The following is a 72,089-nucleotide window of genomic DNA, read 5'->3' on the forward strand; positions in this document are numbered from 1 at the left end:
GACGTACATTTCTATCAAATCTCCCCTCACTCTCCTTCACTCTGAGAACAACCCCCACTTGCTGCAACCTTGCTGCTGGTGTAGTGTTCCTGTTACTGCAGCAGAAATCCAGAGGCCCAGGTTAATGTACTAGGGCGCACGGGTTCAAATCTCACCATGCCAGCTGGTGGAATTTCAATTCTTTGAATGAATCTGGAATACTCCAGGCTGCAATTCACCCGAATCAGCTCTAAGTGCCCACACCAACAGGAAAATTGGGGTGTTTCCCACTGGTGTTTGCAATGGCCGAGGTGGGATTCTCCCACCTAATAAATACAAATCTATGCATCGTAGGAAGTCCTCCCACCAGCCCAGCTGTTCAGAGATCTGGTGTCCTTTTTAAAGGGCGTCCCAATCTCTGTGCTGACAGGCAGCCCCCCCACCCCCTCCACAACAGAAATGATGACTCCCCCTCTCCCCCCACCACTGATCAGGGGAGCATCACGGACCCTTCATCACAGAGGGGCATCTCTCCCTACCATGAAAGGAACGGGTCACTGCGCACCCCCGCCCCCCCCCCCCCCCCCCACCCCAACACACACATACACACATCATGCAGGCATGAGGGTGGCCCAACCACAACCTCCCTCCCAACCCCCACCCCCAGCCAGAGGTCTCAATGCACCCCCGCCCCCCCAACAAGAAACACAGTCCCAGATGAACCCCACTCTTGAACCTCAGTGCCAACCTTGCACTGGACCCTGACTGTGATGCCCTGATCTGGCACCTTGTACTCTGAGGAGGGGGGGGGGAATTAAAAAAGTAAGTGCAGTGCCCATGCGCTCTCTGCCACTGCCAGGCTGCAGAGGGAAGGTCCTCCAAGGATAATGGGGGTTGGGTGAGCTTGGGCCTGGGGCAAGAGATTGACCTCGGACTCTCCCCCGAGATGGTGGTCTTGTGGCTAGACTGCCCCTTCTTACCCTCGGAAACCTGAAGATCACTCCTGGCATGGCGATTTCAGACAGCTCTCTGATCAAAGCCCTCATTCTGGTTTGTGGACTGTGAAAACTTTGAAGTGGCCTAGTCACTTTAATCTCCATGCCCCCGGATGCCTTGCAGGCTTCCAAATCCCAGCAGCACTCAGCAGAAGGGATTCCTCTTTTTCACTCTCAGAAGCTGCAGGTGTGAGAAGTCCCTTTTCAAGTCTTCTGTCTGACAGAAGTAACTTTCACTGGGGGGTTCCCTTCTCCACAGCTGCTTACACAGCCCTATTTTTTAACATTGCATTTAATCTTTAGGTCGATTGGCCATGCTAAAATTGCCCCTGAGATGCGTAGGTTAGAGGGATTAGTGGGTAAAATATGTAGGGATATGGGGGTAGGGCCTAGGTGGGATTGTGGTCAGTGCAGACGCGATGGGCCGAATGACCTCTTTCTGTACTGTAGGGATTCTATCATTCTATCATCCTTGTCTCTGAGCCTTCCAAGAAAGCACAAATCCTTGGAAGTCCTTTTCCTTCCCTAGAAAACCGTTGCTTGCCTTTGAAAACCTTTGCTTTTATTCAATTTCATAGTGCAGTCTAACAAGCCTTTGATTGACAGCTGAATGGGTTTTGCACAGCATGCAATGTCTATCTTTACCTTCACAGTTGAATGCATCTAAATTATCCCCCATTGTTCCTAACCACAATGTTTACACAGATGAGGAACTGAGAGCACTTAGCTGCCTTGAAATTGCCTGCAGTTCTGCACTTCTGCCCATCTTCCTTTCAACTTCCTCTTCAACGCTTGCTCATTAAGACCAGCTTAGTTCCAGTACCAGTTCCTCATGGGTCATGGTATCCTCTGTGGCAGGAAGTCTGGTGAATTATCCCCGTCATGTCTGTTGTGTTTCATTCAGTCAGCTACACTATTCTCCTACTTCACTTGTCCAGCTTTGTGAAACCTGCACTCACACAGTTACCCGCCTGAGTGTTCAAAATGTCCTGCCAATCTTATATTGTAATGATCAGGTTTTATGGTTAGATTTGTGCTAACCAAGTAAGGGACACAATTAAACTGAGGCCCTCTCAGGACTCCCAGGTCAACACAGATGGTTCAATGGTCATGACCAAGGAAGAGCAGGGGGGTTCTCTCTGGTCTCCTGGTCAATATTTTATTCTTCAACCATCATCATTAAAAGAAGATCTGGTTATTTTCACATATCTATTGGAGGAGTAATTTCTTGAAACGTGGGAGGAAGTTGAGAAAGTGCTGACTAATGGTGAAGTGACACAGATTGTTCAGTGGAGTGATGATTCACAAAGGAAAGCTTCCTCTTGCTGAATGACTGACATTTTAGAAACAGCATCATTAAACTCGCTTTCATTTCAGAATCTGAGCAACTAAATCACTGGACAATTGGAAGCTGTGCAGGTCTTCACCTCTTGATTTTCCAATCCCAGCTCCCTATGAGCAGAGATCCGTCAGGGTCCAAGAGCTTTAGCATCACAGGGACCTCAGTCGCTGCCTCCTGGCTGTGTTGAAAATCACAATTCTTTCGTGTGATCAGCAGCAAGGGGAACTGAGAGCAATACGTAAATGTGACGCAACCTGACGAAGCTTGGGGAGTTTCTCCCATCTTAAGTAGCTTCATGTCAAAGGGCAAGCATCTTATATTCCAACTCAAGGGCTAAGTAAAGATTGTGGAATCATGGATATTGCACCATAGAAGAAAGTAATTCTTCCCATCAGTTTTCAGCTTGTGCAAGCTCTTGAATGGAACTCATTTACTTTAAACCCAGCTCCCTGAGTCCTGTGTATAAATTTTAGAATTCTTCCTTTGCACATTCTTATCCATTTCTCTTTTGAAGTGTTGTCTTAATTCCACAATGTTCCAATCCAGTGTGAAACCTGCTCCTGGGCCTGGTGAAACGCACCATTTACCGGTCCAGGCAGCGGGCGATCAAGGGGGCCGTCCATCCTGACTGTCTGCCCCTCTACCGCGGCTATGTTCGTGGCCAGGTGTCCCTGGAGAGGGAGCATGCGGTGTCCACGGGCACGGTTGACGCCTTCCGTGCCCGTTGGGCACCGCAGGGGTTGGGGTGTGTTATCGACCCTGATAATCACATTTTAATTTGATATTTTCAAGTTTCCTTTGTACTTTGATTTTTGTTCCGGCTGTTCCCCCTCCTTTTGGGGAGCTGCCCCTTTTACTTTGTCCTGACTTAATTTGAGTTTGTTTATTTGGTTTGACCTTAAAAGAGGCCAATCCAGTGTGAACAATACTTTCATTTCCTATTTGTTCCTCCAATGACGTTGTTAAGTTTATGCTCCCTTGTTATTTATTAACCATGGTAAGAAGTCTCACAACACCAGGTTAAAGTCCAACAGGTTTATTTGGTAGCAAATACCATAAGCTTTCGGAGCTCTGCTCCTTCGCCAGATGGAGTGGAAATGTGCTCTCAAACAGTGCAAACAGACAAAATCAAGTTGCAGAATACTGATTAGAATGCGAATCCAACAGCCAACCAGGTCTTAAAGGTACAGACAATGTGGGTGGAGGGAACATTAAACACAGGTTAAAGAAATGTGTATTGTCTCCAGACAGAACAGCTAGTGAGATTCTACAAGCCCAGGAGGCAAGCTGTGGGGGTTACTGATAATGTGACATAAATCCAACATCCCGGTTTAGGCTGTCCTCATGTGTGCGGAACTTGGCTATCAGTTTCTGCTCAGCGACTCTGCGCTGTCGTGTGTCGTGAAGGCCGCCTTGGAGAACGCTTACCTGAAGATCCAAGGCTGAATGCCCGTGACTGCTGAAGTGCTCCCCCACAGGAAGAGAACAGTCTTACCTGGTGATTGTCGAGCGGTGTTCATTCATCCGTTGTCGTAGCATCTGCATGGTTTCCCCAATGTACCATGCCTCGGGACATCCTTTCCTGCAGCGTATCAGGTAGACAATGTTGGCCGAGTTGCAAGAGTAGGTACCGTGTACCTGGTAGATGGTGTTCTCACGTGAGATGATGGCATCCATGTCGATGATCCGGCACGTCTTGCAGAGGTTGCTGTGGCAGGGTTGTGTGGTGTCGTGGTCACTGTTCTCCTGAAGGCTGGGTAGTTTGCTGCGGACAATGGTCTGTTTGAGGTTGCGTGGTTGTTTGAAGGCAAGAAGTGGGGGTGTGGGGATGGCCTTGGCGAGATGTTCGTCTTCATCAATGACATGTTGAAGGCTCCGGAGGAGATGCCGTAGCTTCTCCGTTCCGGGGAAGTACTGGACGACGAAGGGTACTCTGTCCACCGTGTCCCATGTTTGTCTTCTGAGGAGGTTCTTCTGAGGAGAACTGCACTGACCTCCTCAGAAGACAAACACAGGACACGGCGGACAGAGTACCCTTCGTCATCCAGTACTTCCCTGGAGCGGAGAAGCTACGGCATCTCCTCCGGAGCCTTCAACATGTCATTGATGAAGACGAACATCTCGCCAAGGCCATCCCCACACCCCCACTTCTTGCCTTCAAACAACCACGCAACCTCAAACAGACCATTGTCCGCAGCAAACTACCCAGCCTTCAGGAGAACAGTGACCACGACACCACACAACCCTGCCACAGCAACCTCTGCAAGACGTGCCGGATCATCGACATGGATGCCATCATCTCACGTGAGAACACCATCTACCAGGTACACGGTACCTACTCTTGCAACTCGGCCAACATTGTCTACCTGATACGCTGCAGGAAAGGATGTCCCGAGGCATGGTACATTGGGGAAACCATGCAGATGCTACAACAACAGATGAATGAACACCGCTCGACAATCACCAGGCAAGACTGTTCTCTTCCTGTGGGGGAGCACTTCAGCAGTCACGGGCATTCAGCCTTGGATCTTCAGGTAAGCGTTCTCCAAGGCGGCCTTCACGACACACGACAGCGCAGAGTCGCTGAGCAGAAACTGATAGCCAAGTTCCGCACACATGAGGACAGCCTAAACCGGGATGTTGGATTTATGTCACATTATCAGTAACCCCCACAGCTTGCCTCCTGGGCTTGTAGAATCTCACTAGCTGTTCTGTCTGGAGACAATACACATTTCTTTAACCTGTGTTTAATGTTCCCTCCACCCACATTGTCTGTACCTTTAAGACCTGGTTGGCTGTAGGATTCGCATTCTAATCAGTATTCTGCAACTTGATTTTGTCTGTTTGCACTGTTTGAGAGCACATTTCCACTCCATCTGGCGAAGGAGCAGAGCTCCGAAAGCTTATGGTATTTGCTACCAAATAAACCTGTTGGACTTTAACCTGGTGTTGTGAGACTTCTTACCGTGTTCACCCCAGTCCAACGCTGGCATCTCCACATCATTTATTAACCAACCAGAGGAAACAATTTCTTTTAGTATTTGCTCCTTGAAAGGACTCTCAATCTTGAGAATCAATTTAGATTTCTCCTTTACCGTTTCTGCTTCAGTAAAATGGTCATGATGTGGAGATGCCGGCGTTGGACTGGGGTAAACACAGTAAGGAGTCTCACAACACCAGGTTAAAGTCCAACAGGTTTATTTGGTAGCAAACGGCACTAGCTTTCGGAGCACTGCTCCTTCGTCAGGTGAGTGGGAGTTCTGTTTGTGAACAGAACTCCCACTCACCTGACGAAGGAGCAGCGCTCCGAACGCTAGTGTCGTTTGCTACCAAATAAACCTGTTGGACTTTAACCTGGTGTTGTTAGACTTCTTACTCAGTAAAAAGGTCCCAGCTTTTAAAAATTTCTTCATAATTAGAACCTCTCATTCCTGGCATTATCCTCCTGAACATTTATCATTGAATCAAACAGAAGGAGGCTATTCAGCCCATCATGCTTGTGCTGGTTCTTTGGTAAAGTTATCCAGTTAGTCATACTCTCCTGATCTTTCCTTACACCCCTGCAATTTTCCTGCCTTCAAGTATTTACCCAATTCTTCTTTGAAAGTTATTATTGTATCTGCTTCTGTCACTCTTTCAGGCAGGGCCTTCCAGATCACAACTACTCGCTGCATGAAGAAATCCTCCTTATTAACCTTCCCTCCAGGCTCTTTGCCAATTGCAGTAAATTTGTGTTGCCTCGTTATTCACCCTCCTGACACTGGGAAGTGTTTCTATTTATTTACTCGGTCAAAATCTTCTCATAATTTTGAACACCTTGATTAAATCTCGCCTGAATCTTCTCTGCTCTGAGGAGAACAATCCCAGCTTCTCCAATCTCTCCACATTATCTGGAGCCCCTCATCCCTGATTCCATTCTGGTAAACCTCCTTCGCACCCTCTCTTTAGATTTATTATAATTCTGACATGACTCCAATGTCCATCCTTTCACAGTCTACCCAGAAATATAAACAAGACCACATTATCTAACGAGACTGATTTTAGTGTCTGTGTCATCAGCTGTAAAAGGGTTGCAAACACCCTTTTGTGCAAAAAGGAGAAATACTCATATGTTCCCCAGTGCCCTGGCTGGTGAACTGAGTCTGACCTGCAGCATACTGTAAAATACAATACAGTTTCTATTTGTGCTTCCTCTTATTGAACTGTATCCTGAGATGTTTGATTTGATTTATTATTTATTAACATACAGTGAAAAGTATTGTTTCTTGCGCGCTATACAGACAAAGCATACCGTACATAGAGAAGGAAATGAGAGAGTGCAGAATGTAGTGTTACAGTCATAGCTAGGGTGTAGAGAAAGATCAACTTAATGCGAGGTAAGTCCATTCAAAAGTCTGACAGCAACAGGAAAGAATCTGTTCTTAAGTTGGTTGCTACGTGACCTCAGACTTTTGTATCTTTTTCTTGACAGAATAAGGTGGAAGAGAGAATGTCCGGGATGCCTGGGATCCTTAATTATGCTGCTGCTTTGCCGTGGCAGCGGGAAGTGTAGACAGAGTCAATGGATGGGAGGCTGGTTTGCATGATGGGTTGGGCTACATTCACGACCTCTTGTAGCTTCTTGCGGTCTTGGGCAGAGCAGGAGCCGTACCAAGCTGTGATACAACCAGAAAGAATGCTTTCTATGGTGCATCCATAAAAGTTAGTCCGAGTCATAGCTGACATGCCAAATTTCCTTAGTCTTCTGAGAAGTAGAGGCGTTGGTGGGCTTTCTTAACTACAGTGTTGTCATGGGAGGACCAGGACAGGTTGTTGGTGATCTGGACACCTAAAAACTTGAAGCTTTCGATCACTACTACTTCGCCCCTGTTGATGTGAGAGTTTGGTGAATCAATCATAGTGGTCTGTTCTTTATGAACAGAAAATTAGGAGCAGGAGTAGGCCACGTGGTCCCTCGAGCCTGCTCTGCTATCTAATTGTAAGTTCAACCCCACATTCTTGGTGACGCCCAATAACCTTTCACCCCTTTGTTAATCAAGAAGCTACCTGGCTCTGCCTTAAAAATATGAAAAGACTCTGTTTCCACCATCTTATGAGAAAGAGAGTTCCAATGATTCACAACCCTCTGAGAGAAAAAGATCTCCCAATCTTTGTCTTAAATGGGTTACCCCTTAATTCTCCCACAAGAGGAAACATCCTCTCCACATCCACCCTGTCAAGATGCCTCAGGATCTTATATGTTTCAATCAAGTCACCTCTTACTCTTCTAAACTCCAGTGGATACAAGCTTAACCTGTCCAACCTTTCTTTGTAAAACAACCCACCCATTCCAGGTATCAATCTGGTAAATCTTCTCTGAACTGCTTCCAATGCAATTACATCTTTCTTTCAATAATGTGACCAATACTATACAAAGTACTCCAGATGTGGCCACACATTTACAGCTCTGTACAACTGAAGCATAACCTTCCAACTTTTGTATTGAATTCTCCTCACAATAAATGCTAACATCAGAATCATAGAATAGAATCATAAAATCCCTATGGTGCAGAAGCAGGCTATTCGGCCCTTCGAGTTTACACCACCTCTCTGACAGAGCATTTTACCCACAGGCTATCCCCATAACCCCACATATGTAATCCCCCGAGCCTACACATCTTGGGACACTAAGGGGCAATTTAGCATGGCCAATCAACCTAACCTTGAAAGGGCTAATAATCACACAAGTTTAAAAATCACATAAGCTGTAAGCTGAGCCTCAGTCACACAGGGAAAGCTCTATGCAAATGACAGGTTTTGATTAAAGTCAGCCCAGATAAGGATCAAGGACTATCTAATTGAATGATGTACAGCTGCAGATCATGTCTGTCCATTAGAAAAAGGAACAATGGAAAGGAAGGTTGAGTTACCATTGGTCAAAGATATAGCTATCATTTCTTGATAATATAACATGCACAAGTTTTAATTGCACATTATACTCTTAGGTATGCATGATGTAACCATAACTATGATTGGATAGAAATAACTCCTATTCTTTTATTGGTATATGCTAATTACTTGTAATCGATGATGAGACTTTAATTACCTTTGCATTTCTGAATTTTTTAGCCTGAATACTTTGAATAGACATTCAGGGTCCTAAAGCTATAGTAAAGTTCATATTGGAACCACTCTGTTACTTTGTTTGGCTGCTTGAGGGGAACAATAGTTTTTAAATACAACAAGAAAACCATTCTAACAGCCCCTCACCAACTGCATATCTTTGGACTGTGGGGGGAAACTGGAGCACCTGGAGGAAATCCATGCAGACACGGGGAGAACATGCAGACTCCGCAGGGACAGTGACCCAAGCCAGGAATCAAACTTGGGTCCCTGGGCTGTGAGGCAGCAGTGATAACCACTTTACCACCTAATTACTTGTGTACGTGCATAACTAGTCTTTTCTGATTCATATATTTTTCCCTAAGACAGATCTTAAGCTAACTGGCCTGTAGTTCCCTACTTTCTGACTCCCTCCCTTTCTGGATAAAGGCATTGCAATCTAATGGAACCTCCCCCGAATCTGGGGAATTTTGGAAAATTGAAACCAATGCATCAACTATCTCACTGGCCTCTTCTTTAAAGACTCTAGGATGAAGTCCATCAGGACCCAGGTATTTGCTAGCTGCAGTTCCAACAATCTGCTCAGTACCACTTCTCTGGTGATTGTAATTTTCTTGAGTTTTTCCCTCCTTTTGTGATTTACAGCTATTTCTGGGGTGTTACTTGTATCCTCTACAGTGTAGACTGATGCAAAATATCTGTTCAATTTATCTGCCAACCCCTTATTTTCCACTATTAATTCCCCAGACTCACTTTCCAAAGGACCAATGCTCACTTTAACTCTACTTTATTATCGATAGGGATGTTTACTACCTATTTTTATCTCTATCCATCTTTCTCTCATACTCTAATAAAGGGGATTTTCACAGTAACTTCATTACAGTGTTAATGTAAGCTTACTTGTGTCTAATAAATAAACTTAAATTTTTCACTCCTTAATCTTTTAATCATTTTTTGCTGTTTTTTATCTTCTGTCCAATCTTCTGATCTGTCACCTATGCTTGCACAATTACATGTTTTTTCATAGAATCATAGAATCCCTGCAGTGCAGAAGGAGGCCATTCAGCCCATCAAGTCTGCACCGACCACAATCCCACCCAGGCCCTACCCCCGTAATCCCACATATTTACCCTGCCAATCCCCGGACACTAATGGTCAATTTACCATGGCCAATTAACCTAACCTGCACATCTTTGGACTGTGGGAGGAAACCAGAGCACCCGGAGAAAACCCACGCAGACACGGGGAGAATGTGCTGACCTGAGGCCGGAATTGAACCCAGGTCCCTGACTCTGTGAAGCAGCAGTGCTAACCACTGTGCCACCAGTCACCCCTTTCCTTTCAATTTGATGCTGTATTTAACTTTTTTACTTAACCATGGATGGTGGGTCCTCCCTTTGGAAATTTTGTTTCTCATTAGAACGTATCTATTCTGTGCATTCTGAAATCTCTCCTTAAATGTTTGTCACTGCGTCTCCATTGACCTATCTCTGAACCTCATTTGTCAGTTCACTTTTGCTAACTCCGCTTTCACACCCTCATAATTGACCTTATTTAAGTTTAAATTACTTGTTTTGGATCCACTCTCCTCTCCCTCAAACTGAATGTAGTAAGAAGTCTCACAACACCAGGTTAAAGTCCAACAGGTTTATTTGGTATCACGAGCTTTCGGAGCACTGCTCCTTCATCAGGTGCGTGTAACTGAATGTAAAATTCAATCGTGTTATGATCACTGCTACCTAGGGGTGTCTTCACTAAGAGGTTATCAACTAATCCTATCTTATTGCACAATACCAGATCTAGTATAGCCTCTCTCTGGTTGGTTCCAAAACGTGTCGTTCTAAGAAACTGTCCAAAAACATTCTATGAATTCCTCATCTATGCTACCTTTGCCCCATCTGATTTTTCCATCTATATGTAGATTAAAATCCCCCATGATTGTCACCGTATCTATATGACAAGCTCCCATTATCTCTTTTTCTATACCCTGTCCTACCATCTAGTTACAATTATAAAGCCTAACACCACTCCCACAAATGATTTTTTGCCTTTATAATTTTACACCTGCACCCAAACTGTTTCTATATCCTGGTTTCCTGAACTTAGGTCCTTCCTCTCTAATGTGCTAACACCATCATTAATTAGCAGAGCCACCCATTCACTTTTTCTTCACTTTTAGTCCTTCCTAAATATCCGTATCCTTCAGTATTCAGGTCCCAATCTTTATCACCCTGTAGCCATGTCTCTGGAATGGCTATCAGATTGTGCTTATTTATTTCTATTTGAGCTATCAGTTCATTTTATTTCTAATGCTGTGTGCATTCAGATACAGAGCATTTAGTTCTGTCTTTTTATTATTTTTGTAACCTCTGGCCTTATCTGCTGATTTGCTCTAAGATTTATACTCTCCGTCTCTTCCTGTCATGGTCTGTTTATCATTTTCCAAATTAATACCTTTCTCTCTTGCCTTATTTCTGCTTTTTGATTTGCCACATCTTCCCAAATTTGATCCCTTGCCCTCATAATTTAGTTCAAAATCCTCTCTACTTTCCTAGTAATGCCAGCTTAGATTTTGTGCTCAAATCCATAGAGTGAGACATGAACCTACAATCTTCTGACTCGGGTAAGTTTTACCAACTGATCCGCAGCTGAAACTATTGAAGGATAAGATTAAAAAGAGTCTGGGTGATCTGTTATATTGCTCAAAGCTGTGCATTGGACGGCAGTCTGCTACACAGGGGGTGGGATTTTCCAGCTGCGCTCGCCCCAAAACCAGAAAGAAATGGTCAATGGACCTTTGCATAGTCTGCCCTCCACCTGCTACAATTCCTATGGTGGGTGGGACAGGAATATGCTCCCCAAGATCTCTGATGTTGGAACAAAAGAGCATACAAAAATATGAGATAGGAGCAGAAAGAGGCCATTTGGCCCCTTGAGCGTGTTCCGCCATTCTGGTTATGTTTCAAATTCCACATTCCCAGATACCCTTGATTCCTTTGCCAAGAAGAAGCTATCCACGCCTTTCCCCTTAAAAATACTCAATGACCCCCACCTCCACTACCTTCTGAGGTAGAGAGTTCCAAAGTTACGCAGCACTCAGAGAAAAAGATCCTCCTCATCTCTCTCCTAAAAGGGTGACCCCCTAATTTTTAAACAGTGACCTCTAGTTATGGACTCACTTACAAGAGGAAACAATTTTTCCACGTCCACCTTTTCAAGACCATTCAAGATCTTAGATATTTCAATCAAGTTACCCCTCACTTTTCTAAACTCCAGTGGAAACAAGACCAGTCTGTCCAACCATTCCTCATTAGACAATCTACTCTTTCCAGTTATTAGTCTAGTAAACCTTCTCTGAACCGCTTCCAACACTAAATAAGGAGACCAAATCTGCACACAGTATTTGAGATCTGCGCGAGAATTCTACCGCCCCACCTGCCACGGAATCGGAGCAGGTGAGGGGCGGACAATGAAAATGTCCGTTGACCTCGGTGGGATTTCTGGTTTTGTTCGAGTGAGGCTGTAAAATCCCTTCCGGGGTCTCACTTATACCCTGTATAACTGAAGCATAACATTTTTAGTTTTATATTCAGTTCCTCTCATTGTAAAGGTTAGCATTCCATTAGCCTTCTTGATTACTTGCTCTACCCATATACTAACTTTTTGTGAGTCATGAACTAGACACCCAGATCCCTCTGCACCTCGGAATTCTGCAGTTCTTCTCTGAGTAACTGCTCATGAAAGATGTTCTTACACCTTAACTTCAATTCCTTCAGGAATCTGTTTACCTTCTGAGTTATGTTGGTAATGATGTGCCTCAGAAAACATTGTTCACTAACACAATGAGGGCAATGGGCGGCATGAGCTGGTAAGATTGCGAGAGAGCCTGGAAATCAGGTTTGTGCCTGATTTCTAGCCTCTTGTGATCTAACCGGCATCAGATATCCGCTGAGATCAGCCTTACACCCGAAAAGGGTGCGAGGCTGATTTTAATATTTGGATATACTTAAAAACTCATTTTAATGGAATTAGTGAGTCTGGGACAGAATTGTCCGGATTCACTTGCCCCTGTGGCCTCACCAAGGAAGGTTTCTTCTGGCAAGGATCACTTGGGGACCAGACATGATGGCCTCGCCGGTAGAACTGGAGGCCATTGAGGCCCCCCGGAAGATCGTGGGCAAAGGGGAGTGCCCCTTGGGCAGTGCCAACCTGGGAACCCTGGCACTGCCCACCAGGCACTCTACAGCAGTGATTGGTGTGGGGGAGGGGGGACCGCTGCCATTCTGCAACAGCAATTGGGGGGATGGGTAGGAGCTCGGTCTGGGCGAAGGGGGGGGCAATCGTCCATGGAGCCCCGCAGTAGCGGGCATAGGGGGGTTCCAGCCATGAAGGCCTGCTATAACTAGCAGAGGCAGTGACAGATTTCTGTGCTCTGAGACCTTCTGATGCTATCAGTTGGCTTTCTGGTGATTTAGGTCCCACCCACTCTCCCTGCTGGCAAAAAACAAGTTTGTCAAGTTTTTTTTGCCTAAATCAGGTAATATTCGATTTTTAAGTAGCCCAAAAAAAGGCACAAAGTTCTCCCATCTTCACACTTGTTCGGGACTTAGAATATTTTGGTAAGATCGCTCCCAATAGCAACAATGAGATGATACTGAGAGACAGGCTCTGAATGCTGGAGTCCCTTCAGAGGAATGTAGTGTATCATTAGCCATCACTTGTGTATGGTATTAACCCTGTACTGTCCTTATTGATGTAGCAAAGTACTTACATCTTACCGTGTAATGTTCATGTCACTGTTAACTATTTAAAATGAAAAGCTCTTTGGTCATGCATTCCTCACGCTTCATTGCAGTTGGGTCTCAGTAGAGAGGTTGTTGCCTGTGAATCTTTGTGTAAACGTTCTGACTGGCAGATGATGGACATTGAAAAGTGCAAGAAAACAATGGGAGAGAAAGATCCAGTGAGTAGCTTGAAACAGAGAGCATCGGCACATCACCTGATGTGAGGGTACCCAGAGGCTGCAGTCTTTATTAATACTTCAGGAGGATGATACTCAGTAAATCAGAAGCATTGCACAAGCTGAATTGTGTTTGAAGGCTCTATCAAAAGTGTTGGTGGTTTAAAAAAGTGTCAAGAAAGCCTCTTAATCAGAAATTTACAGCTGATTTGTACAAGCCATGTAGAGGAATGATCAGCTGACACATCTTCTTAGCTTTTGTAGAGTGCAAAACATATGAAGAAATCAATATTGCACAGGAAGGAAATGTAATGGAGATGATCTGACATGCCGAACAGGACTTCACTTTGTTCTCCAAGTGCAGATCCATATTCGGCCACCAAACATACCATCTGGCTGAACTTTTCATTCAGGAAACACCTGGATGAGCCTCATGAATTTCATCCATGACTTGCAAACCACCAGGGGGCGGAATTCCCACTCTTTACCCCGACAATATAAGACCATAAGACCATAAGACATAGGAGCGGAAGTAAGGCCATTCGGCCCATCGAGTCCACTCCACCATTCAATCATGGTTGATTTCAACTCCATTTACCCGCTCTCTCCCCATAGCCCTTAATTCCTCGAGAAATCAAGAATTTATCAATTTCTGTCTTGATGACGCTCAACGTCTCGGCCTCCACAGCCCTCTGTGGCAATGAATTCCACAGACCTACCACTCTCTGGCTGAAGAAATTTCTCCTCATCTCTGTTCTAAAGTGACTCCCTTTTATTCTCAGGCTGTGCCCCTGCGTCCTAGTCTCCCCTGCTAATGGAAACAACTTCCCTACGTCCATCCTATCTAAGCCGTTCATTATCTTGTAAGTCTCTATCAGATCTCCCCTCAACCTCCTAAACTCCAATGAATATAATCCCACGATCCTCAGACGTTCATCGTATGTCAGGCCTACCATTCCTGGGATCATCTGTGTGAATCTCCGCTGGACCCGCTCCAGTGCCAGTATGTCCTTCCTGAGGTGTGGGTAGATATGCATCTATCCTGCTTACCCCTTTACTTCACGTAAGGTTTCAACTGATCACCTTCTGTGATAGTTGGCTAGCCTTGCATCAGAAATCTTTTAACTTGCTACAGAATGAGATCTTTGTCCATTGCTTAATCTGCTTCACACTAACTGGAGGATGTGCAAGTTTCTCAAGTAGGGAAATTGTCTCGGGAGGACACAATACCTTGGACGGCTAATCTAGTAAAGGGAGATGACTCCACATTTGCTATCCCCTGCTTGGTACACAATATTGTACTGATAAGCTGACAATGTAAGCACCCAGCGCTGTATTCTAGCTGAGGCCATGGGAGGAATACATTCCGACTCACTGTAAAGACTCAGCAATGGTTTATGATGAGTATATATGGTGAACCAATGACTGATGGAATCGTTCACTGAAAAACAATAGCTAGGAGTAGCTTCTTCATCTAACCGTGAATATCCCTTTTCAGCCTTTGTCAGTATCCTAGGTGCAAAACCAATGTTTTTTTGGATCCATCCTCCAGTAAATGAGGAAGTACCGCCCCCACATGTAGAGCGAGGCATCGCACGACAGGATAGACTCTGGGCCTGATTTTACCATTTTGAGTCTAAGTGCCGAATCCGGGCGTCAAATAGATCCGAGCCCGGAATCCTCTTTCCAGCGCGCACATACGCGTTTTGCCGGCTCCAGTCCGATCCGCGCTGTGGGCGGGGCTTAGTGCTGGCGGACTGATCGGAGCTCTGAACTGCACATGCGCAGTTCGAAAAAAATCTGACAGAGCACGACATCTCTCCCGCTCTCTTGCCCCTGCAGGGAAGAGTAATCTGTGGCTGGTAGTGTACCAGTGATGGTGAATCCCTTTACAGGCCTAGCTTGGTCCTTCTCCAGAGTCTCCTCTTGGACTTGTACTGATCTTGTAGCTGGTTTTCATGCGGATCCACTTTGGAATCTGCTTCATCTTCTTAGCGAGGAATCGCTTCATCATGAAGGTTTTGTGGGATGGCATGGCCGCACGTCCACTCCGGCAGGAGGGATTCGTTCCTCCGGTGGGGAGGAGGGATCGCCCGCAGAGTGGCGGCGGACCCCCCTACCCACTCCCTCCCCACTGATCGGCCGCAGACTGGCAGCGGACCCCCCTGACCAGAGGATGATCTGGGTCCCACCCCCCTCCTCCCCCCCCCCCCACCCCCCCCACCCCCGACCAGAAGATGATCTGGGTCCCGCCCCCCCTCCTCCTCCCAACCTTCCCACCGCCCCGAGGATGACCTGGGTCAGGGAGCCGTTGCAGACTCTGACCCCGCTCTTCGGAAGCTGCAGCGACGACTTCAGACTTTTATTTTGCAGGTCGCTAAAAGTGTGGATGCGGAACGGGCCAGGAGACGGTAAAGTGGGATTTGGCGGTAGAGTTGGGCGTGTGGTTCATTGAGTCGATTTTAATGCATGCTAATGGAATCGGGTGCAGATCGCGGTATAGGCCCGACGCCCAACTTTACCGCGATTTCGCGCCCTAAAACGGGTGAGAAGTTTTGGTAAAATCGGGCCCTCTGTGTCTGGATCAAAATGGACCAGCAGATTAACCAATTGCAGCAGTGCTTTCACATCCTTGAAACAGTAAGAAGTCTCACAACACCAGGTTAAAGTCCAACAGGTTTATTTGGTATCATGAGCTTTCGGAGCGCTGCTCCTTCATCAGGTGAGTGAGCAGTGCTCCAACAGCTTGTGATACAAAATAAACCTGTTGGATTTTAACCTGGTGTTGTGAGACTTCTTACTGTGCCTACCCCAGTCCTACACCGGCATCTCCATATCACATCTTTGAGAGACTTCTTCTATGCAGACTCCCACTTCCATTTGGATTTGCTTTCCATCGATCACTACTGTGGTATAAATAGGCTTCACTCGCACCTCACCCACATTAAACGTGCTGTAAGCTTGCTCCTCTGCCTGCTTTGAGCTGTCTAGGTGATGTGTTGCTGATTGAGGCTTCTTCGAATTTCAATTATTTTGCTCAGCCTTCGCCTTGCGTTTCACACCCCTGCATTTCTTCACTAAATGAGCATTCTTGTTGCATTGGTGACACTCAGCATCCATAAATGTGCAATGATTCACATGGTGTCCCTCTGCGTCTAAAACACTCCACTGCTTTCACCTTTTTGCTTCCAGCTTATCTCTGTACTTGGTGCAGCGCCCCTGCATGGGCACCAACATTAGCCTGCTGAATATCTCTGGTACAACTAGCAGCCATTCCCACATCCTGAGAAATTTCCGGAACCTTCTTAAAGGTAAGTATGGCTTCACTCAACAACCAACGCTAAAATACTGTCCTTGTTAATGCCGTAGACCAGGCTATCTCTGAGATTATCTTCTAAAACTGCTCCGGAATCAGTGTTCCAAAAGCTGGTGTAATTCTGCCACAAAGTTAGCTCCCACTTCCTGCTTTTCGAAAATGGCTATGAAATTTGAATCTTTGAACAATCACCAAGAGCTCAGGTGATGGTGATTCTGGATGAGAGTAACTAAATCTGCAAATGAAATCTCCCCTAGTTTCTATGGCCTGGCCAGATTCCTCATCAACTTATAAAGCTTCACCCCACACACACTCAGGAGAATCGAGTGCTCCTTCGCTGCATCCTCTATTCCATTTGTTAAAACAAAATACTGCAACCTCTCCACATATTCAGCCCAGTCCTCGCTTCATTCATTAAACTCTCCCGAACATAACCATAGTGCTGCTAACTTGAAATTCCATCAAGTAAATCCACAACGTAAACTAGCTGTTCACTGTATGAAACCTCGTGTGGTCACACTGAACATTGAAAAACACATTTTCTCTTCACTTGCTGTTTTCTCCTCATTGCCACAAAGATGTGGTGACTTGAGTCCACAATAAAGGTAGTCAAATTCATTATTTAAAGAATGATCTTCTTCATATAAACAAATAACAAAGTTTAATAATAAAGGTAACTCAACAGAACAGTATTAACAATGAAACAGGAGCACTAGTAAAACGGGTCTTGCTTGCAGAGCACTTGTCGACTGAAAAGCCCATCAAAGTCCACACATGCTCAGAATCCTCAAAGGACACCAGAAAAACCATAACAATGGAGAAAGAGTCATAGAGGTTTACAGCATGGAAACAGGCCCTTCGGCCCAACTTGTCCATGCCGCCCCTTTTTTTAACCCCAAAGCTAGTCCCTATTGCCCGCGTTTGGCCCATATCCCTCTATACCCATCTTACCCATGTAACTGTCTAAAGGCTTTTTAAAAGACAAAATTGTACCCGCCTCTACTACTCCCTCTGGCAGCTTGTTCCAGACACTCACCGCCCCTCTGTGTGAAAAAATTGCCCCTCTGGTCCCTTTTGTATCTCTCCCCTCTCACCTTAAACCCTCTAGTTTTAGATTCCCCTAAATTTAGGAAAAGATATTGACTAGCTGGCCCATGCCCCTCATTATTTTATAGACCTCTATAAGATCACCCCTAAGCCTCCTACTTTCTCCTCCACCCCACTCTCCTACGCTCCAGAGAAAAAAGTCCCAGTCTATACTGCCTCTCCTTATAACTCAAACCATCAAGTCCCGGTAGCATCCTAGTAACTCTTTTCTGCACTCCTTCTAGTTTAATAATATCCTTTCTATAATAGGGTGACTAGAATTGCACACAGTATTCCAAGTGTGGCCTTGTCAATGTCTTGTACAACTTCAGCAAGACATCCCAACTCCTGTATTCAATGTTCTGACCAATGAAACCAAGCATGCCGAATGCCTTCTTCATCAGGCTGTCCACCTGTGACTCCACTTTCACTCTCAAGGAGCTATGAACCTGTACCCGTAGATCTCTTTGTTCTGTAACTCTCCCCAACGCCCTGCCATTAACTGAGTAAGTCTTGCCCTGGTTCGATCTACCAAAATGCATCACCTTGCATTTATCTAAATTAAACTCCATCTGCCATTCGTCAGCCCACTGGCCCAATTGATCAAGATCCCGTTGCAATCTTAAATTACCTTCTTCACTGTCCACTATGCCACCAATTTTGGTGTCATCTGCAATCTTGCTAACTGTGCCTCCTAAATTCTCATTCAAATCATTAATATAAATGACAAATAACAGCGGACACAGCACTGATCCCTGAGGCACACCGCTGGTCACAGGCCTCCAGTTTGAAAAACAACCCTCTACAACCACCCTCTGGCTTCTGTCATCAAACCAATTTTGTATCCGTTTGGCTACCTCACCCTGGATCCCGTGAGATTTAACCTTATCAACAACCTACCATGTGGTTGGTACCTTGTCAAAGGCCTTGCTAAAGTCCATGTAGACAACATCAACTGCACTGCCCTCATCTATCTTTCTGGTTACCTCTTCAAAAAACTCAGTCAAATTTGTGAGACATGATTTTTCACTCTCAAAACCATGCTGACTGTCCTTAATCAGACCTTGCCTGTCTAAATGCCTGTAGATCCTGTCTCTCAAAATACCTTCCAACAACTTACCCACTACAGATGTGAGGCTCACCGGCCTGTAGTTCCCAGGCTTTTCCCTGTAGACCTTCTTAAACAAAGGGATAGCATTTGCCACCCTCCAATCTTCAGGCACCTCACCTGTGACAATTTCCTCCCTAGCCTCCCACAATGTCCTGGGATACACTTCATCAGGTCCCGGGAATTTATCTACCTTGATGCACTTTAAGACTTCCGGCATCTCCTTCTCTTTACATGTACACTCCTCAAGACATCAATATTTATTTCCCCAAGTTCCCTAACATCCATGCTTTTCTCAACAGTGAATACTAATGAGAAATATTCATTTGGGATCTCACCCATCTCTTGTGGATTCACACATAGATGACCTTGTTGATCCTTAAGAGGTCCTGCTCTCTCCCTAGTTACTCTTTTGCCCTTTATGTATTTGTAGAAGCTTTTTGGATTCTCCTTTGCCTTATCTGCCAAAACAATCTTGTGTCCCCTTTATGCCCTCCTGATTTCTCTCTTAACTCTACTCCTACATCCTTTATACTCTTCAAGGGATCCACTTGATCCCAGCTGTCTGTGCATGTCATATTCCTCCTTCTTCATCTTGACCAGGGCCTCAATATCCTAAGTCATTCAGGCTTCCCAACTTATATCAGCTGTGCTCTTCACTCTTAAAGGAATGTGCTTACCCTGAATTCTGGTTAACACACTTTTGAAAGCCTCCCACTTACCAGATGTTCCTTTGCCTTCCCACAGACTCCCCCAATTAACTGTTGAAAGTTCCTGCCTGATACCGTCAAAATTGGCCTTGCCCCAGTTTAGAATTTTAACTTTTGGGCCAGACCTATCATTCTCCGTAGCGACCTTAAAACAAATGGAATTATGATCACTGGTCCCAAAGTGATCCCTCACTAACACTTCTGTCACCTGCCCTTCCTTATTTCCCAAGAGGAGGTCAAGTTTTGCCCCCTCTCTAGTCGGGCCATCTACATACTGAATGAGAAATTCCTCCTGAATACACTCAACAAATTTCTCTCCATCCAAGCCTCTAATACTATGGCTGTCCCAGTCAATGTTGGAAAAGTTAAAATTCCCTACTATTACCATCCTATTTTTCTTGGAGCTATCCGTAATCTCCTTATATAATTGCTCCTCAATTTCCCGCTGACTATTTGGGGGCCTATAGTACAACCCTACCAAAATGATTTCCCCCTTCTTATTTCTCAGTTCTACCCATATAGAACCATAGAACCATAGAGAATTACAGCTCAGAAACAGGCCTTTTGGCTCTTCTTGTTTGTGCCGAACCATTTTTTGCCTAGTCCCACTGACCTGCACTTGGACCATATCCCTCCACACCCCTCTCATCCATGAACCTGTCCAAGTTTTTCTTAAATGTCAAAAATGACCCCACATTTACCACTTTATCCGGCAGCTCATTCCACACTCCCACCACTCTCTGCGTGAAGAAGCCCCTCCTAATATTCCCTTTAAACTTTTTTCCTTTCACCCTTAACCCATACCCTCTGGTTTTTTTCTCCCCTAGCCTCAGTGGAAAAAGCCTGCTTGCATTCACTCTATCGATACCCATCAAAATCTTATACACCTCTATCAAATCTCCTCTCATTCTTCTATGCTCCAGGGAATAAAGTCCCAACCTATTCAATCTCTCTCTGTAGCTCAGCTTCTCAAGTCCCGGCAACATCCTTGTGAACCTTCTCTGCACTCTTTCAACCTTACTTACATCCCTCCTGTAACTAGGTGACCAAAACTGGACACAATACTCCAAATTCGGCCTCACCAATGCCTTATATAACTTTACCATAACACTCCAACTTTTATACTCGATACTCCAATTTATAAAGGCCAATGTACCAAAGGCACTCTTTACGACCCTATCCACTGGTGACGTCACTTTTAGGGAATTCTGTACCTGTATTCCCAGATCCTCTGTTCAACTGCACTCTTCAGAGTCCTACCATTTACTCTGTACGTTCTACTTTGGTTTGTCCTTCCAAAGTGCAATATCTCACACTTGTCTGCGTTGAATTTCATTTGCCATTTTTCAGCCCATTTTTCTAGTTGGTCCAAATCCCTCTGCAAGCTTTGTAAACATTCCTCACTGTCCACTACACCTTCAATCTTTGTATCATCAGCAAATTTGCTGATCCAATTTACCACATTATCATCCAGATCATTGATATAGATGACAAACAACAATGGACCCAACACCGATCCTTGCGGCACACCACTAGTCACAAGCCTCCACTCAGAGAAGCAATCCTCCACAACCACTCTCTGGCTTCTTCCATTGATGTGGAGATGCCGGCGTTGGACTGGGGTAAACACAGTAAGAGTTTTAACAACACCAGGTTAAAGTCCAACAGGTTTATGTGGTAGCAAATACCATATAGGGAAGCTAGTGTTGAACTTGCAGGGGCCCTGGCAGACATGTTTAAAATGTCAATATTCATGGGGGAGGTGCCGGATGATTGGAGGGTGGCTCATGTTGTTCCGTTGTTTAAAAAACGTTCCAAAAGAAATCCTCCATATTCTTCCATATTTGGTATTTGCTACCAAATAAACCTGTTGGACTTTAACCTGGTGTTGTTAAAACTCTTACTGTGTTCTTCCATTGAGCCAGTGTCTAATCCAATTTACTACCTCCCCATGTATACCCAGCGACTGAACCTTCCTAACTAACCTCCCATGAGGGACCTTGTCAAAGGCCTTGCTGAAATCCAGGTAGACAACATCCACCGCCTTCCCTTCATCCACTTTCCTGGTAACCTCCTCGAAAAACTAATAGATTGGTAAAACATGACCTACCATGCACAAAGCCATGTTGACTCTCCCTAATAAGTCCCTGTTTATCCAAATATTTGTCGATCCTATCCCTTATCACACCTTCCAATAACTTGCCCACCACCGACGTCAAACTTACTGGCCTATAATTTCCCGGATTTCTTTTAGAACCTTTTTTAAACAACGGAACAACATGAGCCACCCTCCAATCATCCGGCACCTCCCCCGTGAATACTGACATTTTAAACATGTCTGCCAGGGCCCCTGCAAGTTCAACACTAGTTTCCCTCAAGGTCCGTGGGAATACCCTGTCCGGTCCTGGGGATTTATCCACTCTGATTTGCCTCAAGACAGCAAGCACCTCCTCCCCTTTAATCTGTAAAGGTTCCATGACCTCCCTACCTGTTTGCCCTATTTCCGTAGACTCCATGCCCATTTCCTCAGTAAATACGGATGCAAAAAAACCATTTAGTATCTCCCTCATCTCTTTTGGTTCCATACACAGTCTACCACTCTGGTCTTCAAGAGGACCAATTTTATCCCTTCTATCCTTTTGCTCCTAACATACCTATAGAAGCTCTTTTTTTTTCACTCTGTCTGCCAAAGCAACCTCATGTCTTCTTTTAGCCCTCCTGATTTCCCTCTTAAGTAGCTTCTTGCACTTTTTATACTCAAGCATCCGATCTGTTCCTTGCTGCCTGTACATTTCATACAACTCTCTCTTCCTCTTAATCAGTGTTACAATCTCCCTCGAGAACCAAGGTTCCTTATTCCTATTTACTTTGACTTTAATCCTGACAGGAACATACAAACTCTGCACTCTCAAAATTTCTCCTTTGAAGGCCTCCCACTTTCCATTTACTTTGTCGCTTCTTTGGACACAGGTGAGGTCCCTGAGGATTGGAGGATAGCGAATGTGGTCCTGTTGTTTAAGAAGGGTAGCAGGGATAACCCAGGAAATTATAGGCCGGTGAGCTTGACGTCCGTGGTAGGGAAGTTGTTGGAGAGGATTCTTAGAGACAGGATGTATGTGCATTTAGAACGGAACAATCTCATTAGTGACAGACAGCATGGTTTTGTAAGAGGGAGGTCGTGCCTTACAAATTTGGTGGAGTTTTTTGAGGAAGTGACAAAAACGGTTGACGAAGGAAGGGCCGTGGATGTCGCCTATATGGATTTCAGTATGGCATTTGACAAAGTCCCACATGGCAGGTTGGTTAAAAAGGTTAAGGCTCATGGGATACAAGGAGAAGTGGCTAGATGGGTGGAGAACTGGCTTGGCCATAGGAATCATGATGTGGAGATGTGTTTAATGTTCCCTCCAACCACATTATCTGTACCTTTTAAGACCTGGCTGGCTGTAGAGATTTGCATTCTAATTAGTATTCTGTAACTTGATTTCTGTGTCTGTGGACTGTTGGAGAACAGAGACCACTCCATCTGACGAAGGAGCAGCAAGCTCCGAAAGCTTATGATATTTGCTACCAAATAAACCTGTTGGACTTTAACCTGGTGTTGTGAGACTTCTTACTTGGCCATAGGACACAGAGGGTAGCGGTCGAAGGGTCTTTTTCTGGCTGGAGGTCTGTGACCAGTGGTGTTCTGCAGGGCTCTGCACTGGGACCTCTGCTATTTGTGATATATATAAATGATTTGGAAGAAGGTGTAACTGGTGTTATCAGCAAGTTTGCGGATGACACGAAGACGGCTGGACTTGCGGATAGCGAAGAGCATTGTCGGGCAATACAGCAGGATATAGATAGGCTGGAAAATTGGGTGGAGAGGTGGCAGATGGAATTTAATCCAGATAAATGTGAAGTGATGCATTTTGGAAGAAATAATGTAGGGGGGAGTTATACAATAAATGGCAGAGCCATCAAGAGTATAGAAACACAGAGGGACCTAGGTGTGCAAGTCCACAAATCCTTGAAGGTGGTAACACAGGTGGAGAAGGTGGTGAAGAAGGCATATGGTATGCTTGCCTTTATAGGATGGGGTATAGAGTATAAAAGCTGGAGTCTGATGATGCAGCTGTATAGAACACTGGTTAGGCCACATTTGGTGTACTGCGTCCAGTTCTGGTCGCCGCATTACCAGAAGGACGTGGAGGCGTTAGAGAGAGTGCAGAGAAGGTTTACCAGGATGTTGCCTGGTATGGAGGGTCTTAGCTATGAGGAGAGATTGGGTAAACTGGGGTTGTTCTCCCTGGAAAGACGGAGAATGAGGGGAGATCTAATAGAGGTGTACAAAATTATGAAGGGGATAGGGTGAACGGTGGGAAGATCAGAAGTGACGATCACGAGGGGGTTACGGGCTCAAGGTGAGAGGGGCGAAGTATAACTCAGATATTAGAGGGATGTTTTTTACACAGAGGGTGGTGGGGGCCTGGAATGCGCTGCCAAGTAGGGTGGTGGAGGCAGACACGCTGACATCATTTAAGCCTTAGTCACATGAGCAGCCTGGGAATGGAGGGATACAAACGATTGGTCTAGTTGGACCAAGGAGCGGCACAGGCTTGGAGGGCCGAAAGGCCTGTTTCCTGTGCTGTACTGTTCTTTGTTCTTTGTTCTTTTACATCCTTACCAGAGAACAGCCTGTGCCAATCCACACTGTGCCAACACAGATCCCTTCTCATTTAATCAAATTTGGCCTTTTTCCAGTTCAGAACTTCAACCCGAGGACCAGATCTATCCTTATCCATGATCAGGTTGAAACTAATGGCATTATGATCACTGGATCCAAAGTGTTCCCTCACACTCACATCCATCGCCTGCCCTAACTCATTTCCCATTAGGAGATCCAATATAAACTCAGTGGGTGAACCCTCGGATATATCCCCTCTCAGTACTGCCGTGATGTTTTCCCTAATCAAATGTGCAACTCCCCCTCTTCTCTTACCTCCTGTTCTATCTTTCCTATAGCATCTGTACCCTGGAACATTGAGCTGCCAGTCCTGTCCCTCCCTTAGCCATTTTTCAGTCATTGCTATAATATCCCAGTCCCACATATCCATCCATGTCCTGAGTTCATTTGCCTTGCCTGTCAGGCCTCTTGCATTGAAATAAATTCAGTTTGATCTGGACTTCCCTTGCTCTATCTTGCTTTTGCCTGATCTGTCTAGTACTAGAATAACTGACACTACCTTTACTATTTAACGTGCTCTCTTTAACTTCTGTGCTGTCCTCAACCTTCTCTTCTGTCTCCCTACTGCTTTGGGTCCTACCCCCCTGCCAAACTAGGGTTAGGAGAACAAAGGATTAGAAGAACACTCTGTAACAGTGACTATGATGGCTCTTAGATTCGCTGATTACAAATGTCTTTCAGGTTTGGAATTAAATCATAGTTCTTTTTCTCATTTTCTTTAAATACTTTTATTTATTGGCATCAGGAATATTAAAGATTGGAAAAGAGGCCATTTGACAACATCCAAGAATTGTCCAATTGAGTGATAAAGGTTAAGGTAGGAGGTTATGCGATGAAATCTCCAGGAAAATCAGAGGTGGAAACTCATTCAGGTTAAATGTTAAGCCGAGTATCTGTCCGCTCTCTTGGGAGCCTTGGAGGAGATCCCACTGTTGTGAGGGAGAGCAGAGAGTTCTCCCCAATATCCAGGGTCAATATTTTTCCCTCAATCATCCTCACTAGAAACAGATTATCTGATCATTGTTACGTTGCCATTTGTGGGATCTTGCAGTGTGCAAGCTGGTTGTCATTTTCCCACGTTACAACATGGAGTACACTCATTGGTTGTAAGATCTTTGGGATGTCCTGAGTTTGTGAAAGGTGCGATATGAGTTTAAATCTTCCTTTTTTAAACCTTGCAGCTCCAACTGTGTCTTCTCCAGTGTCCATTGAGTCAGAAGAACAATGAAAGTGGTGATGATTAAGAGCAGCAACACAGTCGGGGAAACTGAACCCGAGTTCTGAGAGACTGACCTGGGAAATCTGTGACAACTTCTGATCGGCTTTGAAAGGGATTGGGCTGTGGGATAGGCAGGATGGTTAGTATCTTCCAGTCCTGATCTTGAACAAACAATAAGCTTGGAGCAGCTACCTGTTAGCATTGCAGTGGAACGAAGGGCACTCAGTCTCTCTGAGTTATTGAGACAAATATCTCTCCTTCATTTAATTATATTATTATTTAATGATATTTCCTGTACATTGAGACAGGCGTGATTGATGATTGTCTTAAAGTCCAAACTTGGCTGCACAACAAGCTGTTGCCATTAAAGTTCAAGTTTATTTATTAGTGTCACAAGTAGGCTTAAATTAACACTGCAATGAAGTTACTGTGAAAATCCCCGAGTCGCCACTGTGGTGATATAAACAGGGCCTAGTTTTAAGGCTGATAAAATTGGATATCCTAAATTAAAGAATTGGGCATTTTGAAATCAAACACAGTCACACCTCAGGCAGGCCAATTGTACAATACACAAATGTGTCTGGGCCGGACCCATCAACCACCCATCAAAGGTCGTTACACTCGACTTGAGACTTAGCAGGAGATCATGGCACCTCATTGAAATGCATCGGTCTATTGTTAGAAGCCCAGATCGGGCCAGACTTTCTGTCACCAAGAGATCCTGTAGAAACCTTATCTGATAACAAGTTCAACAACATGGAGATGGACACCTGGGGGGCGGACCCTGGTGTCCTGTCAGGCAGACATCAAGAAACCCACTGGGTATTGGAATCCCCTCCTGGGACCTCATTGGCCGGAAGCCAGAGAAGTTTCTGGAAAGGCAAGCAGGCTGGGGATAAAGGGACACACTCAGAGGCACACGGCAGCGAAGACTCGACAGGGGAGACAGCCGTGACCATTCGGAAGACTGACCAGAGAAGGAAAGAAGGAAGAAGCGGCCATCGAGACTCACCTTCGTGACGACAGACCAGAGGGACTCAGAGAATCGGGCCTGCAGTTTAACCAAACCATCTTTACGGGTAGTATACTTGAATCTGGGGTATCCTCTTGTTTTATGTGGGTAATTTAAGGGTTAATAGTGTTATTTAATAAACTTGTTGAACCTTTACTTGTGTTTGTCCTTTGTCCACCTTGCAAATAAGGGCACCGGGGTAAAACCTTGGAGTAAGTAAACTGGTTGAAAGTATCTGAGAATTAACAGGTACAACACCACACTCTGGTGCCTGTTAAGATACACTGAGGGAGAATTTAGCGTGGCCAATGCACCTAACCAGCATGTCTTTCAGACTGTGGGAGGAAACCAGAGCCCCCGGAGGAAATCCGTGCAGACACGGGGAGAAGATCCAGGCTCCGCACAGATAGTGCAGAGACGCCTCATCAAGACTCCGCACAGACAGTGACCAAAGCCGAGAATTGAACCTGGGTCCGTGGCGCTGTGAGGGAGCAGTGCCACCAAATGCTGTTTGACCTGTTGAGATTTTCCAGCATTTTGTGTTTTTGTTTCAGGTTCCAGCATCCACAGTATTTTGCTTCAATGATGAAAGATGAAACTGGATAAGCTGGTTTCAGGAGCCTGTTATGTGATTAAGTTTGTGGTTGAAAGATTAAAAAAGGAAAAAGTTAAATTAAAAAGTCACAGATGATGAGGAACTGATGTAATTCTTCTGTTTAAATCTTGCCTTTGGGTTTTTATGCTTTGCACCGGTCACTCGGGGTCTCCCAATCCTCGTTCAGGGGGTTTGGATTGAAATTGAACATTTTTTCCCTTGTGTTACAACCAGGGATTTCAGAACCCAACTGTGTCATACTCCACTTTCCTTCCCTGTGAGACAAGGGTGAACATGATCTTATTTACACAGAGGAACCATTGTGAAATGTATTAGAGGAAGTGTCAATCTAATACTGGAGCGGTTAAAGTACTTACATTGTAGCAATGCTAATTCTCACAAAAATGACCCAGCGTTAGTGTCACCCAACAATAGAAATAAAATAAATAAAAAATTATTAACCAATTACATGCATTTATTTGCCCAGGTAATAAAGGCATTTCAATCTTGCTTTTGTAAAAGCTAAAATAAAGTAAAATTGAAACAGAAAGTGCTGGAAAAAACCGGCAGGTCTGGCAGAATCTGAGCAGGGAAAAGCACGGTTGACATTTCAAGTCCAACATGACTTATCTTCAGAACTTTTTGTGAAAATTGTTTAAACCAGTTCTCAGGAAGAAATGATGAAAGAAGCTGAAAATAGGACAGGTGCAAAATGCACGACCAACAGTATAGGTGTATTAGCATTTTCATTTGAAGTTAACAGGATTAACAGCACAAAAATAGGCCATTCGGCCCAACTGCTCAGTGCTGGTGTCAATGCTCCACGCAAGCCTATTCCCACCACCGTGTTTCATCTCACCCTATCAGCATATCTGGTTACTTCTATTTTCCTCTAGTGTTTATCCAGCTTCTCCTTTAAATGTACCACACAATTGACACTGACCACTCCCCGTGGGAGTGCATCCCACATTCTCCCCAATCCCCGTGGGAGCGAGTCCCACATTCTCCCCACTCCCTGTGGGAGCGAGTCCCACCTTCTCTACACTCCCTGTGGGAGCGAGCCCCACATTCTCCCCACTCCCTGTGGGAGCGAGTCCCACATTCTCCCAATCCCTGTGGGAATGAGTCCCACATTCTCTCCAATCCCTGTGGGAGCAAGTCCCACATTCTCCCCACTCCCCATGGGAGTGAGTCCCACATTCTCCCAATCCCTGTGGGAGCAAGTCCCACATTCTCCCCACTCCCTACGGGAGCGAGTCAGAAGCTACAAAAGGATATAGATAGGCTGGAAATTTGGGCAAAGAAATGGCAGATGGAGTTCAATCCTGATAAATGCGAAGTGATGCATTTTGGTAGAAATAATGTAGGGAGGAGCTATACGATAAATGGCAGAACCATAAAGGGTGTAGATACGCAGAGGGACCTGGGTGTGCAAGTCCACAGATCTTTGAAGGTGACGTCACAGGTGGAGAAGGTGGTGAAGAAGGCATATGGCATGCTTGCCTTTACAGGACAGGGCATAGAGTATAAAAGTTGGGGTCTGATGTTGCAGATGTATAGAACGTTGGTTCGGCCGCATTTGGAATACTGCGTCCAGTTCTGGTCACCACACTACCAGAAGGACGTGGAGGCTTTGGAGAGAGTACAGAGGAGGTTTACCAGGATGTTGCCTGGTATGGAGGAGCTTAGTTATGAGGAGAGATTGGGTAAACTGGGGTTGTTCTCCCTGGAAAGACGGAGGATGAGGGGAGACTTAATAGAGGTGTATAAAATTATGAAAGGCATAGATAGGGTGAACAGTGGGAAGCTTTTCCCCAGGTCGGTGATGACGTTCACGAGGGGTCATAGGTTCAAGGTGAAGGTGGGGGGAGGATTAACACAGATATCAGAAGGACATATTTTACACAGAGGGTAGTGGGGGCCTGGAATGCGCTGCCAGGCAAGGTGGTGGAGGCGGACACACTGGGAACGTTTAAGACTAAGCTAGACAGCCATATGAACAGAGTGAGAATGGAGGGATACAAAAGAATGGTCTAGTTTGGACCAGGGAGCGGCACGGGCTTGGAGGGCCGAAGGGCCTGTTCCTGTGCTGTATTGTTCTTTGTTCTTTGAGTCCCACATTCCCCCCACTCCCTGTGGGAGTGAGTCCCACAGTCTCCCCATTCCCCGTGGGTGCGAGTCCCACATTCTCCCCCACCCTCTGTGGGAGCATGTCCCACATTCTCCCCACTCCCTATGGGGGCGAGTCCCACATTCTCCCCACTCCCTGTGGGAGTGAGTCCCACATTCTCCCCATTCCCTGTGGGAGCGAGTCCCACATTCTCCCCCACTCTCTGTGGGAGCAAGCCCCACATTCTCCCCACTCCCTATGGGAGTGAGGTCCACATTATCCCCACTCCCTGTGGGAGTGAGTCCCACATTCTCCCCATTCCCTGTGGGAGTGAGTCCCACATTCTCCCCACTCCCTGTGGGAGCGAGTCCCACATTCTCGCCACTCCCTGTGGGAGCAAGTCCCACATTCTCCCCATTCCCTGTGGGAGCGAGTCCCACATTCTCCCCACTCCCCGTGGGAGTGAGTTCCACATTCTCGCCACTCCCTGTGGGAGCGAGTCCCACATTCTCCCTACTCCCTGTGGGAGTGAGTTCCACATTGTCCCCACTCTCTGGATAAAGGGGTTTCTCCTGAATTATCTGTTAAATTAAAAAATATATCAAGTATAAATAGTTTTGATATTTCTTGTTGCATCTTTGGAAGAGGGAAGCATTTGATTTTCAGAAGGCAGAGAGAGCTTTCATTTAATTTGACATCATATCAACAGGTCATCTAGAAGCTGTTTGCAAAGAATCAAAAACAGAAAATGTTCAGCAGCTGAGATTGTCGGTGGGGAGAGAAACAGTTCACATTTCAGGTTGGTGATCAGAACCCTGAGAATTTAGAAACGTGAGGGAGAGCAGGCGGGTGTGATGAGCACGAAAGGAATGTGGTGAGGTGGAAGAGGGGGGCCAATTAAATGACAAATGGGGAAATGGTGCATGATGATAAGTAGGTGCGGCAAATGGCGAAGTACAGAAACAAACAATGTGTCTTAAGGAGATGCAAGTGGCAATAGTGGAATAGCAGAGGGGGAGGGTGAACCAAGCAAGGAGCAGAAGGATCCTATGCCCCAGAAGTCAATCAGAGAAAGGGGGAGATCCCCAGAGATGTGCATCTACCCCACCAGCTCTGAACCTGACAGGGGGTCTGCATCTCCCACAGCAGCCCCTAAGGTCCTCCTCCCCCTCACCACAACCCCCCCCCCCCCCCCCGCCAACACCCTCCAGCTCCAGAATCAGTGATTGTTTATTATGAGTTTGTGCTGCTTGAGAGAGGAGCCGTGATTAAAAGCCACAACAATTAATCTGGGCGTTAAGGCTGGGAATCTGTAAAATGCCAGAGAGGAAGATGTGGCAAACCTAGTTTCAGATTAGAATTATATCATCTGCAAATCGCCTTGGCACAAACAGCAGAACCAGATTCAGGATTACTGCAACTCTCAGGCAGAAAATAGCGCACAGCAAGCTCCCAGAAAGAGCAGTGCAATAATGAGCAGGTAATCTGCGTCAATGTTGATGACTGAGGGATAAATATCGGCGAGGACACCAGGGAAAACTCAGCTCATCTTCTTCCAAATAGTGGCCCTGGGATTTATTACATTCAACTGACAGAGCCTGGGTTTAAAGCATCGCATTAAAGACAGGAGCACTGACAGTGCGGCACTCCCTCAGCACTGACCCTCTGACAGTGCGGCATTCCCTCACTAATACAGTGAGAGTGTCAGTGTGGAATTATTTCAGCTGGCAGCAGGAACAGGAAGCGATGAAACTGAAGAAACCCATGAACTGAGAGAATCTGAAGGCAGTTTTGACAGTGGTTGTGAGGACAGCAGTGTGGGGGAGCGTTGAGGGGTCACTCTGGAGATAGCCTCCAGTGTGAGTCCCAGAGAGGGTGACTCTCTGCGCTGGCCTGGAGTTTGCAGTTGCTGGGAGTTTGAGAGCAGAGTGCTGATGGTGCGGAGATGGAGAGGGTGAAGGTGCAGACTGGTCCCAGCCAGAGCGGAGAGTGCGGCAGCGGCTGGACCTGTGGAGCCAGCGACTGCAAGTCGCAGCAGGAGCCGGCATGGAGGCTGCAGCCCAGGGAGGAGAGAGGTGAGTGCACTGGGCAGGATGGAGCGCTATAGGCTGGGCTGAGACTGCGGAGCTGGGAGCTGGATCTCGGGAGCGGGTAGCAGGAAATCATAGAAAATCATAGAAACCCTACAGCACAGAAAGAGGCCATTCGGCCCATCGAGTCTGCACCGACCACAATCCCACCCAGGCCCTACCCCCATATCCCTACATATTTACCCACTAATCCCTCTAACCTACGCATCTCAGGACACTAAGGGGCAATTTTTTTTCTTAGCATGGGCAATCAACATAACCTGCACATCTTTGGACTGTGGGAGGAAACCGGAACACCCGGAGGAAACCCACGCAGACACGAGGAGAATGTGCAAACTCCACACAGACAGTGACCCATGCCGGGAATCGTACCCAGGTCCCTGGAGCTGTGAAGCAGCAGTGCTAACCACTGTGCTACCGTGCCACCCCTGGATCTGGAGATCCACCCCCCCCCCCTTCCCCCCCCCCCCCCGCAGCTGAGCCTCTCACGCTGCCACCGGCCTGGCTCTCTGCATTCCCCTGTGAAACCATCTCCCCAACAGTATCCAAAACAGAGAGGGAGATGGTTCCAAGGAACTCCACACTAACTGCTTCGTGCTTCTATTCTGAATGGCAACCACCTATTCCCTTTCTGCCTGTGCACTCTTTACCTGCGGTGTGACCACCTCACTGTGCACACTATCCAAAATGCGGATTTGGGTAGCTGCAGCTGGAGACATGTCCTGCACACCTGGCCACCCTGGGCACTGGGAGAATTCCCGACTCCCCACACTGCGTAGGAGGAGCACCCAACATGGCTGAGCTGCCCTGCCATGACTTACCCTTAAATTACTCCCATTATGTTTACTTGTGGTTGAGGATATTAAGGGCAGTAGAAATATTCAGCCACTCCTACTCACCAAGGCCACTGATCTTTTTTCTGAGGATAGATCGAAGAATGGAGCACCTCCTTCCCCTCTTCTCCAAACTCTGTCATTCACCTAACTCCAATTTAAGCACTCTAATGCAGCCCTAAGCAACACTCCAGTGCAGACAAGGCAGCCTGGCGGTGGTGGGATGGAATCAGGCTTCCAGTACACCACCTGAGTAAATGTCTTTCCCACCTCCAGGCTCATCACCCGTGAGAGCAGGGTGCAATCTTTCTGACCAGGTGGAGGTGGTTTTGAAGGAAGCAGCGGGAACAAATTGCAAACGTTTGCGGTCAGATTTCCGCCTCCATTAAATACAGCTGGACACGGGTGCGAAGTGGCAGCAAGTAACCAATTAGGGTCACTTGAGAGATCAACTGGGGGAAAGATAGATGGATCTTCCTTGTGTTGAACAGGCTCCTCTGCTGAGGGTGAATCCTGGCAAGTAGCTGGAGGCAGCCTCCCAGCAGCAAGCCAGGGAGCCATTGGCACCTTATTAAATTCCCCTTTCCAGTGTCATGTGGATCTGAGGCCTAGAGGTGCATCCACAAGCAATCCTGTGGAAGGGTTCCTCCCCTACAGAAAGAGCCAGAAATCTGTGGCCATGCGTTATTTTTCAATCTTCAGCTTCAGCAACACCTCCATCATGAGGTGCCCTCACTGTCACCTACCAGCTCCTGCAGTGCCACCTTTCCTGGCAGTGCTGGTGACTGGGGCTCTCACCTCAAAAACCCACCTATCGTTGTTAATTGGACAGCAAACACAGAGGCAACAACTTAATTGTCCACCTCCTGGTAGATCGCACAGATTGGCAGCTCCAAGATACCATGGAGGTCAGGACCTGGAGATTGTTCTGACAGCTGAGAGTCTTCTTAGAGCATAAGATTGTGCTCAGTATTTTGATACCTTAGCTCATGCTAGGATAAACTATATTGGTTTTCCTTTTAACGGATTAAATCTACCAGGATCTTATAGAATGATAGAATGGGCTCGAGAGGCTGAATGGTCTCCTCCTGTTCTGATGACTCAGCACGTGTCAGTAGGAACAAATGTGACTCCAAGACTCTTGAGATATTGTACTTTATTTTCAATCATACATCCTCAAACTGACTCTACAAGACCCTTCATCCAATTGTTTGTTGTGTCATTAACTCCTTGGTGAACTGGATATTTTTACCTGGAGTGACATTGTTTGTAACTTTGGGATGTGATAAGGTGCAATACACATCTAGACCTTTCCTTTTCTTTCCAACACTAACAGTGATATTGATGCTGAATAAAATTCCACACACTGGAATCACAATGACTGTAAAACTCCAGGATAGAATTTGCTGCTATTTAGTTTCTGAATGAGCTTTTCTTCTGTGTTTACAGAATCTCCTCACTTCAGCTGCTCCGGAGAAACCGAGTGAAACTTGTTGATGAACTCAGGGACAGAATCGACTGGATTCTGGATCATGCTTTGCAAATTCAGCTAATTTCAGAGGATGATTTTGAAGATGTGAAATACAACCCTGGACCCAGGAGGAAAGTCCGAGCTCTGCTGGATATTATCGACTGTCGTGGGGAAGCAGTGGCTGATCAGTTTTGTTCACTCTTTAAGAAAACCAAAGATGTGTCTGAAAAAGAAACGGTGTCTAAGGGTAAGGAGACTGCTCATTGATTGAGACTCTGCCCTTTTGTACTGAAGGCTGAGGTCGAGGTATAGAGTTGATGTGGGCTCAGCTGGGATGTTTAATTCCAATTTTGGCTGCCTTCATGTTCCAGTTGAGTGAGTGTGTGAAGCAGTTTGAGCCGTATTCCAAAACTGAACTTGTGTAAATTGGTATCAGTGTTCAATCATCATTCTGTAGGACAACATTGACTAACCTGAGGCTGTAGTTACTGTGAAACAGTGCTAAACAAATACACTTGGTACCCATGTCAGAGTTAGAGTGTGAATACACCCTCAACTACATTCCAGTGAGAGAATCTCTGGGTTCACTGTGAATGCTGCAGCCAAGAAATTGGAGATGGCACACCCAGGATGAATGCGTGGGTGACAGAATTAGGCTGGGAGGCTGTTAAAGCAGAAATGCTTTGCAGTGTCCTGAGGTTGTGAAGGGCACAATGTAGATGCAATTCTTTCATCAAGAGTCAGCAATGATAGTCAGCAGTATTGTTGGGTAGTTTGTGTGACTGATGGGTAGAATATAAATCAAACACATTTAATGCTCAATATTTAGTGTTAAAAATGAAAGACTCGAATTTACATAGCACATTTCATGTAATTGTATGTTACAGGCAATGAAACATTTTTTGTGTAGTCACTGTTGTAATGTAGGAAATGTGTGCACAGCAGGATCCCACAAACAGCAGTGTGCTACCTACTGGACCATCAGTTTCAGTGATGTTGCTTGAGGGATAAATATTGGCCCCTCAGGAAAATTCTCTGGAATGATTATTAAGTTGAGGTTTTGTGCAGTTTTGTCTTGGCCAATCAGCTGTTTGCATGGTGTATCAGTCTGCAGTCAGATTGGCTGGAAAACCAGCTCTAGAAACAACCAATGAAAAGTGAAACTGAAGGTGGAAGAGTAAAGAGCTGAATGCAGAACTGTTCAAATTAAGACATGCTGGTTTGTGCTGGACACAGAGGGAATGACCAGTCCATCAGCTAGTTAGACTGATTGACCAAACAGTAACCTGGTCTGATAGTGATTATTACAGAGAACGTCCAGCACAGAAACAAGGAGGAGGACCTTCTCGTGAACCTGCTCCTGGGCCTGGCAAGGCATGCCATCTACAGGTCCAGGCAGTGGGTCGTCCAACCTGACTGTCCGCCCCCCTACTGTGGCTATATTCGCGGCCGGGTGTCCCTGGAAGGGAGCATGTGGTGTCCGAGGGCACAGTTGATGCCTTCCATGTCCGCTGGGCACTGCAGAGACTGGGGTGTGTTATTGACCCCTTAATCGCACTTTCATTTGATGTTTTAAGTTTCCTTTCTGCTTTGTTTTTTGTTTCGGGTGGTTCCCCTCCTTTTAGGGAGCTGCCCTTTTTGAGTTGTCCCTAAGTTAAGTTTATTTTGTTTATTTGGTTGGACACAAAAACATGTCCAGCACAGAAACAGATCATTCGGCCCCTCACCTCCCCCCTTCCCCAGCCCGATTCTGCTATCCTCTTCCAGCTCGCCTTTCAACGCTTCATGACTTTGAAATGTTGTTTTGTGTCTCTGCAGAACACTCCATTTTGATAAAGAAACACAAACAAGTCCTCAGTCGGAGGAATGAGGTAATGATGTATTACAACTCGCGAGCCGGAGAGAAAATTCATCTTTCAGATCAGTTCATCAACTTGCTGCTTGTTAAAGGGCACCACAGCCTCGAATTCAAACGGCACGAGTTACTGTCCTTTGGGCAGAATCGGATTCACTTACAGAAGAGGAACAGTGAGCAGATGGATATCAAACCAGGCCAGTTATTTATGCAGGTTAACGATAAGCGAGCTCCCAACAAAACCCTGGTTTCTGGAGTAGCGGGGATAGGGAAAACTGTCTTGCTGCAGAAGATTGTTTATGATTGGGCGAATAATCAGTGCTTTGATAACTTTGAGTTTGTTCTACAGTTCACATTCCGGGACCTGAATTTAATTAATAAACCGACCAGTTTCAGGAATCTGGTTTTGAAGAAAAATAGTCATTTGTCGAAAGCGCTGGATTCTATTTTTGAGGCTGCCGAGAAGTTGCTAATAATTCTGGATGGTTTTGATGAGTTTAAGTTCTGTAGTTCTTTAGATGGGGATTGCTTCATCACAGACCCCAATGAGGATGGGGAATTGGTGGACATCATCCACAGTCTGCTCCGAGGGGAACTCCTCATGGGGGCTTCAGTCCTCCTGACCAGCCGGCCCACAGCCACTAACTACATTCCAGTGGAAACCATTGACCGATTCGTAATCATCACTGGCTTTTCAGAAAAGGAAATCCGAAATTTCTTCTTGAAATATTACCAAGATGAAGAACTGGGTCATCGAATGTTCCAGCAAGTGAAAGAAAATGAATTCCTCTTTACCTTGTGCTTTGTTCCTGCCTTTTGTTACATTGTCTGCAGCGTTTTGAAAGAGAACCAAGGGGAGGCTCAGAAACAGCCAAAGACAATGACGGACATTTATAGCCGCTACCTCAGCGCTCTGTTGAAACATCATTCCCGAGCCCAGGCCACAGGAGGAGAACACCTCACACAAACCCTCCGGAATCTGGGCAGATTAGCATACAGCAAACTACTTCAGCACAACACGCTGTTCTACCAACACGATTTGGAGGCTCACCAAGTTGAGGTGAACACTTTGGTCAACAGTTTTCTGGATAAAACCTGTGTCCAGGAGCCAGAATGTGTGGAGAGTGTCTTTTCCTTCACACACTTCACCATCCAGGAGTTTTTTGCAGCTCTGCATTATATGCTGGAGCCAGAGCCTTTTCCAGACATAATGAATGTGGACACGATGAACGAATACAAGATGGCCTCGGGTTTCTTGGATATATTCCAGCGGTTCCTGTCCGGCCTGTTGTCTGAGAGGAACCAGGCCTTGCTTTCTAAGCAAATGAAACTGGACAAAACCATGAAACCCGAGTCCTACTGTCACTGGCTGTTGGAAGGGATTAAAGAGCATTGTGAAAATGGATCAAGTATCTTGAACCTTCTCCACTGTCTGTTCGAACAGCAAAATGATTCATTAGCAGAAAGAATAAATCCCCAAAACCTACGCATTCACATTGGGGACAATGTACTGAGTCCAGTAGATTTCAGTGTGCTGAAATACTTTCTAGACATGAAGATTGGAGATCTGGAAGAATTAGATCTCACTGCAACCAACATAAATAGTGCAGCACTGAAGAATCTACAACCATATTTACACCAGTGTGAGAGATTGTGGTAAGCACTTTTTATATCTTGGGATGTGGGTGATATGGATGAGGACAAGTTTATTTCTCACTATTTACCCTGAGGGTATTAAGATTCAATAGTGTAGAATACTTCAGGGAGTTTGGGGACCCAACTGGGTTTATTCAACAGAACAACAACTTTCTGGATCTCATTTCTCATGCAAGTTGTGCATTAGATTTCAGGATTTACTGCAATGGGATTAAAATTGAGGTAGAAACTTGCCTTGGATAGCGATGGTATCGTATTGTTCATATGCCTGATAGACACTTAACCCATCACTGCTCTGAGTTCCCAGTCACCTTCTGTTGCTCAGGTACAGCTATTCCTGCTATTGCTTTAATTAATGGATAGCTTTTATTCCTTTCACCCATTTCCCACAATTTATATTTCTTATTCATTTTCTCTTCCATTCCCTCTGGGTTTAACAATGGGCGGGATCTTCTGACCGTGCTCGCTCAAAGACCGGAAAATCCCACCTGAGGTCAACGGACCTTTGTATGGTCCATGTCCCGCCTGCTATGATTCCCATGGCGGGCGGGACAGGAAAATTCCAAACATTGTTTATCATTCATCGTTATTGTCCCTTGTTTTTGGGTAAAAACTTTTTATGAAGTACTTGTGTGTTGTATTATTTTCTATGCTTATGTAACCCCCTGCTGACCACTATATGGGGCTACTATTTAAATATTCAATCAACAGGATCCCGAATTCCCAGCAGTTGATGTTGATTTGGCTAATTCCCTGTTTACCCATAAATGTCAGTACTGTAATCGGAATATCAAAAATAAATTTAATAACACATATCATTAACAGACATAAAACAGTGAGCTCTGATCTATAACTGTTGGGGGCCCTCCGTTGGTGCACATATGGGGAAACTCATCCTCAGTAACACATTTGTAGATACTGTTCCAGTTGGACTGTATAGTCCCCACCAGTTACTCACGACACCCACACACAGTCCAGGAGAGACACACGTGTGGAAGATGATGCCGCAGGAGGCAGAGGTGCCGCGAGCTATCCGTGCAGCAACGTAGGTCGAGTGCGCTGAAGGCTGTCCTCCTCGGCAGTAATGAAAAGAACAGGCAGGGGAACGCCTGGCTGCCTCTCCCTCCAAACCGAATTCTCACTGCCTGGAAAAAGCTCTCTCTCTCCCCAGCTCTCTGCCTCTCCAGCTCTGCCTCTCTCTCTGCACTCTTCACTTCCTGGCGCCTTTTTTTGCCTCCCACCCCCAGAGTAATCCCATTGGCCCAGCCCACATCACTCAACCAACAGCATCCTGTTCACAGCACCCACCCTGCAAACAGGACACTGAAACCCACAAGGGACAAAGAACACTGGTAAATGTCTTCCCCACAAATTTCCCTCAGTCCCTTACATTCTCCCCCCACTAAAAATACAGCATGCCCCCATGCTGAAGTACATGACATAGGACCCAGTTAACCAATTACACCATGTACCTTATAGTGTGATGACTGGTATAATAGTGGGTGAAAAGAGCGGTACCTTATTTATACATGACGAGCACTGAGCAAAGGACTTACACCACCATGTATGACAACTATTGCAGTGTTCAGGAAAATGCATAGTGGGTGGCGTAGCTGAGTGAACACTTGTATGTCCTACTACTACAGACTTTGCACACAGCTCTCCCAGCTTTGTATAATGGAAACGGTCTGCTGGCTTTCTCTCTCTCTGTGATCTCCTTAACTCTGGTTCTGGATTGGCTATATTAGATGTGTCTGTAGTGTAAGTGCCCTCAACAGAACGGTCTGATTCTACTTCCCTTTGCTCAGTTACTACCTCTTCTATCACAACAGGTAGCCCTTCTGAAGATTCTGAGCTCGCTGCGACTTCTGTCACTTCTGTAGCATTTGTGGGGGGATTGGACTCTGTAGGCATGACATCCTGTTCCGGTTGTTCACAGATTCCCTCCGGATTGTCAATGATCAAGTCCTCTGGGTAATGTCCATACTCTGACTCTGAGTCTGAAGAGTTTTGATCTCCCAGGGGCACATCAGCTGCGGAGTCATCTTTGTGAACCTCAGGAGTTTGATTCCTTTCTTTTGCTTTTCTGCGCCTGAGGGCTCTTGGAGAGGGAGTAGGCTTTGAGTCAACCTCAGTGCTCAATTGGACCTCTTGTCCCAGGGGCAAAATATGATTTCGGTGCATGACCTTAATGGGTCCCGAACCATCTGCAGGCTTTAGACGATAAACAGGAAGATCAGACATTTGACTCTCAACCACATAAGGATTTGCACTCCACCGATCAGCAAGCTTCTGTTTCCCTTTCAGGCCAAGGTTTCGAATGAGGACTCTTTCCCCAGGCTTCAAGCAATGGTAGCGCACTCTCTGGTCATACCTCTCCTTGTTACTTTGGTTCATTTTAGCGGAAGTGGCTTGGGCCAACTGATAGGCTGCTTGCAGCTCTTTCTTCATCTTAGACACAAACTGCAAGTGGGAAGTTGTTGAGGTCCCATCTGCTGACACGCCAAAGCAAACGTCCACAGGAAGTCTGGCTTCCCTCCCGAACATTAAAAAGTAGGGCGAATACCCGGTAGCTTCATTTGGGGTACAGTTGTACGCGTGGACCAGATGTGCAATGTGCTGACTCCATTTGGACTTTTGACTGGGCTCAAGAGTTCCTAGCATGTTCAACAGGGTTCTATTGAACCTCTCTGGTTGAGGGTCACCTTGTGGGTGGTATGGTGAAGTTCTTGATTTCCTCACACCCAACATGGTCAACATCTCTCTCACCAACTGGCTTTCAAAATCCCGACCCTGGTCTGAATGTATGCGAGTTGGTAGGCCGTAGTGAATGAAGTATTTCTCCCATAGAGTTCTGGCAACCGTTATGGCTCTCTGATCCTTGGTTGGGAATGCTTGTGCATACCAAGTGAAGTGGTCAGTGACTACCAACACATTGCATACATTGCGGGAATCAGGTTCTATGGAGAGAAAGTCAATGCATACAAGATCCATAGGGCCTGAACTTTGGATGTGGGAAAGTGGTGCTGCTCTCTGTGGCAGAGTCTTTCTCTTAATGCAGCGTTCACATGTCTTGCAGTATGTCTCTACGTCTTGCTTCATGCGGGGCAGAAGAATCTGTCACAGACGAGTGCATAGGTCTTGTCAAATCCCAGATGTCCATTGTTGTCATGCAGTGACTTCAAAATCATACGGTGGAACTGCTTGGGGAGCACAAGCTGTCACCGTAAGCGTAGGTCAGACTGTTTGACTGTCCTGTAAAGCAGACCCTGCTCGATTGACCACTTCCCCCACTCTCGTTTCAGAAGTGTAAGATCAGGATGGTTTGTCTGTATTTGACTTGCCGGTGCCTTCTGATTGACAGCTAGCCATATTTCTCCTATACACGGGTCGCTTTTCTGAGCAGCTTGAAGCTCTGCTGGACTGAAAGTGGGCAGCTGATCAGCTACTACTGCAACGGTATGACAGAAAGCCTTGGGAACTGCAGACACATGAGCCCCTATTTGTTCGATCACACATGGATAGGAGTGTCCTGCTCATGTGCTACTCGACACCGTCTGACAGAGAGCCCGCACTCCTGGAACTGGGATTTCTTGCCATTCATCATCTGGTGTCATGCTGTCATGTGCACGTCGAGACTGCGTCAAGGTTATGCCGGCCTGGTCTATACTTAAGGCTAAAGTTGTAGGTGGACAGTGCTGAGAGCCAGCGATGACCAGTGGCATCCAGTTTAGCTGACGTTGTGACGTATGTCAGGGGATTGTTGTCCGTTCTGACTTGTACAGTAGCTCCGTAAAGATAGTCATGTAGCTTATCCACAATAGTCCACTTGAGAGCTAAAAACTCCAGTTTGTGTGCTGGATAGTTTTTCTCAGATGGCGAGAGACTTCTGCTGATGAATGCAACTGGGCGTAGACCATCATCATGCTCTTGGTATAAGACACCACCTAGTCCGTCCAGGCTAGCATCCACGTGCAGAATGTAAGGCTTCTGTGGATCTGCGAACGCCAATACAGGGGCTTTGGTGAGCCGGGTCTTGAGTCCTTGGAAAGCATGTTCGCATTGCTCACTCCACCGAGAGCCAAAGGGTTCAGAAGGCTTGAAGCAAGTCTTGTCAGGTGAGTTTGCAGTCTGACTCCCCTTGGAGCGGGGACGGGGAGAATATCCTTGAAGGAGTCCGTTGAGGGGACGGCAGAGTTTGGAGAAGTCCTTGACAAAGCGGCGATAGTAGCCACAAAATCCAAGGAAGGATCTGAGCTCTGTCACCGTTTGGGGTCTTGGCCGGGAGACAACAGCCTCTACCTTGGATGCGTCTGTCGCTATTCCGTCCTGCGACACTACATGTCCAACGTAGGTGACAGAAGTCCTGCTAAACTGGCACTTGTCAAGCGACAGCTTCAGACCCTCTTCTTGGAGCCGGTCAAGCACTTTGAGCAACCGCTCCTCGTGTTCTTCGAGGGTTCGTCCAAACACAATGAGATCATCCAGGTACACCAACACCTCCAGAAAGTTCATGTCGCCGACAGTACGTTCCATGACTCTCTGAAAAGTGGCCGGTGCTCCGGAAATTCCCTGAGGCATGCGTTCGAACTGATAAAAACCCAACGGGCAGATAAAAGCGGTCTTCTCCTTGTCAGCCTTACTCATGGGTATTTGATAGTACCCGCTCCTCAGGTCGAGGACTGTGAACCATTTACTCCCAGACAAGCAGTGAAGAGCGTCTTCTATCCTTGGGACAGTGTACTGGTCCGGTATTGTTTGAAGATTAAGGGTTCGGTAGTCCACGCACATTCGTACCTTCCCTGACTTCTTGCGTACGACTACTATTGGCGATGCGTAGGGACTACGCGATTCAGAGATGATGCCATGGCTTTGTAGTTCCTGTAGGTGCTGGCGCACATCCTCAAAGTCAGCAGGCGACAAGCGACGTGACCTCTCTCGGAAGGGCCTTGCATCCTTCAGTCTTATTTCATGTCTGGTGCTTTTAGAACAACCTACATCCCACTCGTGCTGAGAGAAAACCTCTTTCCTCTCCATCATTCTCTCACAGAGACGCCTCCTTGCCTCCTCTGGCATAGGAGAGGCTCCAAAATCAAAAGAGGAAGGGGTCAGTTCGATTGCAGCTTTATCCGCACACTGTGCCCTCGGCAGAGGAACAGGGGCTACTGGGAAATTATGGGCTACTGGAGTCCCACGTTTCAAGGAGATTTCTCTGGATGACAGGTTCTTCACAGTCACAGTAATGCGTCTGCTGGAAACAACGGATGCAAGATGAACCTCAGGCCTCACCCACAACTCTTCAGGGGAAAAAGTGTCAATAGGCTGATCTATCAGTGCTAGCTGGTCTGTGAAATCACCAGGAAACTTTGGGAGGCCAGTGACTTTAAACACTTGTCCTGGTTGCAAGGTGATTGGCTTGTGCTGGGTAAACCACACAGTACCATGCTTGTCTACCCCTTCTATTGTTTCAGACTGGGAGTGTCTCATAAGCTTCTCGGAGGACGGGGTGTATGGTCAAAGTACCCAAGAAGCGTTCTCCCGCCTGTTCTTTACAGGACTCAACCAACTCTCTCACCAGCCGGGTATTTGTCCCCACCAGCACGGCAATGTTATCTTTCACAGGGTCAGGACATACTAAGGCCAAAGTGTCAACTGTCTGCGGCACTCCGGTTACAGCGGCAGTGAACTCGAGTTGTATGGACAGGTAGCCATCATATGGGTATTGGTGAGAGCTTAAACCCCATATTTCCAGGTCTTCAAGTGGCTGGAGAGGTAAGTGTTTCAGGTAGGTGTCGTAGAAGTTGCGATACAAAATGGTTACTTGGGAGCCACTGTCAAGCAAAGCTCTTGCATAAACTCCTTCTATTTGCACAGGTACGCCAGAGATGGGCCCACTAATCCTGCAGGTAACTGTTTTGAGCCTTGCTTCGCTGGGGGTGGACAGTGGGTGGAACGTATTTCACACGGAACCAAGCACCGTTCCTTCACATGGCTCCTGAGAAGTTTCCCTGCTGTCTGCTTGCTTTGATCAGCTTCTGATTCACTTTCCTCAGATCCTCAAGTTCTTTGCACTCTCTCCTTGTATGCCCATCTTGCCCACACCTGTAGCAAAAGATTCCTGCTGGCAGTGGTTTGGACATTTTCACTCGGGGCGACGCGTCCCGAACAGCAGCTTCTGGCGCTTGCTGTACGGACCCAGTCCTTGCTGTCGTACTTTCAGATGTAGTGGTAACTGGAACGGCGCTCAACAGTCTGGCCACCTGAGAAGTCAGTTCCCTTACCTCATTTCGTAGGCTGTTCAACTCAGACGTAACTGAGGACTGCGGTACACTGGCGGTGGCTGCGGTGGCAGTAGCTTTCACCCCTTCTCTGGCACTAATCCAATTTTCTTCCTCTCTTACCTCCCGCATCAGCTGGAAGAAGGAAGGGGGTTTGTCCAGGGTGTGGCTCATCCTTACACGCAGAGCAACCATGTCTCGAGTGAGTGCACCCTTGACTAGCTGTTCCATCCGAGCTCGATTCATGTCTGCAGCCGTAATTCCTCCCTTAAGAAGAGCACGATGGAGAAGTTTGTCAAGGCGATATAGAAAAGCAGAGAGGTTTTCTCCTTCATCCTGGTATGTGTGTCTGAACTTGGCCAAGATGTCGGCTCCACTCTCTGTGGTGCCATAAGCTGTGTCCAGAGCAGATAAATAATTGGTGGCCGTAGCAGTGGGAGTGCTAACTTTCAAAAATCGAACGATGTCAGCAGCAGGCCCTTTTAAACTCTCCACTATACGCTGTCTCTTGGCGGCGTCAGTGCATTGCCACTCATTGATCATCTGGGTAGCCTGCTCCATCCAGGCATCGTATTCTTCCTCACCTGGGGGTACAGGTTTCAGTCCTGAAAACAGTCTCAGCTTTCTGTAGCTAGGCCCATCGGTAGACACTTGGTTGCACTTGTCCACCAGTTTGCCAATAGCAGTCACTAAATCCAGGTTCACATCCACTTTGGGAGCTTGATTTTCTGATACTATGGCCTGAAAATCCTCCATTGACTTGCCTTCCTGTTGTAGTAGTAACAACAGCTTTGGATGGAAAGCATCCTCTTCAGGAACAGCATCCTGTGTGTCCAAGCTTTCTAGCGTATGCACAGCCCATGGCCCAGCTTCTCCTTCAATACCTATATCTGGAGGTACAGTGTCAGGGGTTAAATCAATGCTAGTCTCCACTAGTATGAACAACTGTGTGCCAGTAGAATCCCCACGGCGACCACAAATCTTGGTGCGACCAAAGACTTTCACTGTGTTTAAGACCCTTGCAATGGTCTCCTCACTAGTATCTATTGGCACATTGCTCAGTAATATGCCACGAGAAAGACTGATATTCTTTTGGCGGCTCCAGTCAGCAGCCTGAGAAAAATCCATTGTCTTCAATGAGCTGCTAACACTGTAAAACTTTTCCTGTTGTAATTACTGGGTTAACTGTTACTGACTGACGGGGGAAAATTTTTTATTTGACCTGTCTGGTAAACAGGAATGATCCCAGCGGTGCCTCCAAAAATGTAACCCCCTGCTGACCACTATATGGGGGCTACTATTTAAATATTCAATCAACAGGATCCCAAATTCCTAGCGGTTGATGTTGATTTGGCTAATTCCCTGTTTACCCATAAATGTCAGTACTGTAATCGGAATATCAAAAATAAATTTAATAACACATATCATTAACAGACATAAAACAGTGAGCTCTGATCTATAACCGTTGGGGGCCCTCCGTTGGTGCACATATGGGGAAACTCATCCTCAGTAACACATTCGTAGATACTGATCCAGTTGGACTGTATAGTCCCCACCAGTTACTCACGACACCCACACACAGTCCAGGAGAGACACACGTGTGGAAGATGATGCCGCAGGAGGCAGAGGTGCCGCGAGCTATCCGTGCAGCAACGTAGGTCGAGTGCGCTGAAGGCTGTCCTCCTCGTCGGTAATGAAAAGAACAGGCAGGGGAACGCCTGGCTGCCTCTCCCTCCAAACCGAATTCTCACTGCCTGGAAAAAGCTCTCTCTCTCCAGCTCTCTGCCTCTCCAGCTCTGCACTACTTCACTTCCTGGCGCCTTTTTTTTCCTCCCGCCCCCAGAGCAATCCCATTGGCCCAGCCCACATCACTCAACCAACAGCATCCTGTTCACAGCACCCGCCCGGCAAACAGGACTCTGAAACCCACAAGGGACAAAGAACACTGGTAAATGTCTTCCCCACAAACTTTCCTCAGTCCCTTACACTTAGAACAATTTGATTGAGCTTCTTGCTAGTTACTGGTCGTTGAAGACATTTAGTTTACGCAGTTGGTTATTATGATCTGGAACATGCTATTTGAAAGGAAGGTGGAAACTGATTCAACAGCATCTTTCAACAGGGAATTTGATAAATAGTTGAGAAGAAAAAAATAACCTGGCATTGGGGAAAGAGCAGGGGAGCATGACTAACTGGATAGTTCCTTCAAAGAGCTGGCACAGGCACGATGGAATGAACGGCCACCCATGCTGTAGGATTCTATGATTCTGAGAACCATTTGTTTGGTTGTTAGTTCCCTAACTTTAACAGTAATGCTGTCAATGAGTACAGAGCGTTTCTCAATGACTAACTCTACAGAGATTGTGGTACTCAAAACAATCCAAATGACCAGACAAAGAGCTAAAGAGAGATGGAAATGACATTCGTGGATACAGATCTTTCACTGGTTGAGGGTTTTTTAAATGGAAAACCAAACAGATGCAGAAAAGATTCAAAAACCTCTTCCTTCTATTTTTAACTTACTAGGTGTGGAGAAAATAAATTGGATTTTGAAGCAATTAAATTCCTGTGTGAGCTGCTGAGATCTTCAGACTACAAGCTGGAACTGCTGGGGTAATGCAACCAAATTCTTTCAAGAGCATAAGAACCTAAGAACTAGGAGCAGGAGGAGGCAATTCAACTCCTCGAGCCTGCTCCACCATTCCATGCGATCATGGCTGATCTCATCTTGGCCTCACCACCACCTTCCTGCCCGCTCCCCATAACCCTTCATCCTGCTACTAATTAAAAACCTATCTACCTCCTTAAATTTTTTAAATGTTCAAGCATCCACTGCACTCTGGGGTAGAGAATTCCACAGATTCACAATCCTTTGAGCGAAGTAATTCCTCCTCATCTGTTTTAAATCTCCCACCCCTTAGACTAAAACTATGGCCTCTCATTCTAGAATGTCCAACAAGGGAAACATCCTCACTACGTCTACCCTGCCAATCCTCTTTAACATCTTATGTACCTCAATTAGATCTCCTCTCACTCTTCTAAACTCCAGCCAGTATAGGCTAAACTACTCAATGTCTCTTCATAAGACAAGTCCTTCATCTCAGGAATCAATCTAGTCTTCTCTGAACTGCCTCTAATGCATTTACATCCTTCCTCAAGTAAGGTGACCAAAACTGAGTGCAGTACTCCAGATGTGGTTTTACCAATGCCCTATACAGTTGCAACAGCAATTCCCTGGTGTAATATGACATTCATACGCTCTGTCACTTCCTTTCATTATCTGCTAACAATGAGCCTCATCATTAACCTGAACTTCTACCTTAACATTGATTTTTAAAAATTTTCCATGCAACACAAAATCTTAAAACTATCAGACAAAATGAAAACCTACTCTTTACTTAATAAAATAAATAATTTCTCCTGAATTTTGCTTCAGTCTTTCTTTGCAGGAAGAGACCATTCAGCCCCTCAGCCTATTTTGTTATTCAGTGAGCTTATGACAAATCTATGATCTAATTCTTATATCTATATAGCTATATACCTATGTCTAACTCTATATAACTATATATCTATATCTAACTCTGTATATCTATATAACTATATATCTATAATCTAACTCTATATAACCTATATAACTATATATCTATATCTAACTCTGTATACCTGACTTAATTCCATATAACCTTTTATATCCCATGATAGGCAAAAAATCTGTCAGTCTCAGATTTATTTTGATTAATTAGCACTGGCATAAAATATTGCTGTCACCTAAAATATTTAAAACCTCATTTTGGAATTAAAATGTGAAATTTATTCACTATGACTGTGGTCCAATTGGAATCATTCACGTTTATTTCTCATTTTTTCCATCCTCACATTCCAATGCAATTTGAAAAATAATCCCTTTATAATATAATATAAAAGTAATCCCTCCGTCCATTGCTACTGTAAATCTTACATTATTTATTCAATGTTACTTCATAAAAATGCACAATTTGTTGACTTGGGGTGGAATTCGCCATTTTGGAAATGGTGACGGGCAGCTCCGGCAGCATCTTTCCGTTGATCGGAATGTCGGATCCCACACCAGATTCTATGCTCGGAACCTCATTAATGCCGCACAGGCGCATTCCCCTCCGTCTCTCCTGATGGCCCGGCAACTGATTTGTCTACCGAACCTCAGCTGGCAGGTTTGAAGGTCCCAGCGTCATATTTAAACACCAGTCCAGCACACCCATATCACTCTGTCCAGCCCACTTGTCTTCACCAGACCCTCCAACATATCCAGAACCCAGAGCAGCCTTAAGAAGAAGGCAGCACCAACTTTCACCATCAAGTCCCTTATTCAAGGAGCCCAGGCCTACCAGTATGTCCTCTACCCTCGGGATGGCTCAGAGCAGCACACCAACCTTACCTCTCTGGCCTGGGAGGTTCTTGTCCAGAAGGTCAACATAGATGTCACCCTCCCATGAAGTGCCATCCAGTGTAGTAAACAGATGAATGATCTCATCCGCTCCACCAGGGTAAGTCATCCTTCAGCTCCTTCCAGTATCAAGCTCTCATTGTGGCCTCAAACAGCTACTGTCTTCATGGATCTCACACATCCCTTAGCAGGACAAACGTCATTCTCTCTCAGACACTTTCACACTTTCGAGTCAGGATGACTCTTCGAAGCTTCGACTCCTGAGTAGGAGACCTTTATCAGGCTGTGCCCTCCAGACCTCGGGCCACCAGAGGATGTCCGCAAAGGTGATCACAGGCTTCAGGACGTAGCAGTCAGCGGGTTGCCTTGGCCTCTGCAGTGGATGTCAGGGTTGCACCACGATGCAATGGTAGGATTAGGAGAGTTAAAACTTTTGATTTCACCTCAGGGATTTGAACTCTCTATCACTCTGAATAAAAACCATTTCATGGGGATGTGAATGTTATGGTCAGATGAAGCATTTTGGTTTGGATCTTTGCTCTCCTCTTATTCCAATGGTCAGCCTTCCTCACACTCAGAGTGAACCTTTTAAGATTAATATTCATGTGATGGCAACCTCCGTGGCATTTGGTACTGTACCCCTATGCATTGTCAGGGAGATGTGTGCAATTATTTGTGTATGATTGGTGAGTTCTCAATCATTAGTTCTTGAGAGATAGCAATGACTGAGGGGGGCTCATCAGCAATGTGACTCTCTGCGTATCTGGGTTTCCTAACTGATAGTGTCCCAAACCAAGAGATGTACTTTAGACTGAGAGCCCTACCCTGGTCCTCATTCCTTCGTGGAAGTGTTTGCATCCTTACATGGAGGGGAAACATCCAGCCACGACACACATCGCTGTACTTCCTTGCTGGACTTTAGGTTGTGGAGATGTCGGCGTTGGACTGGGGTAAACACAGTAAGAAGTCTCACAACACCAGGTTAAAGTCCAACAGCTTTATTTGGTAGCAAACGCCACTAGCTTTCGGAGCGCTGCTCCTTTGTCAGGTAAGTGGGAGTTTTGTTCACAAACAGGGCATATAAAGACACAAACTCAAATTACAAAATAATGGTTGGAATGTGAGTCTTTACAGGTAATCAAGTCTTAAAGGTACAGACAATGTGAGTGGAGAGAGGGTTAAGCACAGGTTAAAGAGATGTGTATTGTCCCCAGTCAGGACAGTTCCCGGTATGAATACAGAACCCATCCTCTCAGTGACAGTTTGGCTATTCCCTCAGAAGTCAGGAAATGGCTTGGAGGACTAGAGGAGGTGTTGCCTGATGAATGGACTTAGTTTTGCTCCTCCTGGAACCTTTCAACCAAGAGATGTACTTTAGACTGAGAGCCCTACCCTGGTACTCATTCCTTCGTGGGCATGCCTCCCGTGTATCCCTCGTCCATGGCATCATGTTGTCCCCCTGCATGCCTCTTGGCTTCCTGCATCTCCTCATCTTCCAAAGAGGGCTCCTCCTCCTCCTGTTCACCCTCTCACAGGGCCTCATCCCTCTACATAGCCAGATTGTGAAGGGCACAGCAATCTGCGATTTGGCAGCAATCCCTCTCCGGTGTGAATTGCAGAGAGCCACCTGAGCAGTCCAGGGACCTGAATCACATCTTCAGCAGTCCTATGGTCTGCTCTCTGAGGGAGTGTGTGGTGGTGTGAGCAGCGTTGTATCTTTCATTGGCTGGAGTCTGAGGGCGACACACTGGAGTCATCGGCCAGTGTTTAAATGGGTGGCCCTTATCCCCCAGCAACCATCCCTGCAGACATTCTGGCCCCTCAAAAATTCCAGACCTCTGGGAGCGACTGAGGTGTAGGAGTCATGGCAGCTCCCAGGGTACTATACACACACGTATAGGATGTGCTTGCGATGGCCTCAACTGTGTGTTGAGGGAATGATAGCTGTTGATGAACATCAAGGGCTGCTGCCATGGAGCCCCTAGAGCCAAGTGGGTGCAATCTATTGCACCATGCACTCTTGGGAAGCCTGAGATGGTGGCATAGCTGGTGAATCTTTGAGCCTGGCTTTCTTTGTCCAGAGCCTTTAAAGGACATCGGTGATCTTCTTTATGCAGTGATATGTTGCTGACTGAGAGATGCTGCACAGGTCCCCTGTTGGTCCCTGGAAAGACCCAGAGGCAAAAAAAATGAGCACTGCCAACATCCTCACTGGCAGAGGGAAGCTCCATGTGGTGTCAGGTTTTCTTGGAGCATGTGGCGTGGTGACAATTGCAGCCTTGCCCTGCACTGTCTTTCACTCATTTCTAGAAACGAGTTTGTGGACAATAGACCTTCGGTATTGCCAGTTGACTCCACTGTCTGGCTCTCTGCTCCTCAACCTCCTGCTGATGCTCACACTCCCTCTGGTCATGTCCCCCAGGCAGTGCCTCCTGCTGGAGCTACACATGCAAACGCCTTTCCTTCCTTCACCTCCTGTCTGAGGATTCACAGAAAACTCCCTGGACCACTGCATCTATTCTCACTTTAGGCTCCTCTCTGAAAAGATATACTGAAGACCCAGAATGATTGAAGGATGCTGAGTACAATGGTGTGAACGAGAGAACTATGAGAAAAATTGGGCAACTAAGCCTTGGCACCTTAGATTGCATTCTTCCTCAAGTTCTCTTACCGCTGGCACACACGTAGAGGTGAGAAATTTTCCATTCCACAGATGTTACAATTGGAGCTCTGTGGGAGGTGAGAACTTGTGAATTACATCATTGAACCAATGTAGCTCTGAAGCTCCACACTTTGATTTGGTATACCAATGAGCTTTCGTTACTCATGGTGAATGAATGGAATCCACTTGACCACTGATGGATGGCATTAATTGTTAACCTGCGACTCCCCTTTGCTGATGGGATGGCAGACTTGGTTCAGTTGTGCCCCCTTCACTATAGCCTTCACTCTACAAGGCTGCATTCCTGTCTATCACCGTGTAGCTTTTCCAAATTTGACATCAGCCTATTAGGTTGTGCCAATCTTATTAAAAGCACAAAATTAGAAATCTGGCTTGCCCTTGCTTCCTGGGTAATGTGGCCTGCGTCCTGTGTAATTGACCTGGAGCCTGTCCATTGTAACGGCACCAACAAGTGAATATGTGTTCCAAGAAGGAGCCACGGAGCCCAGTATGGTGGTCCTCCCACATTTCACTCCTCAAAGGCAGAACCCATCTTATTCGATTTGGAAGATTCCATTTTATATGAGTGTTGAAACGGTGGTACTGCGCCTTTATTACAGGACAGGGGTCAACCCTCCCTCCCTCACTGTCCACGTGCCTCTGATATACCTGGGGATGGAGATTCCTGTATACCCCAACCCCAGGCTCTGTACTGAACTGACTCAATGACACAGAGGGGTCCATGGGTCCAGCAGCACAGTACTGTCCATGAAGACCAGCTTGGCAAGGAGATAAAGGGCAGGAACCGGTTTCCACTGGCAGGTTGGTGAACAGTGCATCAGGAGTAGCGCAGGACAGTGACAGATCGGCTTTGCATATTGTATTCACCTTGAAGTCTCTGGCAACCTGAGGACTGCCTTGTGCACATAAATCTTCATCAGTCGGGTTTCAGCCCAATGTGATTTCCTGCTGGCATGACGCAAGATTGAAAATCCTGACAGGGTTCGGGATTCAGAGCTTGGAGCTCCGAAAGCTTTTGCTACCAAATAAACCTGTTGGACTTTAACCTGGTGTTGTTAAACTTCTTACTGTGTTTACCCCAGTCCAACGCCGGCATCTCCACATCGGGATTTTGGTGGCCAGCTGTTTTAATGAGCGTTCAGGAGATGCAAGTGAATGCAAATTGCGTTCATGCCACCATTCAGCTGGAAAACCCACCCGCCATTGGCAGAATTGCAACGTGATTTAACACTGGGGGGGTTCCAACTTTCCCACTAGATTCTTTGCTCCCGCCTGCCACCAAACCTGCTGTGGGTGGGATGAGGGAATCCTCCCTATGTCTCTACTGGGGATATAAACTGTTTTTTTTAATAAACCTCAAACTATTTTTCCCCATCAGAGCAAAATATTCCTATAACCACATTCTCTGACTCACCATGAGCCTGGCACATCAAACAAACAAAGAACAAAGAACAGTACAGCACAGGAAACAGGCCCTTCGGCCCTCCAAGCCTGTGCCAGTCATGGATACATCATCGTATCCATTCCTCTATCTCTGTTTTGGGATTTGAGAATTGTTTTGGGTGATTAATGATACAAATGAAAATATTCCTCCCTCTCCCTTTTGCGAATGAGTTGGTTATCTGGTAATTGGACCACTTAGTAAACTGGGAATGGATCTCAGGGAATATGAAACAAAATGCAATATAACAGCATGGTGCCGCAGTGCATTGCTTCCTCACCGTGCCAGGGATCCGAGTTCAATTCCAGCCTTGGCTGACTGTCTGTGTGCAGTTTGCACATTCTCCCCGTGTCTGTGTGGGTTTCCTCCAGGTACTCCGGTTTCTTTCCACAGTCCAAAGATGTGCAGATTAGTTGGATTCGCCATGCTAAATTGTCCCAAGATGTGTATGTTAGATGGATAAGTCATAGGAAATGTGTGGGGTTACAGGGATAGGGCGGGGTAGAAGACTTGGGTAAAATACTCTGAGAGTTGATGCAGACTCGATGGGCTGAATGGCACTGTCGGGATTCTATGAACTTCAAAGCTATGACCTATTGGTGTATGGTTCATCCTGTTAAAAGTGAATGAACTCACTAACAGCGCTGCGTTGTGTGGTTTGAAGCGTTGCTAACACTCAGTAGCAATTTGCAGAGGCACTTAGGAAGATCAATGAAGTGAATGTTGGTAAATGTTTAATTCCAATACTCCTTTTCTCAAACAGTCTGGGCTGGACAGACATTGGGAACAATGAGCTGAGGGAACTGTGTGATGCACTAAAGGACAACAAAACGCTTCAGGAACTGTGGTACCTTGATAGAAATTAGATCTTTATCTGTCTGTCTGTCTCATTGTCTATCTATCTACTTGTCTGTCTGTTCAGTTCTCTGTAGGTTTCGTTCATCTGTCAGGTTATCTGCCTGTCTACTTCCCTGTCTGGTTCCTATCCATTTGACTGCCTGATTATTTGCTTGTTCAGTCTGTCTGATTAGTCTGTCAGTCTGATTGGTCTGTCTGTCTGGTTATGTCTGTCTGTCTGTCTGGTTCTGACTGGTTGGTCTGTCTGTCTGGTTCTGACTGGTTGGTCTGTCTGTCTGACTGTCTGGTTGGTCTGTCTGTCTGTCTGGTTCTGACTGGTTGGTGTGTCTGTCTGGTTCTGACTGGTTGGTCTGTCTGTCTGGTCCTGACTGGGTTGGTCTGTCTGTCTGATTCTGACTGGTTGGTCTGTCTGTCTGGTTCTGACTGGTTGGTCTGTCTGTCTGGTCCTGACTGGTTGGTGTGTCTGTCTGATTCTGACTGGTTGGTCTGTCTGTCTGGTTCTGACTGGTTGGTCTGTCTGTCTGGTCCTGACTGGTTGGTGTGTCTGTCTGATTCTGACTGGTTGGTCTGTCTGTCTGATTCTGACTGGTTGGTGTGTCTGTCTGACTGTCTGGTTGGTGTGTCTGTCTGGTTCTGACTGGTTGGTCTGTCTGTCTGGTTCTGACTGGTTGGTCTGTCTGTCTGGTTCTGACTGGTTGGTCTGTCTGTCTGATTCTGACTGGTTGGTCTGTCTGTCTGGTTCTGACTGGTTGGTCTGTCTGTCTGGTTCTGACTGGTTGGTGTGTCTGTCTGACTGTCTGGTTGGTGTGTCTGTCTGGTTCTGACTGGTTGGTCTGTCTGTCTGGTTCTGACTGGTTGGTCTGTCTGTCTGGTTCTGACTGGTTGGTCTGTCTGTCTGATTCTGACTGGTTGGTCTGTCTGTCTGGTTCTGACTGGTTGGTCTGTCTGTCTGATTCTGACTGGTTGGTCTGTCTGTCTGGTTCTGACTGGTTGGTCTGTCTGTCTGGCTGTCTGGTTGGTCTGTCTGTCTGATTCTGACTGGTTGGTCTGTCTGTCTGGTTCTGACTGGTTGGTCTGTCTGTCTGGTTCTGACTGGTTGGTCTGTCTGTCTGGCTGTGTCTCTCTGTTGGGTTGCTCAGTTGTCTGTCTGGCCAGTTTTCAAATGACAGATTCACTTTTCCTTTTTCAGGATTGAAGGCAGTAATGCTGATTATGGTGGAATATCTGGATTTACTGAAATTCCTTCCACTAATACAACATTAAAGAAAGTGGTGTAAGTATTGGGAATAGAATTGTGCTGATGTAAATTATCATTACTATTAGCTTCGTGAATATTTATAAATGTTTTAAGTGTTAAATATTCTTTGATAAACAACTGCTGTCAGGAAAAAAATGAACAGGCTGTGCCTCTTTAGGAAAGAGAAGGCTGAGGGGTGACCTTTAAAATTATGAAGGGGTTTGATAGGGTAAATGTGGAGAAGGTGTCTTAACATGGGAGAGACTGAAACTCATAGAAACATACATAGAAACTAGAAGCAGGAGTAGGGCATTCAGCCCTTTGAGCCTGTTCTATCACTCATTATGTTCATGGCTGATCATCAAATTCAATACCCTGATCCTGCCCTCACCCCATACCCTTGATCCCTTTAGCCCCAACAGCTGTATCTAATTTCTTCTTGAAATCCTACAATATATTGGCTTCAGCTACTTTCTGTGGTGGTGAGTTCCACACATTCACCACCCTCTGGGTGAAGAAATTTCACCTCACTTCTGTCCTAAAAGGATCACCCCTTATCCTCCAACTGTAACTCCCAGTTCGGGACTCCCCCACCATTGGGAACATTCTTTCTCGGGGTCATAAATCTCAAATTGTCACCAATAAATGTAATGGGGAATTCAGGAGAACTTTCTTCACCAAGACGGGGGGGAGAGAATATGGAACTCGCTCCCACAGGGAGTGGGGAGAATGTGGGAATGTGGGACAGAGGTAGTACCAGAGGTAGTAGTAGAAGTGGGTACAATTTGGTCCTTTAAAAAGCACCTAGACTGTTACATGGGTAGGATGGGTATAGAGGGATATGGGCCAAACGTGGGCAATTGGGACTAGCTTAGTAGTTTGAAAAACAGGGTGGCATAGACAGGTTGGGCCACAGAACATGTTTCCATGCTGTAAAGCTCCATGACTATGACTCGCTCCCACAGTGAGTGGGGAGAATGTGGGACTCGCTCCCACAGTGAGTGGGGAGAATGTGGGACTCACTCCCATGGGGAGTGGGGAGAATAGAAACATGGAAACTGGAGGCCATTCGGCCCTTCGAGCCTGCTCAGCAATTCAGCCCGATCATGGCTGATCGTCCAACTCAATAGCCTAATGCTGCTTTCTCCCCATGACCTTCGATCCTGTTCACCCCAAGTGCTATATCCAGCCGCCTCTTGAATACATTGAATGTTTTGGATCAACTACTTCCTGTGGTAATGAATTTCACAGGTTCACCACTCTTTGGGTGAAGAAATTTCTCCTCACCTCTGTCCTAAATGTTCCACCCTGTATCCTCAGACTGTGGCCCCTAGTTCTGGACACCCCCACCATTGGGAACATCCTTCCTGCATCTACCCTGTCTAGTCTCGATGAGATCCCCCTTCATTCGTCTGAATGTGGGACTTGCTCCCATGGGGAGTGGGGAGAATGTGGGACCTGCTCCCACGGGGAGTGGGGAGAATGTGGGACCTGCTCCCATGGGGAGTGGGGAGAATGTGGGACCCACTCTCACGGGGAGTGGGGAGAATGTGGGACCCGCTCTCATGGGGAGTGGGGAGAATGTGGGACCTGCTCCCATGGGGAGTGGGGAGAATGTGGGACCCGCTCTCACGGGGAGTGGGGAGAATGTGGGACCCGCTCTCATGGGGAGTGGGGAGAATGTGGGACCCACTCCCATGGGGAGGGGGGAGAATGTGGGACCCACTCCCATGGGGAGTGTTTGGGGACATGCCTCTTTCCCCTTTTCCATTGGCTAGAGGGTCAGAGCAACAGCTTTTAAAGACGGTTCACAAAACTGGACAGAAGACACATGAAGTGACAGGAGAAACTTTCTGACAGGCAATGTTTGACTGCGTAGGAAATCCTCACCTCCAGTTTAGGAGATTTGATGCCAGCACCAGAGGAAAGTTTCAATGGTTTCTAGTGAAATATTAAATGTGTATGTGCTAGTCCCCATGTGTACACATGTACCTCAGATTTCTGAACAGGAGAGGTATCCTGCCGGGACCCCTGTGTGGATTTTTCTGTCACTAACCCTACCCGGTCAGAAATTTGGGCTAAATGCTCTGAAAGTTCTCACAAACTGACACCATCCATCTTAGAAGTTTTAATCACAAGTGCAGGATTTCCCTGGAAACAGTATCATATCCTTTCTATCCAAGTTGTTTTAAAAAGTAAGCTTGCTGAACAATTCTATCCCATTTCCCCCACCTGTGCATCCAGCTGAACAGATAGCCTGGGTCCTGGGCACAGTGCCCCTGACAACGGTACGACAATGAGTGGGGATTTGGCATTTTGCTTAGAGCAGAAAAAGGAACTTCATTGCACAGAGAGACGAGAGAAGCTGGAACCGTTTTCTCTGAACTTTCAGAGGAGATTTACTGGAGATGTTCAGAAAGGCTTTGATAGAGTAAATGGGAAGAAAATGTTTCCAGTGACAAGACGGTCGGTGACCAGAGAGACACATAGCCAGATTGGACGTGGGAATTCTTTCTTACTGGATCCTTGTGATTTGGAAGGTGCTGCCTGAAAGGCCAGTGGAAGCAGATTCAATAAGAACTTCCAAAAGGGAACCAAATACTTGAAGGGAAAAAATGTTCAGTGTTTTTGGGAAAGAGCTGCAGGAGTGTGACTAATTGAATAACAGTTCAAAGGGTTTGAATGGCCTTCTGTGCGATATGATTTCTGATTGTAAGAGGAAATTCTGTCAGTGGAGTCCATATGAAGAAAGTGGGTGTGAACTAGTTCTGACCTTTCTAACTTTGTCAATTGTAACTATTACTTTGCAGGTTAATTGGACACTGCCTTCAAGAGGAGGATTTGACGAAACTGTCAGAGAGCCTGAAACCTTCCAATTCAGGACTTCTCATCACAGGGTTCAGTGATGACCATGACCAATGGGAGGGTTGGTGTGACTGGATTCTTCAGCGGTGTCAACTGTGTGACAATGAGAAACTCAACCATTTTCTCATGAAAATCTTTAATGAATTTCTTCAAAACAAGACATTCATGTGGATGCCACAATGGTGTAAAGAGCTGCAGCAGCTTCTAAAAGACAGGATCAGGAAATGTAAGACAGAGGAAATCAGAAATAAACTGGAGAAACTCAAAGAAACCATCAGTCGACACTGCTGAGAAAACCATCGCCATTGTCCAAGTTTAAACAAATAACTTGGATAATTCAATTGATAAGCTCTACCAAAGAGCTAGCACAGGGATGATGGGCTGAATGGTTTCCTTCCATATGATTCAATGAATTAAATGGCACTTGATCATCATAAAATGCTTCACACAACTGAATTACTTTTGAAGTGTAGTTTCTGCCATTATTTAAGGCAAGTGTTAGCTGTTTAGACCGGGAGGATCTGGCATTAACCGGAAATTCTCGTACATTCCCCATACCCCCCCCTCAGACCCCCAGCAACACACACTCCCCATACCCCCCAACTGACCCCCAGCAACACACACTCTCCATACCCCCCCACAGATCCCCAGCAAAACACACACCCCCATATCCCCCCCACACACCCCCAGCAACACACACTCCCCAAATCCCCTCCCACACATCCCAGAATGGCAACACAGCCCCCATTCACCCACCCCCACTCTCAAAGCCCATGCAGTAGTGACCACAGACACTGCTGCTTGACCAGTCCTGAGGCTGCAGCACTGCCACTTCAAAGAGTTTCCAGCCCATTCCCCCACCTGCAATAGTGCTTGCTGCTGTCTGCACTAGGACCCAGAGTCAGCGCCAAGACCTGAGGTCAGCGCTCTGACCCGAATCCATGCTGAGAGACCATGATTGGACCCCGTGAGCAACAACAGCCAGCATGGTGGCACAGGGCGGCTTGGTGGCACTGCTGCCTCACAGCACCAGGAACCCAGGTTCAATTCTGAGCTCGCGTCACTGTGCAGAGTTTGCACATTCCCCCTGTGTCTGTGTGGGTTTCCTCCGGGTACTCCGGTTTCCTCCCACAGTCCAAAGATGTGTGGGTTAGGTGGATTGGCCATGCTAAATTGACCCTTAGTGTAAGGGGGATTAGCAGGGTAAACATGTGGGGTTGCGGGAATAGGGCCTGGGTGGGATTGTGGTCGGTGCAGACTCAAAGGGCCAAATGACTTCCTTCTGCACTGCAGGGATTCTATGATTCTAAGATTCTGTGAACAGACCTCCACCCCTCCACACACTCGCAGGCCCCACCCCCCTGACCCAAAATGGCCACCACGAAACAGCCGCCTCTGAGCAGCACAGAGCAGTTTGAAAGCAGAGACTTCCCTCCTCGCTCACCCTCACTGATCAAACGCCTGAATGCAACTTTTATACATTAAGTATTTTCCTGACCGATCTGGCTGCAGCGAACAAGGTGGTTAAGGCAGGTGAGCTGGGACGATTGGGAGTGAAGCTCGCTAATTACATTGTGATGAATGCAAAAACAATGCAAATTGACATTTTGCCCAATCGAGCCAATTTTTTTTCTGGAGAGATGGGAATGGGCACGAAGAAAAGCTCCATTCCCGTTAGTCGCATTAGGCCCGATTTTACGACACTTTCCCGCCACAAAATGGGCACGATGAGGCAGTAAAAGTCCACCCAATGTGTGCAATGATTGCTTCCGATTCTATCCTTCAGTGCCTGACTTGGGCGAGGACAGGGGGTGGAAACGGCATATACCCCTCCCTCACCCTCAGCATTCTGTGCCAACCAGCCCCAGCAGCCAGAAAGTGGCAGGGGGGAGACTAATGCGGGCCGAGTGGGACTTCCGTCCCTCATTGGGGCAGTGGTTCTGTGCTCTGGAACTGCTAATTGGTCGGCAATTACATCAGTCCTGGCAGCATCAGGATGGTGTCAATGGGTGCTCCCGGAACTGCAGGAGGAAAAAGATCAAAACTCACGAATCCCCGGAACAATTAAGTCCGGGCTCGAGGGCTGGGAGGGTTTGGGTGGGTCAGAGAGAGGAGTGGGATGATGGGAGGGCTTGGGTTTAAGGAAGGAAGCGACTAGTCAGGAAGGCAGGAGGCTCAACCTGGTGGGGGCAGCCTGTGATTGGCAAAGGGCAGCCCCCCTGAATAGTGAGCCAGCCCTTCCTTGCTGCCCTTTAAGCCCTGAAGTTAAACAGTTAGACTTTCTGCGCCCTCCTGACTGCCCACATCAAACAATTTATGGGGTGAGCAGTGTATTCCCAGGGTCAACTGACTTGATGACAAACCTATTAGATCCTGGATTATTTATTTGGATACGGTGGGCAGGAACTGAATTCAGTGCCCCCCCCCCCCAGAGCTCAGAGATGAGTGGAGATATAGTGAGATGGGCACAGGCCTTTGTTTCACATTTCCCCAACCCCACTCCTGACAGGAAACATGCCCGCCCGAGGCATGCAAAATTCAGCCCCTCAACTGTAACATGTAAATAGTTTTAATTTTATTTATTAGTCACAAGTTGGCTTACATTAACAGTGCAATGAAGTTACTGTGAAATTCCGCTAGTCGCCACGGTCCAGTGCCTGTTCGGGTCAATGCACCCTAACCAGCACGTCTTTCTGACTGTGGGAGGAAACCGGAGCACCCGGAGGAAACCCACACAGACACAGGGAGAACATGCAAACTCCACACAGTGACCCAAGCCGGGAATCGAACCCGGGTCCCTGGCGCTGTGAGGCAGCAGAGCTAACCACTGTGCCATCGTGCCGCCCGTTTTTATTTTAAATGGTCTACAATCAGTGAGTGTGATATGACCAATTAGTCTGTTTATAATGCCAGTGGTTGGGTAAAGAATGTTGGCTAGGACATCAGGAACACCCCTTCCTCTTGGCTTGCACCTGACAAGGCAAAAGTGGCATCTCTGACAGTGCTGCATTCTCCCGGCACTGAAGCACCAGCCTACATTCCTGCTCAAGTCACGGAATGAAGATTTTTACCGGTATTCTTCTTGCAGGAAAGACAGGAAACCAACGACTGAGTCTCAATGAATCTTTGTGGCCACGTTTCCGAATTCCATAGAATCCCGGCTGTGCAGAAGACATCCATTCGGCCCATCGAGTCTGCACTGACTCTCCGAAAGAATTACAGCACCATCTCTTCAGCGAATCATTAAACTGAGGCCTTGTTAGTTTCCTCCGGTGGATAGCGAAGACCCATGGCACATTTTTGAGTGGAGCTGGGGGGATCTTCCTAGTGTCCTGACCAATATTTATCCCTCAATCAAACATCACAAAACACAGATGATCTGATTGTTATTACATTTCTGGGAGTTTTCTGTGCCAAGATTGGTCATCTGATTTGGTGCCTGATTGACTGTAAAGCTCTTTAGGATATCCCAAGGTTGTGAAAGGCCTGGGAGAAAGTATTCTCTTCTCTCTGATACAATAATGTCTCCCCACCAGGGGTCCCAGATTGGAAAATAGCTGTCTTTGATTGAAAAATATTCCCCTCTCTCTGCATCATTCATCAACTGTAATGTAACAATTGTAATTGTGATCATGGATTTTACAGATTCAAACTGTGAGGGTAAAGGGCATCATGAACTCAATTATAAAGAAAGACTTGCATTTCTATAGCGCCTTTCACAATCTCAGGACTTCACCAAATGCTTTAAAATTATTGAAATGTGTTTTGAAAATGATGTCACTGCTGTAATGCAGGAAATTTAGCAGCTTTTATGTGCAAGATCCCAAAAGTTACAATGTGATTTAAAAAAGCAGATTATAGGTTTTAAGGATGGTGTTCAGGAGATAAATATTGCCCCAGGGCACTAAGCAGGATAGTGCAGCACTCCCTCAGTACTGACCCTCTGACAGTGCAGCACTCCCTCAGTACTGACCCTCTGACAGTGCAGCACTCCCTCAGCACTGACCCTCTGACAGTGCAGCACTCCCTCAGTACTGATCCTCTGACAGTGCAGCGCTTCCTCAGTACCGACCCTCTGACAGTGCGGCACTCCCTCAGTACTGACCTTCTGACAGTGCGGCACTCCCTCAGTACTGACTCTCAGACAGTGCGGCACTCCCTCAGCACTGACCCTCTGACAGTGCAGCACTCCCTCAGTACTGACCATCTGACAGTGCAGCACTCCCTCAGCACTGACCCTCTGACAGTGCAGCACTCCCTCAGTACTGACCATCTGACAGTGCGGCACTCCCTCAGTACTGACCCTCTGACAGTGCAGCACTCCCTCAGTACTGACCCTCTGACAGTGCAGCACTCCCTCAGTACTGACCCTCTGACAGTGCAGCACTCCCTCAGTACTGACCCTCTGACAGTGCAGCACTCCCTCAGTACTGACCCTCTGACAGTGCGGCACTCCCTCAGCACTGACCCTCTGACAGTGCAAAGCTGGGAGTGTCAGCCTGGTTTATATATTTAAGTCTCAGGTACTCGCACTAGTTGCACTTTCTCCATTCTTACTGCATTGTCGTTAATTCTTTATATAACTTTACTGTCCTCCGTTTAGTCAGTCATGAAGTTACCATGGCAATCTGGTAGTGATAGAAATTTCCTGGCAATTTAATCTATTACAGGGTTTGAAAGTGTCACTTCCCTCCAGACCATTTGTACAGATTCACTGGATTTCATTTTGTCATCGATGAATATTTCCAACAAATGTATTTATTCATTATGAATGTTTCACAAAGTCAGAATCATGAAATGACAAAGCTCACCATTAACCCAGGCAATCAGTAAAAAGCACGATTCACAACTGCTCAGTGAAGGGATTAATATAAAAATTCAATGCAATCTCTATCCTTGGGAGTTGCAGCATTTACAAATCTTAAATTCTGAATTCCAGAGACTGGATATGTTGTGCAAGAATGAAATATTAGCAATATTTGTGGGGGGTTTTTCTGCTGATGGGAATCCACAGTAACTGTGGACTGAAATCACCAGACTGAATCTGCAGATTATTTCTAAATGTGAGTGGGTAGAACATTGCAAAGCTGATTTATTACCCCATGGTAACTCCCTCTTGTCTGTAAAGTAGAAGAACTCAATGATATCTATAATGGAACAATATCCCCTTAATAAATTATACCTCATAGAGCCTATGGTTGATTATCATTTTGTATCTTCATGTCTTTTGTTAAATGTTACTGTGATTATAATCTCCAGAATCTTGAATTAAATTATGCAGATTGAAACGTATCGCTGGCTGAAGTCTCAAGTCTTTATGTTTTGGAAGTAAAAGCATGAACGCAGGCCATAAACCTACAAAAAATAAAAATAAAATAAGATTACAAGGCAGTTCCATTTATCACCAATTTGTAAAGTGTAGCTACTGAGAAAGAAATGGGATTAATCAACAGACTCTGCGGCAACATTTATACAACACTTTTCTCAAAATCCGGATGTGCCAAAGAGCTGCACAGTCAATAAAGCTAAGTGTGGTCACTGCTGTAATGTAGGAAATGCAGCAACCAATCTGTGCACAGCAAGATCCCACAACAACATTGTGATAAATGGCCAGATAATCTGCTCGTGATGTTGGCTGAAGGATGAATATTGGCCTCAGAACAACAATAACAACTTGTATTTATACAGCAACTTTAACATAGTAAATGCCTAAAGTACTTCACAATGAGTCCTATAAACCAGAAACTGAGGCCAGGCCACATAAGGACTTTATGATCAAAGAGGTATGTATGAAGGAGTCTCTGAAAGGAGGTGAGCATGTTGGGGTGCTCACAGAGAGGATTTGAGAGCTTAGCACCCAGGCACAGCTGTCAATAGTGGAGCAAAGATTGGGATGTGAAAGAAGCCAGAATACAGCAATGCAGAGATTTCAGAGGGTTGTAAGGCTGGAGGAAGAGTACAGAGATAGGGAATGGTGAAACAATGAGTGTAGGCGTGGGGAGTAATTCCCCTTCTCCAAAATTATGACCATGAGATCATTTATGTCACCAGTGACGGATGGTTTAATGCCTCATCTGAAAGTTCTGGTGGAATTTTACAAGGAAATGTTTAAAAGGATAAATTTTATTGTGGGGGTTCTGTGAGTCTTCTGATCTCCCCTACATTAAGGGGTAGGTCTTAGCGAGTCTCCAGGTTCCTCTCAGGAACCTGCCCATTTCAGGATCTCAATGAAGTGCTCATTGGCTCTGCATGGGCTCTTAGGAAGTCTCTGGAAGACTTACAGACTAAGGTAATCAATTCTGAAACAAGATTGCAGGAGCTAATTTCATCATCTGCTCAATGATGAAATAAAAACAGAAAATGTTGGTAATACTCAGCAGGTCTGGCAGCAGCTGTGGAGAGAGAGAGAGTTAATGTTTTAGGTCTATGACCTTTCAGCATAGCTAATGAAAGGTCATCAAGTATTTTCCAGCATTTTCTGTTTATATTTCAGATCTCCTGCATTTGCAGTACTTCATATAGCAGGTAAAGTACTCTTTTTTTCGTCCAATGGCTCTTGAGGTGCTTCTAGTGCGTAACTGTGACATTCCAGCAGCCAATTGATTGGTAGTTTGAGTAACTCAGAAACATCTTCATGATCATTATCTTTTTGCCCATATAAGCTTTGTTCACTTGACTGTTTTAAAAATAAATAAGACTAAAATAATAAAATATCCCAGTTTTGGTTGGTGGTCTTTAATTGTGATGATGAAATATTATGTGGCAGTGATAGAGCCAATTTTCCTGGGCTCTAGGAAATGAGATCCATTTCAGGAACAGCATTGCATCTGACATCACCATTTCACACCCTGTTTGCTCTGAATTCCCTTTCGTAAAATGTCTCAAGTTGCTTCATAGGAGAGTCAATCAGACACAATCTAACACAGAGCCATATAAGGACATATTAGGTCAGGTGACCAAAGGCTTGGTCAAAGAGGTTGGATTTAAAGATCGTCTTAAAGGAGGAGAGAGGTGGAGAGAGAGAGAGGTTTCAGGAGGAAATTCCAGAGCTTACGACCCACTCAGCCAAAAGCACAGCCACCAATGGTGGAGTGATTAACATCAAGGATCCACAAGAAACTAGAATTGGAGTAATGCAGAGAACTCGGAGAATTGTGGGGCAGGAGGAGATGACAGGGATAAGGAGAGGGAAGGACCAGGGAAGGATTGAAAATATGGTTGAGATTTTTTAAAATTGAGGTGTTTGTAGGCAGGGAGACAATTCAGTCTGTGAGGGCAGATGATGACGGGTCAATGTGAATTGGGATATCCTGCTCTTTCTCCTCCAGTATGTGTAAAGCAGATTCCCAAAGGACAACATCACCCTGAGACACTGTCTTTCAGACAGCCCAAATATCAGAACAAAACTTTTATCAAAAGCCCGAATCTGTAACCTCCCAATGTGTCTCTCTGCCCCCTAATAGCTCTTTGCTGTTTTATCTGTGAATACCTTAGTCATGACCCATGATTAGGCCTGGATCCTAATATTATATTACAGCTCAACTCGAGAGCCTGCGCTCACCAAGAAGGAGATATTTGCACAGCAACGCTGGCCTCAGTTACAGTGCTGGAGGAGGGTGGGTGGGGCATAATGAAGGGGAAAGAACCTAAGAACATGAGAAATAGGAGCAGGAGTAGGCCATCTGGCCCCCAAGCCTGCTCCGTCATTCGATAAGATCATGGCTGATCTGATAGTGGGTTCAGTTCCACTTACCCTTAGGCTCCCCATAACCCTTAATTCCCTTAATGGTTAAAAATCTATCTATAAGAACATAAGACATAAGAAATAGGAGCAGGAGTAGGCCATCTGGCCCTTCGAGCCTGCCCCGCCATTCAACAAGATCATGGCTGATCTGAAGCGAATCAGTTCCACTTACCCGCCTGCTCCCCATATCCCCTAATTCCCTTATCGATCAGAAAACTATCTACCCGTGATTTAAACATATTTAACGAGGAAGCCTCCACCACTTCAATGGGCAGAGAATTCCAGAGATTCACTACCCTCTGAGAGAAGAAGTTCCCCCTCAACTCTGTTCTGAACCGGCCCCCCCTTATTTTGAGGCTGTGCCCTCTAGTTCTGGTTTCCCTTCTAATTGGAAAGAATCTCTCCACCTCTACCCTATCCAGCCCCTTCATTATCTTATATGTCTCTATAAGATCACCCCTCATCCTTCTAAACTCCAACGAGTACAGACCCAATCTGTTTAATCTCTCCTCATAAGCTACACCCCTCATCTCCGGTATCAACCTGGTGAACCTTCTCTGCACTCCCTCCAAGGCCAATATATCCTTTCGCCAATAAGGGAACCAAAACTGCACACAGTACTCCAGTTGCGGCCTCACCAGTGCCTTGTATAGTTGCAGCAAGACCTCCCTGCTTTTATATTCTATCCCCCTCGCGATAAAGGCCAACATTCCATTCGCCTTCTTGATCACCTGCTGCACCTGCAGACTGAGTTTTTGCAATTCGTGCACAAGGACCCCCAGGTCTCTCTGCACAGTCGCACGATGTAATTTTTCTCCATTTAAATAATATTCCAATTTACTATTATTTCTTCCAAAGTGGATAACCTCACATTTGCTAACATTATATTCCATCTGCCAGATCCTCGCCCACTCGCTCAGCCTATCCAAATCTCTCTGCAGACTTTCCGCGTCCTCCACGCAATTCGCTTTCCCACTCACCTTCGTGTCATCAGCAAACTTGAATACCCTAGATTCAGTCCCCTCCTCTAGATCATCTATGTAAATGGTAAACAATTGAGGCCCCAGCACCAATCCCTGCGGCACGCCACTGGTCACCAACTGCCAACCAGAAAAGCACCCATTTATCCCAACTCTCTGCTTCCTGTTAGATAGCCAATCCCCAATCCACGCCAACACCTTACCCCTAACTCCGTGTACCCCAATCTTCTGCAGCAACCTTTTGTGAGGCACCTTATCGAACGCCTTCTGGAAATCTAAAAACACCACATCCACCGGTTCCCCTCTGTCAACCGCACTAGTGACATCTTCATAAAAGTCCAGTAGATTCGTCAAACACGACTTTCCCTTCATGAATCCATGCTGCGTCTGCTTGATCGAACCATTCTTATTCAGGTGCTCTGTTATTTCCTCTTTAACAATGGACTCTAGCATCGTCCCAACTACGGACGTTAAGCTAACCGGCCTGTAGTTACCCGCCTTTTGTCTACTTCCTTTTTTAAACAGCGGCGTAACAGTAGCTGTTTTCCAGTCAGCCGGCACTACCCCAGAGTCCAGCGAATTTTGATAAATTACTACTCACGCATCTGCTATTACCTCAGCCATTTCTTTCAGTACCCTGGGATGCATTCCATCCGGGCCCGGGGACTTGTCTACCTTATGTGACTTAAACACATTTAATGAGGTAGCCTCTACCGCTTCATTGGGCAGAGAATTCCAAAGATTCACTACCCTCTGGGAGAAGAAATTCCTCCTCAACTCTGTTCTAAATTGACTCCCCCGTATTTTGAGGCTATGCCCCCTAGTTCTTGTTTCCATTGTAAGTGGAAACAATCTCGATGTTTCTACCCTGTCTAGCCCCTTCATTATCTTATATGTCTCTATAAGATCTCTCTTCAACCTTCTAAACTCCAAAGAGTACAGGCCCTGTCTGCTCAATCTCTCCTCATAAGCTAACCCCCTCATCTCCGGAATCAACCGAGTGAACCTTCTCTGCACCCCTTCCAAAGCCAATACATCCTTTCTTAAATAAGGGGACCAAAACTGTACACAGTACTCTAGGTGCGGCCTCACCAGTACCCTGTACAGTTGCAGCATGACCTCCCTGCTTCTATACTCCATCCCTCTCGCGACAATGGCCAATATTCCATTTGCCTTCTTGACCACCTGCTGCACCTGCAAACTGTGCTTTTGTGATTCATAGGGGCCAATGGAGGAAAGAGAGAAATGCAGGATAGTGGGAAGTGTTCAGGAAGCTTCTTTCATTGAAGTGCCAGGTAATGACTATCACGAGAGAGAATCTAACCATCTCCCCTTCACATTCAATGGCAGTACAATTGCAGAATTCCCACTATCAACATCCTGCGGGTTGTCATTGATCAGAAAGTGAACTGGACTAGCCATATACAAACAGTAGCTACAAGGGGTGGCACGGTAGCACAGTGGGGCGGCACGGTAGCGCAGTGGTTAGCACTGCTGCTTCACAGCTCCAGGGTCCAGGGTTCGATTCCCGGCTCGGGTCACTGTCTGTGTGGAGTTTGCACATTCTCCTCGTGTCTGCGTGGGTTTCCTCCAGGTGCTCCGGTTTCCTCCCACAGTCCAAAGATGTGCGGGTTAGGTTGATTGGCCAGGTTAAAAATTGCCCCTTAGAATCCTAAGATGCGTAGGTTAGAGGGATTAGCGGGTAAATATGTGGGGGTAGGGCCTGGGTGGGATTGTGGTCGGTGCAGACTCGATGGGCCGAATGGCCTCCTTCTGCACTGTAGGGTTTCTATGGTTTCTAAGAGAAGGTTAGAGGTTAGGAGTCCTGCAGCAAGTATCTCACCTCCTGACTCCCCAAAGCCTGTCCATCATCTACAAGGCACAAGTCAGGGGTGTGATGGAACTCTCTCCATTCACCTGGATAAGTGCAGCTCCAACAACACTTAAGGAGCTTTGATTTGATTTGATTTATTATTGTCACATGTATTAGTATACAGTGAAAAGTATTGTTTCTTGCGCGCTATACAGACAAAGCATACCGTACGTAGAGAAGGAAAGGAGAGGGTACAGAATATAATGTTACAGTCATTGCGAGGGTGTAGAGAAAGATCAACTTAATATGAGGTAAGGTCCATCAAACGTCTAATGGCAGCAGGGAAGAAGATGTTCTTGAGTTGGTTCTACATGACCTCAGACTTTTGTATCTTTTTCCCGACGGAAGAAGGTGCAAGAGAGAATGTCCAGGATGCGTGAAGTCCTTAATTATGCTGGCTGCTTTTACAAGGCAGCGGGAAGTGTAGACAGAGTCAATGGATGGGAGGCTGGTTTGCGTGATGGACTGGGCTTCGTTCATGACCCTTTGTAGTTTCTTGCGGTCTTGGACAGAGCAGGAGCCAAGCCAAGCTCAACATCATCCAGAACAAAGCAGCCCACTTGATCAGCACTACTTCTACAAACTCCACCACCAATTCACAGTGGCAAGAGTGTGTACCATCTACAAGATGCATTGCAGGAACTCATCAAAGTTCCTTTGACAGCATCTTCGAAACCTGCGACCACTATCATCAGGAAGGACAAAGGCAGCAGATATATGGGAACACCATTATCCAGAAGTTTCCCTCCAAGTCACTCACTATTCTGACTTGCTGGTTCACACAACTTCACTGTTGCTGGGTCAAAATCCTGGAACTCCCTCCCTAACAGCACTGTGGATGTACTTATACCACACTGATTGCTGCGGTTCAAGAAGACAGCTCAACACTACCTTCTCAAGGACAATTAGGGATGGATAATAAATGCCGTGCTAGCGAGTGATACCCACATCCCATGAAAAAAATTAAAGCAAACTTTCTTCCACCACCTGTCTGGCCCAATCAAACAGCTGTCCTTTCCCGTCTGTGATACATTTAGAATGAGGATAAATTACAAACACGTTTTTATTGCCCCTTTGATTTTGCTCCCAGTGGTGTTGGAATGTTAATATTTAATTCTTAGAAGCTCCATGGCAGTCTGAGAGGGTTGGTAACTGAAGATTTAAGTGATTGGAAGTATAATCGGCACAGATGCATCAATTACTGATAGGTTGTAACTGGGATTAACTGTGGTGGGCAGCAGTTGAACAAGAGTTCCAGCGCAAAACCAAATCTTTAACATAAATTACATTTTACCTTTTTATTTTATGTTTGTCAGTTTTGCATGGACACCAGCCTGAAATACAAAGTGTCATAGATTAAATGGCAAAAGTTGTACCATGCTCATTCACACTGACTCATGCTTGCATTCACTCATACATGCTTACACTTCAATACACACATAGACACACTCGCACTCATAAATACCCCCATATACACAAACATACATTCAAACACTCACGCTCACACACACTCACACTATCCTCACATACAGACTCATGCCCATACATTAGTAAACACACACAAACAAAAGAAACATATCTATACACAAACACAAATTGATAAGACTGATATAACATTTATGCCTCCCATTGCACATTTACTATTTCACCTGCTAATTTGTTTCCAATCCACTTGAGTCAGATCTCTTTTCAACTCACTGGAATTACTGCCCTAATTGAGAATCTTTACCTTAACTGTTTCTTGTCCCTTTTCCATAACTATTATTAAACCCAAGGATATTATGATCACTATTTACCGGATGCTCCCCCACTGAAACATGTTCCACTTACCCCTCTGCATTCCCCAGACCCAGATCCAGCTTTCTTCCTCACTGATATGGAACATACTGAACAAAAGGTTCTTGTGCAAACATTTCAGGAAGCCCTCCCTCTCCTTGCCCTTTACACTGTTACTATCCAAGTCTATTTTAGGTAAACTGAAGTCCCACTTTATTACTACTGCACTGGTTTTACATTCTTCTGAAATTTGACTCCAGATGAGAGGCATCTGGTGGAACTGGAATTCAGTTAGTCCAAGTAACGTGCTCCATTGCCCAATCAGGTCTGGGATCAGCATCTGATGAATCCATGTATGTCTCATTATCCCATTCTGGGTCAGGTCACTGTGCTCTGTCCAGTCTGCAGGAATGCTGGATATATCAAGTTTATTTAAAGTTTATTAATTTATTAGTCACAAGTAGGCTTACATTCACACTGCAATGAAGTTACTGTGAAAATCCCCGAATCACCACACTCCGGCACGTGTTTGGGTACACTGAGGAAGAATTCAGTATGGCCAATGCACCTAACCTGCACATCTTTGGACTGTGGGAGGAAACCAGAGCGCCCGGAGGAAACCCACACAGACATGGGGAAAATGTGCAAACTCCATACAGACAGTGACCCAAGTCGGGAATCGAACCCGGGTCCCTGGCGCTGTGAAGCAGCAGTGCTAACCACTGTGCCACAGTGCCGCCCTGTGCACTGGGAAGGAAGTCTCAGTGTATCTGTATCTTTTTATTTATTTATTAGTCACAAGTAAGACTTACATTAACAGTGCAATGAAGTTACTGTGAAATTCCCCTTGTGAAAGTCGCCATAGTCCGGCGCCTGTTCGGTCAATGTACCTAACCAGTGTATCTGGATGTGCGCTGGGAAGGAAGTTTCAGTGTATCTGTAAGTGGGAGAGTCTGTAAGAGCCCTCAAAATGTTTCAGCTAAGTGTTGCTGGCTTTTTGAAGGCTCTTCGTGAATTATTTATGTCAATTGTGGTTATTTCCACCTAATACCTAAAATGAATTGATGGCAATTCACCAATTTATAAAGAATGATTTTTAATGAATTCTACCTTTCCTTCTAGTTTCATAATGTTTACATCTACCTGAGAGCCATCAGAATTTACAGCTGCGTATAATCTTGTGTGTGGATTTAGACGGGAAATTTGAGTGTTTTAGACGGGAAATTTGAGTGTTTTTTGCATTTGAGGGTTCAAAGGCTGTGAAGGTGGTGATACTAAATTAGAAATGATACACACCCAAAGACAACAAAAATCATCCCCATTGTGTTTGAAATTTTTATGGACAAAGATGCCTCAAAATATGTCTGTCCAAAGACTAAATCCAGAATCCTGCTGTGGCCTATTGGACACTGGGAACCCATCATTCTCCCTGTAATGAAGGAGAAACAGATCAGATACTTGAATGATTACTGTACCATTTGTCCTCTAGCTGTTGGCATATTGTACAAATTGTCATCATCCTTTGAATTAGCATCTGCAAAAGAGAACATTACATTGAATTAAAATAGGCACACAAACAGGCCATTTGGCCCAACTGGTCAATGCTGGTCTTTCTACTTCAAACAAGCCTTCTCCCACCCTCTTCACTTCACTCTTTAACCATATCCATTATTCCTTTCTGCTTCATGTATTTATCTACCTTTATTTATTTGCGGAATTGAGATCTTGGGCATTGTTTTCTGAAGCATTTTTCTTTTATAGCATGTGGATGTTGCCCATCACTAATTGCCCTTGAACTGAGTGGTTTGCCAGGACCATTTCAGAAGGCATTTCAGAGTCACATGTAGGCCAGACTAGGTAATGACAGCAGATTTCCATCCTTAAAGAACATTTCTGAACCAGATAGACTTTTACGACAAGTGATTATAGTTTCATGGTCACCATTATGACTTGCAATATATTTCACATTTATAATTTAATTGAAATTCCACCAGCCACTATGGTGGGATTTGAACCTATGTCACACTAGGGCATTAGCCTGGACCTCAGGATTACTGGCTCAGTGACACTACTACGATGTCACTGTCTCCCCAATTATACACCTTTGTGAATTTCACAACTAAATTGATGAAAATCTGTCCAATTACTGGTTAATTAAAATACTTGTTAATTAAGGAATAATCGGATTGTGTTCCTTTGTGTATAGAAGATTAAGGGGTGATCTAGTTGATGTGTTTAAGTGATTAAAGGAATTAATGGGGTAAATAGAGAGAAACTATTTTCTTGGGGGTTGGAGGGGCAGATTGGGATGGGGGGGGGGGGGGGGGGGGGGGGGGGCAGGGGGCCCAGAACAAGGAGACAGAAACTTAAAATGAGAGTCACGATGTGGAGTTGCCGGTGTTGGACTGGGGTAGGCACAGTAAGTAGTCTCACAACACCAGGTTAAAGTCCAACATGTTTATTTGGTAGTATGAGCTTTTGGAGCGCTGCTCCTTCATCAGGTGAGTGAAGAGCTCAATTCACAAACAGGGCATATATAGACACAAACTCAATTACAAGATGATGGTTGGAATGTGAGTCTTAACAGGTAATCAAGTCTTTACAGATGCAGACAATGTGAGTGGAGAGAGGGTTAAGCACAGGTTAAAGAGGTGTGAATTGCCTGAAGCCAGGACAGTTAGTGAGATTTTGCAAACCTAGGCAAGTCGTGGGGGTTACAGATAGTGTGACATGAACCCAAGATCCCGGTTGAGGCCGTCCTCA

The 72,089-nt window shown here is 46.0% G+C and overlaps 2 protein-coding genes across 7 annotated transcripts in view; one reads left to right on the forward strand and one right to left on the reverse strand.

The window, feature by feature from the left end:
- The first annotated feature begins 30,761 nt into the window (after positions 1-30,761).
- On the forward strand, positions 30,762-57,407 carry LOC144492668 (NACHT, LRR and PYD domains-containing protein 3-like). Of its 3 annotated transcripts, XM_078211402.1 has the most exons (7): positions 31,240-31,338; positions 33,636-33,904; positions 35,476-37,168; positions 45,973-46,059; positions 52,757-52,840; positions 54,041-54,124; positions 56,899-57,407. In XM_078211402.1, exons 1-7 carry the CDS (start codon positions 31,310-31,312, stop codon positions 57,242-57,244), a joined length of 2,592 nt encoding a protein of 863 aa, XP_078067528.1. In that variant the 5' UTR covers positions 31,240-31,309; the 3' UTR covers positions 57,245-57,407. The 3 variants fall into 3 exon arrangements, with proteins under 3 accessions (XP_078069194.1, XP_078068280.1, XP_078067528.1); XM_078213068.1 differs by lacking the exon at positions 45,973-46,059 and having other exon boundaries at positions 30,762-31,338; positions 52,757-52,837; positions 56,899-57,388; XM_078212154.1 differs by lacking the exon at positions 45,973-46,059 and having other exon boundaries at positions 31,009-31,338; positions 56,899-57,386.
- A 4,182-nt stretch (positions 57,408-61,589) lies between these two features.
- Positions 61,590-72,089, reverse strand: part of LOC144487037 (B-cell scaffold protein with ankyrin repeats-like) — a 244,024-nt gene continuing 233,524 nt past the window's right edge. For 2 of the 4 annotated variants that reach the window (XM_078205185.1, XM_078205117.1), the window contains exons 14-15: positions 70,802-70,860; positions 61,596-62,308 (exon numbers count right to left, since the gene is read on the reverse strand). In XM_078205185.1, coding sequence (XP_078061311.1) covers positions 62,261-62,308; positions 70,802-70,860 — 107 coding nt within the window. In that variant the 3' untranslated portion in view covers positions 61,596-62,260. Of the gene's footprint in view, positions 62,309-68,844; positions 68,885-70,801; positions 70,861-72,089 lie in introns of all 4 variants that reach the window. The other 2 variants (XM_078205325.1, XM_078205242.1) reach the window with 2 other exon arrangements.

The sequence above is a fragment of the Mustelus asterias genome, chromosome 1 (genome assembly GCF_964213995.1).
Source record: "Mustelus asterias chromosome 1, sMusAst1.hap1.1, whole genome shotgun sequence".
In the NCBI taxonomy this organism is placed as follows: Eukaryota; Metazoa; Chordata; class Chondrichthyes; order Carcharhiniformes; family Triakidae; genus Mustelus; species Mustelus asterias.

What these genes read in the sequence shown, in the direction of transcription:
- LOC144492668 (XM_078211402.1), top strand. Translation starts at nt 31,310, where the DNA reads ATGGAGGCTGCAGCCCAGGGAGGAGAGAG. An exon ending in AAAAGAAACGGTGTCTAAGG is followed by an intron (nt 33,905 to 35,475) that starts GTAAGGAGACTG and finishes GTGTCTCTGCAG; the next exon opens with AACACTCCATTTTGATAAAG. An exon ending in TACAAGCTGGAACTGCTGGG is followed by an intron (nt 46,060 to 52,756) that starts GTAATGCAACCA and finishes TTTCTCAAACAG; the next exon opens with TCTGGGCTGGACAGACATTG.